This window comes from Lampetra fluviatilis, chromosome 55 (assembly GCF_964198595.1).
Source record: "Lampetra fluviatilis chromosome 55, kcLamFluv1.1, whole genome shotgun sequence".
Classification (NCBI taxonomy): Eukaryota; Metazoa; Chordata; class Hyperoartia; order Petromyzontiformes; family Petromyzontidae; genus Lampetra; species Lampetra fluviatilis.
Genome location: NC_136329.1, coordinates 4,190,708 through 4,262,796, shown reverse-complemented (window position 1 = coordinate 4,262,796; position 72,089 = coordinate 4,190,708). Strand labels below are relative to the sequence as shown.

Below are 72,089 nucleotides of genomic sequence, written 5' to 3'. Positions count from 1 at the left end.
CGTCGGTCCCCTCCTGCCTCCGTCGCGACCGATGGACCTGCCACTCTGACTCGCTCAAAACTCAAACGATTTTCATGACCCCCGCCCACGAACTCTCGTCCCAACGCGACGCCACTCACCTTGCCATCATGTATAGTGGGCGATTGGGGCGTGCGTTCATCCTGCATATATGTGTTTATACAGTGTTGTTCTGCATCGGTGACCACAGGAGGGTGAGAGGCGCTTTCTTCTCATTTTTTTTTCTTGATTTGTCACACACTCATTCTGATGGTTAACAAATAATTTCTTGTACAATTGTATTTTTTTTTGACAGCCGGGTCGGCTGGAGGCTACGTAGAGGGGGGTAATGTAGTGACATAAGAAGGGAGGGGCTGCTGAGGGCTCTGGGTTCCCAGGTGGGTCCAGACGCTTAAGCCTCTGGGCGCCAGGCGTTGAGTTCCCAGGGGGTCCAGACGCTTAATCCCCTTGGCGCCGCCAAAGGGGGGGGCTGTGTGTGCTCTGTGGGATATCTGGGGGCGCACACGGCCCCACCCCTCGTTGGACCAGGCATAAAAGGAGAGCTCCCTGGACGATCGGGGCCCAGTTGTAACTCAAGACCCAAGACCCACGACCAGCCATCTGAAGACCCTGGGATGCTGTGAGAGCCAGCGCTGGGACTCTGGAACTCCCGACTCTACGACCTTGTGAGGAGCCAGCGCTGGGACTCTGGAACTCCCGACTCTACGACCTTGTGAGGGCGAGTTCCGGAGCGTAGCCAGAGTAGAGTATCTAGGCTGTGTAGCTAGGCTGTGTAGCTAGGCTGTAACAGAGTATCAGGACTGTTGGACTGTTGGAGTGTTGTATTGTAATAAAGAAGTTACCTCTACAAGTGTCTCCGGAACCTGTTACACATCAGCCAGTCATCTCAGTTAGTCGACCCATGGCACCTACTGGGTCTGCCCCGACGAGCGGGAGTTCGAAACTTCACGTGGCCTCAAGGTGCACATGGCCTGGCGCAAGCGTCGTGGTGACGTCACCGCCACTTAGTGTTGTTGTTGTGTGGGGGAGCGGTAGTGTAGCAGTTAGTGCTACGCTGTGCTGCAAACCCGGTGACCCGAGTTCGAATCACGGCCAACATCGGTGATTTCGATTATCTAAACTGGCCCTGAGCCTCCGCTAGGTCGACTCAGTCTCAAATGAGTATCTGGTGCGGGGCGTAAAATCATCGCCGGTGGGGAGACAAAAGGGACCAGGCGTGGTGCTGACCACCCACCCCCTCGTGTGCCATGCCGGCCTTCATAGGTGCTCGCTAACAGCGCTTGCCCCAACAGTCTGTTACAGGCTATACGGGGGAAGTCACGTGCGGTAAGGCGAGGCAGGGGAGGCAGAGCCTCACCTGTGAAACTACAATGAAAATAGCTTTACTTCAAGTAAAAAAAAGAATAATAAATTAGAATAAATAGGAAGATTTCCACACTAATCTGTGTTATAAATATAATTTCTGTATGAATCCAATAATTTTTATAGCCAAAATCGCCAAATTTGCCAAGCTCTGCTGCAAATACAGGGAGAGACGAGAGGTGAGGCAGCAACGAGCTCAGCCTCCCCTCTGATTGCGCAACCCCTCAGAAACTGGATGGAGCACGGGTAATAAGAGCGTGCCTGTTACTATTTCTCTGTATGTCACCAATGTAATGTTTGTAGACCCCTTCATTACATTTCCTCGCCTTCCATGGTCCAGGTAACTTATTTCACGTATGTGAATAAAGATATTTAGTCTCGCAGGTCTCGTGATAAAACTGTAATTAAAAAGCACCAGGGGAGGCAGCTATCACATCTGCCTCACTGAGGGGGTCGTGTGAGACACGCTCCCCTCAGTGAGGACACGCCCCCTCAGTGAGGACACACCCCCTCAGTGAGGACACGCCCCCTCAGTGAGGACACACCCCCTCAGTGACGACACACCCCCTCAGTGAGGACATGCCCCCTCAGTGACGACACGCCCCGTCAGTGACGACACGCCCCCTTAGTGAGGACACATCCCCTTAGTGAGGACACGCCCCCTTAGTGAGGACACGCCCCCTCAGTGAGGACACGCCCCCTCAGTGACGACACACCCCCTCAGTGACGACACACGCCCCTCAGTGTGTCAATCAGGCTTTGATACGAGCCAGTGCCTCCCCAGCCATTGACCTGCTGCTGGCCACCCACCCCCTCGTGTGCCACAGTGCCGGCCTTCATAGGCGCTACTACTTCTCGCTACTAACAGCCACTTGCCCCCGGCAGTCTGTTACAGGCTACACGGGGGATCTTTGTCTTTCTTGTTTGTGCGCGCGCTTGTTGACTGTGACGTCAAACGTGGGAGGTCTGGACCAAGTTGGAAATGGAGGAGCACGTGACCCGAGTGACGTTTAAAAGGGGAGACGGGGGAGAGGATTCCAGTGACTCGGTGACCAACGCTGAGCACCGACAACCTGCGGTTAGCAGGACGCTCAGCTGCTACGTACGATGGAGCGAAAGAAAATTCTACTTACCGTACGTATAAAGACTCACACGGAGATCCATAGACTCATCACACCAGACCCTAAGACTCATCACAAACATACCCATAGACTCACACAGAGACCCATAGACTCATCACACCAGACCCACAGACTCATCATACGGAGACCCATAGACTCACATAAAGACCCATAGCCTCACACAGAGATCCATAGCCTCACACAGAAACCCATAGATTCCTCACACATAGACCCATATATTGCTCACAGAGACCGATAGACTCACTCAGAGGCCATGGACTCCTCAAAAGAGACACATAGACTCACAAACAGACCCATAGACTTACATAGAGATGAGTACACTCACACAGATCCATCGACTCACACAGAGATTCATAGCCTCACACAGAGACCCACAGACTCACACATAGACCCACAGACTCACTCAGGGACCCGTAGACTCACACAGACCCATGGACGCACACAGAGATCCATACCCTCAAAACCCATAGACTCAAACGGAGACCCATAAACTCATCACACATAGACTCACAGACTCACAGATAGACCCACAGACTCACACAGAGACCTGTATACTCACTCAGCCCATAGACTCCTCACACAGAGACCCATCGACTCAAACAGAGACCCACAGACTCACAATAAGACCCATAGACTCACAAAGAGACCCGTAAACTCACATAGAGACGAGTAGACTCACACAAGGACCCACAGCCTCGCACAGAGACGAGGCGACTTACACATAGACCCACATTTGTGATGGGCAGGGCGCTTGTGAAAAAAGAGCTACTATATAGCAGCTCATTCATACCTTACTTGGTAAAATCAAATAATAGTTCGTAGTTTAAATCCATCCTGTACACCCGGCGAGCTAGTTAACGTCTCGCCACTGCTGTCCCCAGATGTCCATCTCGGCCCTGCCGCTGCTGCTGCTGCTGGGGGTGGTGGTGGTGGGAGCCCAGCAGGAGAGGACCATCTGCGCGGGCATCAACGGGATCCCGGGTCAGCCCGGAGCCCCGGGGCAGCACGGGACCCCTGGGGCCCCCGGGAGGGACGGCAGAGACGGTGAGGGGTCAGGTCCCAGAGTCCCCCCCACGGTGCGATCGTGGTGCGACGCGATCACTCGCTCGCTCACTCGTTCACTCAATTGTTCACTCGCTCACTCATTTGTTCACTCGTTCACTCACTCGTTCACCAACTCAATCGTTCACTCACTCATTCACTAACTCATTCACTCAATCGTTCACTCGCCATGTCATGCACTCGATCGTTTACTCGCTCATTCTCGGAGGAGCGTGTCTCGTGTGGAGTAGAGTCAGATGAAAGGGGAGAGGCAGGAGAGTGCGTGGAGGGGAATAGAGTGAGATGAGTGGGGAGAGGCAGCAGAGTGCGTGGAGGGGAGTAGAGTGAGATGAGATTGGAGAGGTAGGAGAGTGCGTGGAGGGGAGTGGAGTTAGATGAGAGGGGAGAGGCAGCAGAGTGCGTGGAGGGGAGTGGAGTGAGATGAGTGGGGAGAGGCAGGAGAGTGCGTGGAGGGGAGTAGAGTGAGATGAGAGGGGAGAGAAAGGAAAGTGATTGGAGGGGAATGGAGTGAGATGAGAGTGGAAAGGCAGGAGAGTGAGTGGAGGGGAGCAGAATGAGATGAGAGGGGAGAGGCAGGAGAGTGCGTGGAGGGGAGTGAAGTGAGATGAGAGGGGAGAGACAGGAGAGTGAGTGGAGGGGAGTAGAGTAAGATGAGAGGGGAGAGGCAGGAGAGTGCGTGGAGGGGAGTGGAGTGAGATGAGATGAGAGAGGCAGGAGAGTGCGTGGAGGGGAGTAGAGTAAGATGAGAGGGAGAGGCAGGAGAGTGAGTGGAGGGGGGTAGAGTGAGATGAGAGAGGCAGGAGAGTGCGTGGAGGCGAGTGGAGTGAGATGAGAGGGGAGAGACAGGAGAGTGCGTGGAGGCGAGTGGTGTGAATTGAGAGTGGCTTGAGGAGCGGACGAGCCATGCTTTGTTCTTTTCGCAGGCGTTACCGGAGCACCCGGAGCCAAGGGAGACCTCGGTGCTCGAGGCTTGACTGGGGACCCAGGTGGGACTGTGACACTGACTCGTGTGCTCCTAGCAGCTGATTCTATATTTTTATTTTATTACCAAGTAATCCTCACTGAGCTATGCGTAGTGGCGTAACGTGCGCAGTGTTTGCAAACAGCAGTTGCATTCATGTACGGGGTTACAAATAGTGAGGTCAGCTCAGGACGAGCAGGTGCAGGCGGGTGGCCTGGGAGGCAGCAGACAGAGAGACGCCATCAATTAGGGAACGAGACAGTGATTGGCTGGCTGCAAATGCAAACGCGGGGTAGGTGCCAAGGAGGCGAGAGATAGTGGAGATGAGGGTGAGAACACGTGCAAGAGGCGTCGGGAAGACGCTGGCTTAATGAGGGCCACCTGAGGGCACATAATTAGGAGGGGGATATAAGGGGAACGTGTGAAGCAAGTTGGTTGGAGATGAAGCAGTGAACAGTATTCAAGAGAAGTACGGTACCTTGCCCTCCACACCTCGTCCTCCCCAGAGGTGATGGCTGATCCCCCGCTGGGGGAAAGGGCGAGACACGCTATCAGTGGCAAGACTAGCGGAAAATCTTTAGTTTGAGTGTGATAGGCATTAGCGGTGAGAAGCTAGCAGTGTACAGAGAGAGTCCGTGACAGGCTAGGAGAGCGGGGAGTAACAGGCTAGCGGAGCAAGAGAGAGTAAGCTCGAAGTAGCAGGCTAGCGGAGGAAGAAAGAAAGAGTTCGCTACAGGAGTACCTGGTGTTGAACGTGATGAGCATCCGTGTGGGATGCTGCGAATAAAGTAACTCAGGAGAAAAAGACGAAGTTTTCCGCGTGAATAAACACCACGCGACATATTTAACTCTTGTTCAGAAGCGACCTGGCCACACTTAATGATAGCTCGACGAAGTGGACTTATCATCACGTGGTCATTTATTCAGCCAAATACATGTATACATGTGGAGGGAAGAAAATCGGAGGACCCGGTGAAAAATCCAGGCATGCAAACTCGAAATAAACAGCTGGCCTCAGGATTGCGATCGAGCACACGACCTCCTGTAAACCAGGCGAGGTAGTTAACATCTAGCCACCGACAGGCTGCATGTGCCACGAAGCGATTTATCACTTCTATACTTTTTTACGTGAAGTTAAAATACACCAATTGTGCAGGTTTGGCTCACCGTCATCAACATAGATGCAGAATTGCCCCATACACAAAAATCCCCCGTATAGCCTTATCAAACTGTTGTGGCAAGTGCTGCTCAAGGCCGGCACGCCTTTGTCTCCCAAGTTGCGTTGTTAACACGTCTCACCAGGTAATCATTTGAGGCTGAGTCGACCTAGGGAAGGAGTCCCAGGACTGGTTCAGATAATCGTCTCTGCTGGGTTCATAGCGCGAACCGCTACACTACCGTGGGGTGACACGCACATGCACACGCCGTGCGTTTGGACCGTGTTGTCCGCCTAGGTCTGCCGGGAAAGCTGGGCCCTCTTGGCCAACCGGGGCGCGCTGGGACTCCGGGAGTCCCAGGTGAGCAGGGCGAAAGTGGCGAGAAAGGCGAGCGGGGAGAGAGCGGCGTGGGGCCCAGGTCGGCCTTCTCTGCGAAGGTCGGCACCTACACGCCGGCGGCCGGCTCTCCAATGACGTTCAACATCATCATCACCAATCCGCAGGGCCACTACAACCCCGGCACGGGGAAATTCACCTGCGCCCATCCAGGCGTCTACTATTTCACGCTGTACATGCATGCCCATGAAAAGCACCTCGTGATTATGATCATGAAAAACGGGAAGGTCGTCTCTAAGGTGTGCGGTGAGAAATTCAACGCAATAAGTGGCAGCGTCGTGCTGAGTCTCAAAGCCGAGGACGAGGTTTGGCTGGAGATGGAGGCTCCGTACATAAATTTGTTCTTCAACGTGCACAGAGATGCGGTGTTCAGTGGCTATATCCTGTACCCCGAGTGAATCGTTTTTGTTTCTATCGGCGCATCTGGGAAGACAGATTGGGAACACATTAACACACACGCATATGTACCCCCTCCCCCCGTGATAAACAAAGCTTTTGGGCAACATCTCAGAAAAATACCCAGCAAAAATCTGCAAATATACTCAGCTTGCCCAATGCTGTGGTAATGACTGCAAATTTTCGGATGTGAGATGTTCTCACCAGAGGCAAAATAGGCCTGGCTCTTATTCTCAGCCACCTCTCTCCTTGTCGGCCAGGGTGTCTGGGCGAATATGAATCGGTTAGACAATGCAGAGAGACATAGCCGCTTGCACCAACTGAAAAAGTCCTGAAACCTCACCAATTTTCACATCCGGCATCGGCAGTGAAGGAGGAAATATTCCAATTCCAGCTGATAGCTGAGAGTTGCTCATTTCTAACATGGGAGAGAGAGGAGAGAGGATACATTTTCTCTCCCGTGCAATTCTCTCAATATTTTTAATCGGACACCAACACAGATTTTTAAACGCGCTTTGATGGCAACAGAAAGGACAATAACTCGATCTGGAATACTGAGAATCTTAACAAGATTGGGAATGCAGTAACTATGCCTTGGTTCGTTATGCACAAAGACGTCAACCAACTGTGGCGGATAATAATTTCTTGACAACCAAGTACAACCAACTATTCAAACTCTCGGCGACAGTAATAACACGCGTCTACAGAACCCTGCAGTTCACCGACTTCACACAGCGACCCGGCGTGTCGACAATGACGGAGCACCACGTCGACTTACACAGATAGAGACCACCGCGAGGACCGTTGACAACAATCCTGACCTACGTCTCAACTCCTGGGAGACGAGGCAACGCACCAGAAGCCCAGGGTATGCAAATTCACCGTCGAGGTCGACTACAGCGTCAGGGACCCCCCCCAGGACTGAACGGTAGAGCCGTACTCCCAAAATTCAACGCAGAATCAATCTCGGTCTTGCATTGCACTCACAGTGCTCTTAAGGGATCTATGCAGCAGCAGCAATCTAGGGACTTGGCTGGAAATTCCAACAGTGGTCTGAACAACTCAACGCAGCAGTAGTCTCGGTGACTGAGCCGCCTGCCCTGAAGTAACAGCTGGTCTTCTCCAGGAGTCCCTTTGTCGTGGTGAGTAGTCATTAGGCGGTCATGGATACGAGTTTTGGTCGTTCCTGTGGGGGGTATTACGATAAGAAAGGTCATAAAAGCGGGGGGTCGCAAGTCGAGCCGTTGCAAGTCAGGGGTCACCTATACAAATTTGGTTCACTCACGCAGAGACCCATAGACTCACACAGAGATCCTTAGACTCACACAGAGACCCATAGACTCACACAGAGATCCTTAGACTCACACAGAGGCCCGTAGACTCACACAGAGACCTGTAGACTCACAGAGACCCATAGACTAACAAAGAGACCCGTAGACTCACACAGAAACCCATTGACTCACACAGAGACCCATAGACTCCCACAGAGACCCATAGTTTGTGGTCCTTCCCCTCTCTCTTCTGATTCACACGGTTGGCTATGTATGGTGCGATAGACGTTCAACGTACATACATATGTAATGTTCTTGAAGGAGACGGAGACTTCTTAGAGGCCACACGCTTTTATTCACTAACAATTACCACACCTTAACACAAAGGGGAAATGGCCCCTTTACCCACAACCTAGGGAGGTACAGCCTCCGGGCTATTCTAACCACACTCCCTACTTAAGCCCTCCGGCTATTTAGCCTAGAGGAGGCTAACCCACCGCTGGCACCCCACTGAGCCCCGGCCTGTCGAAGGACATCAGCGGCTTGGGGTCCAGGGTCTTCGGGCGGCTTCTGGCTTCGGCTTGAGACGGACTAACTCCCGCTCTCCGGGAGCCGTCTTATATACTCTCTCTCTGAGGGGCGGGGTTCTGGGGGCCCCAGCTCCCACCAGCCCCCTCCCCTCAGAGCGGTTCCAACTGCCTTTTGCCCGACCGGTTCGGACCGGTTCAGACCAGTACCTAACCCTCCCCTAGGTTGTGACGCATGTGTCAAACCTGACCACCACACATACACACGCAGGGCATGCTTGTTGGGAATTATTTGTGACTTAACCACGAAGTTAGAAATGGGATTGTAGTCAATAGTTTCCACTGCACCATTTATAAAGTAGGTTCACGTGGCCCCTACTGCAATAGAACACCTTGAAAGTGATTACATTTTGTAGAACTTGGAAATGTTCTGATTAAGTCTGCCTACATATTATTTGCTCAAAGTTACACGTGTGGTGAGTCCTCGCTTCCACTGTATAACGCGCTTCCATTTCAAAAGATTTTTTACTCAATGCGGAATGCACACCATTATGTTATAACACAGAACGATCGCCGTTACAATGCGTAACGCGCTGCCTGTTATGACGTGGAATGCACGTACCGTTACAACGTGGAATACGTGCACCATTATAACTGGAATGCACAAGGTTAGGAAGCGGAACGTGCTTACCATTATAATGCAGAACGCGCACCGTTATAACTCGGAACTTGTGTGCCGTTTTAACGCGGAACGTGTGCCACCGTTGCTGTAACGCGGTTTCTGAGAGGTCGACGGGCCAAGTACTTTCTCAAGACTGCATGATGGCTCAGCAGTTATGGTGAAGCGGTAACGCGGAGTGATACGGTGACACGGCGACGCTACGCCCGTCGGTTGACGCGGAGCTACTTTTTAAGAGCGCTCCTCCCACGTTAATTTCCTAGGGCCCCAGCGTGTGGCGTTGATTCAGACTTCTCGTCGCGTGCTTCTGTACGTTGCTGAAAGGAAGGAGGCTTTTTGTATTTATTTCCAAGGGGTTTTTCGTCTGCCATAAATAAAGGATCTGTACTCGTGTGAATATTTCTTTGTGTCAATTTGTATGTTTGTGTATGCCAACTTCAAATAGTAAACACATGTAAAACACAAACAAAAACATAGACACAACACCTAAAAACAAGGTTATGCAAGAATGTTTAAAAAAATTACTATTTAAACATTATGATTTAGTGATTATGTGTCATTTTTGAAAATCCGGCGCCATCTTTTCCTCCAAAGCCGCCAGATAATCGATGATCCAATGTATAATCGATTATATATGTGTAATACGAGAGTTCACCGATGAGCGCCGATCAGTGTGATAGGCTCCGCCGCTTGGGCCATGAACCAATCAGAGGGATGGGCCGAGGTTAGGGGCGGAGCCTAAAGGCTGGGGGGAAGTAACCATCTCGAAGGTTCGTGAGAGGGCGTGGCTGTAGGCGGGGATTGGTGACGTGGGCCAGGGGATATAAGGGGAAGCAGAAGAGAGCTCGAGGTCAGTGTGTGGAGTCAGAGAGTGGGACCACGTCGCTCGCCTCCGGGACGCCAGCGGCCACGTGGCGGCTGGAGGCTTCCTCCCAGCCAGAGGTCGCAATCGGGTACCCGATACCCGTACCCTACCCGATACCCGGCTACCCGGCCGCGTACGGGTACCCGTTTGCAACCCTGGTGCGGCCGGATTCGGGTAGGCCGTGAGTCACTGGTGAGTAACTGTCACTCATTTCCCAACGTCTTGTCTCTTTTCACAATTCAAGTTCCTAGAATCAACCCACCCGCGCCTGCAACATGGCTTCATCCGAGAGGTCGCAATCTGGTACCCTACCCGATACCCGGCCGGGTACGGGTAGCCGGGTATCGGGTAGGGTACGGGTACCTGTTTGCGACCCTGGTGCGGCCGGGTACGGGTAAGGAATCAACCTCTGCTCCCAGTGCACCGCCTGTCAGCGGTGCGCGAGAGCGGGAGAGGTTGAGAGAGAGAAGACGCGAGTAACCACCAGCCGTGCGGAACGGAGTGCAGCCGTGCAAGAGAGAGAGAGAGGGGCGCTTTCCAGCTGTGGAAAGAAATAAAAAAGACGAAGACACAAGCCCAGATCGTCGTCGCAGTGGTTTATTTCATATGTACGGTTTTCTGTTTTTGGGCAGTGGAAAAACAGCTACTCTCTGGCAGACTCAGTGATGTTTTACTTATAACGTGTAATTCCTACATTCGGTTCATAGTTATTTCGGTTAACCAGTAGTTTTTGTTGGATTGGAATAAAATACGTTAACTGAGGGACTAAATGCAATTCTATGCATAATGGATGACTTCTTAAAATATATTTAAACTTATACGGTAGACTCTCAATCATCCCTATGCGGGTTTATCCAATTTTGCGGATTAAGTGCGGCACCTGAAATTTTGAGAAAAATTAATAACTCATGGATTTCCTCTTAAGCCGAAATTAATCATCAAAGAATAGTTATAATATACTCTTTGGTTCTTTTGGTAAAGTCACGTGGGTAGAAATGTTTTTATCAAAAGCTTGATGGTGTTCATTCAGACGCTGTCTTTCCGACAGACCTGTTCTTCACCTGAGGACGGCTGCTTGCATTGTGGCCGAAACATCGTGAGAATTGTATTTTATTATGTTTAATTTGTATTATTTTATTATTTCCCTTCTACGTGACTTTACCGAAAGAACCAAGAAGATCAATCCCTGCAGTCATGAAAGCTTTACATCGAAAAATTTAATGGGCTGTGTCGGGTTAACGACATTTATACTGACGCCATTTTACTCCAATATTATTTTTTTTTATCTATCATGAATAATATTGGTGGCTAAATCCTACTGCTACTTTGGGTTAAATTGACACTCATAAAGCACAGGACACCGTCCAGTTAAAGGACCGGAGTTGAGCGTTCAAGCTTCAGAATCCAAGTCCACACTGCAGCCCGGTGAACCACCAGAGCCGGATGTTGTGTTCAGCCCACGGGGTCTTAAATACAGGAGCACTGGAGATAGAGAGACGCTCTCTCTCTCTCGCATCGTGAGTTCAAGACAGCTGCACTAAGTCCCAGCGCATGCAACACGCTCCCAGGTGGCGCAACAACCGATTCGCCATTTCAACATTGATGGGGTGGCTATGCAAATTACGACTCACTTTTACTCAAACAGCTACGCATGTTTTTTTAACCCCATATATACAATATGTAGGCTATGACTTTATATGAGGTGTGGGAGGACAACAAACTATGTCTGTGTGAGTTTCCGTGTCCCTGTCTGAGTCTATGGGTTTCTATGTAAGTTTATGGGCTTCTATGTGAGTCTTTGAGTCTCTGTGTGAGTTTATACGTCTCTATGCGAGTCTGTGCGTCTCTGTGTGAGTCTATGGATCTCTATGTGAGTCTATAGGTCATTGTGTGAGTTTATGGGTCTCTGTGAGTCTATAGGTAATTGTGTGAGTTTATGGGTCTCTGTGTGAGTCTATAGGTCATTGTGTGAGTTTATGGGTCTCTGTGTGAGTCTATGGGTCTCTATGTGAGTTTATGGGCTTCAATGTGAGTCTTTGAGTCTATGTGTGAGGCTATGGGTCTTTGTGTGAGTCTATAGGTCATTGTGTGAGTTTATGGGTCTCTGTGTGAGTCTATGGGTCATTGTGTGAGTTTATGGGTCTCTGTGTGAGTCTATAGGTAATTGTGTGAGTTTATGGGTCTCTGTGTGAGTCTATAGGTAATTGTGTGAGTTTATAGGTCTCTGTGTGACTCTATAGGTCATTGTGTGAGTTGATGGGTCTTTGTGTGAGTCTATAGGTCATTGTGTGAGTTGATGGGTCTCTGTGTGAGTTTATGTATATACTGTATGTTGAACTTTTTTCGCACCGTATGTGGCCAACCGTGCTAATCGGAGGTGTGGGGGATGGAAAACAAACTATGCGTCTTACTTTCTAAAAACATCCAATCCTGTTTTGGGGATTCACTCAATCACCAGCGGCAACAACAGCAGACGTGGAATGAATTTCCTCTTCTGACGTCAGAGCCACCGATGGGGGTGAACTCCTGAGACTGGTTTGTCATTGTGTGTGTCTGTTCATGTGTGCGTATATGTGTGTGTGTTCGTGTGTATATATGTGAATGTTCATATATGTGTGTGTATGTTGATGTATGTGTATGTTGATGTGTGTGTATGTGTGTGCATGTTCCTGCGTTCATATATGTGTGTGTATGTTGATGTATATGTATGTTGATGTGTGTGTGTATGAGTGTGCTGTTTTCCTGTTGTGTGTGGATATATATGATATGTTCATGTGTATGTTTCTGTATGTGTTTCTTTGTTCACATGTGTCCATGTTCATGTGTGTGTATGTGTGTGGGTGGGGAGCGGTAGTGTAGCGGTTAGCGCGCAGCGCTATGAACCCAGTGACCCGAGTTCGATTCCCGCTCACGGTCAACACCGGTGACGATTATCTGAACCGGTCCTGGGCCTCCCCTAGGTCGATTCAGCCTGAAATGAGTACCTGGTGCGGTGTGTAAACATCGCCACTTGGGAGACAAAGGCGGTCGGGCGTGGTGCTGGCCACCCACCCCCTCGTGTACCGTTCTGGCATTCATAGGTGCTCGCTAACAGCACTTGCCCCTACAGCCTGTTAAGCCTATACGGGGGATCTTTATCTTTGTGTGCGTGTTCATTTAATTCTATGTGTGTGCGTGTTCATGTGTCCAGCAAAAACAACCCCCTATCTCTTCGCTGGTGCCGGACGGCAACGCTGTGGTGGATGTGAGCAATGCCATCCAGGAAAGGTCAATTCCAAAATCGGCGATACCCGTTCATGGTGGTTATAGCCACCATAGCGACAAAACCGGGGCTCTGAATGGGTTTGAGGGGTTGGTAACCACTCCACCTTCAATACAAATACCACTAAAATACATGTAAATAATCTAACTAAACTTGTGCCGGAGGCCCCGGGGGGACAGGCTTCTATGACGTTTCCTGGCCAAACCCCCTTTGGCGGAGCCAGGAGACTGAATCCTTACCATTGGGGTTCCTCCAAAAACAGCAAGAAGCCATTGTGAGTGGCCACGTGAAATGTTCGAACGCTCATGGGTCACGATGCTGGAACCTGGTCTGGAGTGATTGGAAGGCATCGGACAGATCAGCTCAAAAACAACTTTTGTGCAGCCCATGGGCTTGTAATTACCAACACGCTGTTCCAGCATCGGTGCATCCACACAACATCATAGATGCATGCCGGGTCCAAGCAAGAACATCTGCTGGACTACATAGTGATGGAAAAGCGGATGCGCCTGCCATTATTCCACTCCGGTAGTGGGTGTACATCCAGGACCCTATTCAAACACACAGCGGCCTAGTCTCAGCTAGCTAATGAAAGTTGCAAGCGAGAATTTCATGATCACTTGCAGCTGTGGTTTGCATCTTCCACCATTCCTGATGTCGAGGGGAAATTGGCGAGTTATAGGACTGTGGCTCATGCAGCTGCAATGGCTGCTTTGGGTGCACTGTCCAATTCTCCCCAGATACCCTGGCGGACAGAGGAGGTGTTCAGGCTGGCTGAGAAAAAGCGACATGTCCACTTTCACGGTCTACAGCATCCCATGTCAGAGAATGAGGAGGCTTACTACAGCCTTCACTCGGAGGTTTGGACAGCCATACGGCGCTGCAAAAATCGGTGTTGGTTGCTGAGGGTTGCTGAGGAGATGGAGTCTGCCTCAGTAATACCCGATCACAAATCACTGTTTAACTACATCAAAAAGGTAACCTCTAGTGCCACACCTATCACCATCATTAGGGGCAGGGGCGGTTTCTTCATTAGGGCGATTGGGCGACGCACCACCAATGTCATTCAACCACAGAGTCACGCTAGCCGTCACTGTCAGCCTCTGGATATAGTCCAATCAGCGTCATGTCACGTTCTGTGGAGTACCACCTCTTTTTGGGCGATTTCACTACGGCTGAGAATCGCCCCGAGTGGCCCCATAGACTTACATTCAAAGATGTTTTTTTTCGAACGGGGGCGCTGCAATGCATTCTCTATGGCTTCCGGGAGGGCATGCACTAACGTGCTTACGTCATCATACGTGCTAACGTCATCATACGTAAGCACGTTTCATCCAACAATATAATTTATCGCCACCTAGTGGAATCTTTAATAAAATAAACTTGAGTGGTTTGTTTTAATAGTGAGTATATAAACAAACAAGATGTATTGTAAGAGTCACTTTATTTTTCATTAATATTAAAGAAGTGAAGTTGCCTTTACATGCTTAAGCTGTTAATTTATTCATTGTGTAGGGCTGTTACAGAGAGCCCGTTATGCATGGCAGCCTATGGTAAACAAGCACAGTGGGCGGGGCTACGTCAGTGCACGGGCAGGTGCCCTCTACGACGTCCGCGCTTCGGACGTTACGATCCCCCGGGGCCCCACCCCTCAGGGAGGGGGGTGTATAAAAGGGGAATGTATCGGGAGGCTCGGGAGTGATGTTTAGCTAAAGAAGAGGAGGAGGAAGACGTCTGAGATAGAGCCCTGGACTCCCCCTGGTACGCCGTCCTTATCAGGACCGCGCAGGCTCGAGCCAGTGGCGTGGTACCAGAGCCAGAGCCAGTGCTGGTCTGGACTCTGGGTACCGGGCCCGACTGACCAGTGTCGGGCCAAGATAGCCTCCCCTAGCCCATTAGTGGAGGACTCAGAGGCAGGCTAAGGTTAGCCTAGAGGTGTGTCCTCAGATAGACGGGTGAGGGGGCCGATACCCCCTCAATTGTGTATGTCACAAAGTTGGTATTCAAATAAACAAGTGTGCCTCCAACTCCGGTGTCAACGAGTCGTAAGCGTTACTACATCTGGCGTCAGAAGTGAAACAAAGTACGAACATGGATACACGCCGGACGACTCGAGTCGGAGTACCAGGGGCGGAGGACACCGCTGCAGTTGGAGGGCCCGAGATGGCTGAAGATGCCATCGAGCAGCCGGGGCTGGGTGCATCCACGCCACAGCAGCTGGAGGAAGGGGAGCCGTCGACGGAGGGGCTGAGGCAGGCGCACGCGAAGCTGGCCGAGCTGCTGTACGCCGCAGCCGCCATGCTCGATAACATCACACGGCTGGGGGCTGCGGGACCGCCACGAGGCGACAGCAGCCAACGACCACAGCGCCTTCCCGCCATTTCAACGGAGCAACATTTTGAAACTCCCGCCATCGCCGCAGCTGCTGTTGAGGGCGTGGCCGCTCTAAGCATCGCGTCCAACGGCGGGAGTACAGTGCCTGCCGCGTCACCACGGGTGCGACCGGCGATGCCATCGCTGCTTCGGGCCGACGCTGAGTCGAGTGAGGGAGACGAGGGAGCGCGATCGTCCTCTGCAGCCGCTGCCTTACATCAGCGACTGCCGCCGCTCAAAGAATTTGTGGGCGAGGAGGGCGACTGGGGCGGCTTCCAGCGGCGCTTCCTCGCTCACCAGGAGATGGCACAGTGGACAGACGCCGAGGCTCTCCGAGCACTGCCAGCACTCCTCGACAGCGACGCCCTCGCCACACTAACATCGGCAACGAAGGAGAGGCGTTCCACGCTGCGGAAGGCGATGCAAGTGCTGTCCGCTGTGTATGGGCCACCATCGGACTGTCGTCAACTCTTTTACGATCGCCAGCGGGGGACGAAGGAGTCGCCCCTGGCGTACCGTACAAGCCTCCTGGCGCTGGCAAAGGAAGCCTTTCCACGAATGGACGACGAGGGGATCGACGCCATGGTGACAGAAAAGATACTTTTGCTGGCGGACGACTTAGACATCGTCATTGTCGCACAGGACGATGCAGAAATGTGCTCCCTCCAAGCGGCCCGTCTCCTCCACGCAAACCTGTCCTCTCAACGACGGAAGGCCAGCAAGGCGGCGAGCGGGCGCGCCGTCGCTGCGGCCACCCTCCCGGCGGAAGAGGTTTGCGCCATCAACCATCGACGGCAGCACGGAGCGGGAGCGCGGGAGGACCGGGCCGGTTCAAGCCGTCTACAACGTCCATCGTCGCCACCAGCGCTTCCACGCTGTTATAACTGCGGCATCCGGGGCCACGTCGCCTCGGGGTGCCGCTCTCCTCGGCAGCGCGGGACGACACCTCAACGGGACGCCGGCCCTCGTCACAAGCTCCACCATCATAATCCGGCGAGTCGCGGCACCCCTCATGTTTGGCCCACGCACACGCCCGTCACACACTCGAACACCGCAGCGAAGGGGGGGCAAATATCGCGTACCATGGCACCAACACGCACCGCTCTGGGTACTCACATTGAACCCAGCCAGTGGTCCGTGTTGGCCCATCGGGTTGTAGCCGCGTCATCGGGGTCGTCGGCCGTTGTGGGTCACATCGATGGGGTCGAGGTGCGCATCCTGGTCGATACAGGGGCATCGGCGACCATTATTTCGGAGTTGATTTATAACATTCTCCCTGCCCAGAGCCGTCCTTTGATGCCTGTTAATGTACCATTCTTTGCTGCTAACGGGGGTTCACTTGGCATCATCGGACAAATTCGAGCCCAGATTTGTGTCGGGGATATTAAATTATCTGGGCCGATTTTTGTTTCCTCCTCGCTGGCGGTTCCGTGCCTGCTGGGGACGGATTTCCTGGCCAAAATGCCGATTAGGATATTAATCGACCAGGGATGCATTGAGCTCCCATCGGGCCGACGCATGGCGTTTCTGCCATCCCCCGCTACGAGCCGGACGGCGTTCGCGACGGTGCCGGCGTTCGTAGATAGAACGGTGCGCGTTCCTCCGGGGGCGCAAATGTTAATTCCTTTGAAACTTCGGCGGCCCTTCGCTAAGGGCATTGGGGCTCAAGGGGTTCTGCTGGGACCGTCTAGGGCCGGGGTCAGTGGACCTAATTTACTCCCGGCCCAGACCATAGTGAGAGGGGAAGGAGAACCCTTCATCGCGGTCCTCAATGTGGGCTCGCAGACGGTGGTGGTCCCACAGGGGACCGTGCTTGCTCACGCAACGCCGGTGCCCTGTGAGGAACCCGTCGCGAGTCATGTCGGCGCTGTCCCTGCACCGCGACCACATTCGGACAGCGATGAAGGGTGGCTCGAGGCGCTTTGCGCGGGATCGACGGACCTGTCAAATTTAGAGCGCCAACGTCTTAAGACACTACTGAGGGAATTTTCCGACGTTTTCAGTCGGGATAAATACGATTTGGGCTGCACTCATCTGCTGCGTCACCATATTGATACGGGTGACAGCGCGCCAATACGCCAGAATCCTTTTCGGTTGAGTCCCGCCGAAAAGGACCATGTCAAATCGGCTGTTGATGACATGCTAGCCGCCGACATCATTTCTCCCTCCAACAGCCCTTGGGGAGCGCCGATCGTCCTGGTTAAGAAGCAGGACGGTTCGTTGCGGTTTTGCGTTGACTTTCGGCGCCTTAATAAAATTACGGTTGCCGACGCATACCCGCTCCCACGGATGGACGAATCGCTTGACGCCTTGGCGGGAGCGCGATTCTTCTCCACATTGGACTTACTTTCGGGATTCTGGCAGCTTCCTCTGGACGATGATTCAAAGCCTAAAACTGCTTTCCGTACTCCGCACGGCCTGTTTCAATTCAACCGGTTGCCGATGGGCTTACACTCAGCGCCGGCAACTTTCCAGCGGTTGATGGAATTGGTTTTGGCTGGATTGCAATGGGAATCGTGCCTGATTTATTTGGATGACGTCATTGTCTTTGGCAAAACTTTTGAGGAACATCTCCAGAGGTTGCGGGCAGTTTTCCTAAAGATGCGGGCTGCTAATTTGAAATTTAAGCCCCAAAAATGCCATTTGTTACGCGAGTCGGTGCGTTATTTGGGGCACATCGTGGGGCGCTCAGGTATTTCTACCGATCCCGCCAAAACGCAGTGTGTTAGCTCCTGGCCGACTCCCACCTCAGTGGGAGAGGTTAGGAGTTTTATTGGGTTTGCGTCGTATTATAGACGCTTCGTCGCTAATTTTGCGACTATCGCCAAACCCCTACATGCTTTGACATCTAAAGGGGTTCGGTTCTGCTGGGGTCAGGAGGAGGAAGCTGCTTTTTGCTCCCTTCGGGACGCTTTGGTAAACGCTCCTCCCCTGATTTACCCTGATTTTTCAAAACCGTTCTTGCTCGACACCGATGCGAGCAACACGGGTATTGGGGGCGTGCTCTCCCAGGTGGTTGACGGCGTGGAACGTGTGGTTGCGTACGGCAGTCGGGTGTTGTCTCCAGCGGAGCAACGGTATTGTGTCACCCGTAGGGAACTGTTGGCAATTGTCCATTTCGTCCAACAGTATCGCCCATATCTGTACGGTCGGCATTTCACCGTCCGCACAGATCATGCGGCACTGCAGTACGCCCTGAGGGTTCAACAGCCATCGGGACAATTGTCCCGATGGTTGGAGGTCCTCCAGGATTACGATTTCCAAACCACATACCGTAAGGGCGTTCGCCACACCAACGCGGACGCTCTGTCACGCTTGCCAACCACCTCCGAGTGTGCATGCCTCCTGGGGTCTGGACGTTGCAGGCCTCCAGGGGACACATCGGTACCTGTCTTGGCGGCCGCCAACGACGACGATGCAATGGTTCCTAATTCGATCGAACAACAGGGCAAAGATTCCCTGTTGGGGTTGCCCGTCATTGAATGGGGGCGCCTCCAGATGGAGGATGTCTCCCTCCTCGGGTGGCGACGTCGCGTTGGCGGTGCGGCGGGGGGAAAAAGAGGTGCTTCCGACGCATGGGAAATGTGCCAAGGTCTGCTAATGCATTGGGACGGGAAGTCACGTCGACATCGGCTGGTTGTCCCTACTGGGTTGCGGGGTAGGGTGGTATGGGCCGCTCATGAGCGCCTCCTACACCTGGGGACCCAAAAGACTCTCGCCTTGCTGCAACTTGATTTTTACTGGCCTGGCATGACGAGGGATGTTGGGGATTTGTTGGGATCGTGCCCTCAATGTGCACAACGCAAACCGCCGGCACGGGAGTCTAACCCGCCCTTGCAATCGATCAAAGTGTCCAGGATAAACGAGCTGGTCGCTCTGGACATTTTGGGACCATTCCCCGCCACCCCCAGAGGGAATAGATATTTGTTGACGGGTGTCGAGTATTTTACACGCTGGCCTATGGCCTGGCCTCTGGCCAACCAGTCGGCAGCAGCCATCGTGGAGGCCTTTGTTCAGGGTTATGTCCTGGACAAAGGTGCTCCGGAGAGGCTGCTGACCGACCAGGGCAGAAATTTTTCCGGTAAACTACTCAGACAAGTCTGCGATCTCCTGGGCACAAAGAAAATTCGGACCTCCCCATATCACCCACAAACTGACGGGATGGTCGAACGTTTGCATCGCACCATCTCGTCCATGTTATCACAACAAGTTTCGGACTCGCAAACGGATTGGGACCTACAAATTCAGGGGGTCTTGGCGGCGTACCGGATGGCACCCCATGCGGCTACGGGGTTTTCTCCCTTTTACCTCATGTACGGCCGAGAACCAGACCCGCCTGTTCGTGCCCAGTTGCGGATCCCTGTGCCGCAGGGAAAAACTAATCTGGCTGACCACGTTAAATTTAATCTGGACAAATTGACCGAGGCACGGGATGCTGCAATGCAAAACTCTGACCTCCGTCAGAAGGCAAATGAGCGCCTCAGATTGAGTCGAGCGCACATGCTGCAGTGGAAGCCGGGGGACAAGGCATGGTTGCACTGCCCCCAGGTGCCACTGGCAACCTCCTCTAAACTGGTGCGGCCGTGGTGGGGCCCTGTGGAAGTGGTGGAGGTGTTACGTCCGCAGTGCGTGCGCATCAAGTGGGGGAAGCGGCGATGGTTCATGCACCCCTCCAGATTAAAACCCTTCGCTGCGGTACACAACCCCACTTCACACGCGCGTGGCCAAACATGTGGGGGGTCGGCCGACTTGCTGGGTCCGTCTCCGTCGCTCTCACCTAATGCCTTGCCGGCTGTGCCACCTTCAGGAGCATCAGGAGTGACGGGCTCACGCCCGATCACCCCTCCTGCGGATGCCGAGGGTCACGTGGAGTCAGAGGAATGCTCACCTCAAGACGGACAGTCGCCACCTGATGGTCCGCCACGCGGGGTTACCCCGTGTGAGGGGCCCGCTGCAAGGACGCGCGCTAAAATGCGCAAACTGTTGTGAGGCCGGAAAATGTGTACATAGCTGTTGTGTTTATTGGGTGTTGTGTGGATGGTGTGTTTCCCGCTCCTCGGATGTACATATGTTGGGTTCACCGTTTGTTGTGTGTGCGGGGTGGGTTCCCTGCTGGTTGTATATAAGCTGTTTTTTTACGGAATTCGTATTTATTCGGGGGGGTGCGACGGGTTGTTTCTCATCTTGTTGTTGTGTCTTGTTCTGGTTCCTGTTATGGTTCAAAAAAATAGTGAGGCACACGTGAGGGGGTGAAGGCACCTTTATTGTCAAATTTTTGTATGTTGGCAGCCGGGACGGCTGCATGCTATGTGGGGGGGAGTGATGTAGGGCTGTTAAAGAGAGCCCGTTATGCATGGCAGCCTATGGTAAACAAGCACAGTGGGCGGGGCTACGTCAGTGCACGGGCAGGTGCCCTCTACGACGTCCGCGCTTCGGACGTTACGATCCCCCGGGGCCCCACCCCTCAGGGAGGGGGGTGTATAAAAGGGGAATGTATCGGGAGGCTCGGGAGTGATGTTTAGCTAAAGAAGAGGAGGAGGAAGACGTCTGAGATAGAGCCCTGGACTCCCCCTGGTACGCCGTCCTTATCAGGACCGCGCAGGCTCGAGCCAGTGGCGTGGTACCAGAGCCAGAGCCAGTGCTGGTCTGGACTCTGGGTACCGGGCCCGACTGACCAGTGTCGGGCCAAGATAGCCTCCCCTAGCCCATTAGTGGAGGACTCAGAGGCAGGCTAAGGTTAGCCTAGAGGTGTGTCCTCAGATAGACGGGTGAGGGGGCCGATACCCCCTCAATTGTGTATGTCACAAAGTTGGTATTCAAATAAACAAGTGTGCCTCCAACTCCGGTGTCAACGAGTCGTAAGCGTTACTACAATTGCATGGGTGGACCTTATCAATCATCCAGACATTTGCCCCCCCTGAGAGATTTTGCTGGAGCCGCCACTGATTAGGGGTGTTGTATAAATGCCATTTTCAAAAAAATTATATTAAGAGCGATATCGCCTATATTTTATGTAGTAGTTTTCTTTTTACATATCTGGATTTAGCGCGTTCTAAAAAAACACGCAGTAACGGAGGCCTGTGAACTACTCTCTTGAAACAAGCACCCCCTGCTGCTTCGGCAGCGTCCCGAACACAAAGGAGACTGGGCATCGTGAAAGTTAATTAATCACAAGCCTTGGCTTGAAAAGTTGTAATGTTTGGATTAACCACCACCGTGTCGGAATATTTTCCAACATTATGGTATTAAACGTTAGATTGATGATAGAATGTGCTGTTATATGACGATGCAGCTCAGGTGCAAAATGTTTTTATAATGACGATTTGGCATATTTGTGTCGTGACATCGCGGATGTCACTGTGTAATGCCGCCCTAGAGAGGCACGGCGTGCGATCTATTGACATCGCGGTCACCACTTACATGTGAGTGCAGTACCGGCCCTAGTGGGGCTCGGTGAGCGCTGACTGACAGCGCTGGATGGCGCCACGCTCTGCGTGCAGTGCCGACCCCTACAACTACAAGATAGGGGGTGAGAGAGCCGGCCACGGGAATGGGGTTACTAAAGGCCGTGGCACTCTGATTGACCCCGGAGGACACGTGACCGGTTGAGTCTACACGGGGGCCCCAAGCGGGGGCTAGGGGTGGTCACGTGTCAGGGTCGACATCCTGCTCGAGGATTCTAGAATGTGGTCGTGACTCAGGGCGGAGCCAGCCACGCCGCAGAGGATATAAGCCGGGTCCCGAGAGGGACCAGCTGCTGTTGTTCATCCTGAAGAATCTATGTTCTACGTTCTACGTTCTACAGAGTCACCAAGACGTGGACTGGGACCCAAGCTGTGGTCCGTTCCGTTGTAGCTAATTACGTTGTAACTAGTGTAGTTAACCTAGTGATCCACAACCATTGGTTGTTATCTTGTTAAGGGGCAGTTACCCCTTGTGTTGGTATGAATAAATGTGTTGCCTCCAAAGAGTACGTCTGTGACCCAGTTGAACTCACTACATTTGTACTAACAATGACTGTCACGCGCCTTTGTCTCCCCAGTAGCAATCTTAACATGCCAGCCAGGTATTCATATTTAGGCTGAGTCGACCTAGGCAGGGAATCAAAACCAGAGCAGATAACCGCGACTGTTTTTATTAAGGGAGAATCTAACTCGGTAAACCAGTCACTGCAGAGAGGACACAAAGATAAAACCCAGAGAGAGAGAGGGGGTAAAGGAGGCCATTCGCATGCCACATGGAAAATCAAGAGGCCGTTTCACAAAAAACACATGGCCACAGATACGCACCACATCCGGGGGTCAGCATCGACGAGTCAAAAATACATTCCAATGGGCAATTAAGAACATCTGCGTCCACACAAGCCTTGGGATGACCTCCGGAGGACGGGGAGAAGTATGGTCGAGGTGACAACCACTGGCATCAGGATGTCCAGGCAACCAGAACAAAGGGGCAACTAGGCTGACCAGATGAATGCGAGGGGCGTGATAATGAGAAGAGCTTTGGGCTTCTTAGGTGTCTTAGGGATGACATTTTTATTGAACAATATACTAAAATCACACAAATCAGTCTTGCAATGGCAAACTCCGGTGTATGGTTCTCGTAATCAATACCAGTTGCTGGGTTTTGCAGAGGAAAACTCCGGGACCGGCATCCGTAAAACAGACAACAGTGTTGAGTCTTGCAGAGTGTTGAATTCTGCGCTGACAGACTCAAAGTTTTATTCTACGTTTCTCCTTATATATTGAGTCACTTGCAAAGTCAATGACATCGAGACATTGTTCTTGCACTAAGCTAAGAGTTGTGAGAAGCTAAGAGGTGTGGGAATATATTTTCAAATAATACTGCAATCAGCTAAGACGTGTGAGAAGTTAAGTGGATATCTGAGTAACACACCAATATCGAGTGTGCATGAAATTTTGTCCAAATATAGTAATAGGTTTTTACCCTTTCAACTGGTACAAAAACTGACACCTTTATACAAGGCATCATGTTTGCAATAATCACAACACAAGCAGTCAAAATGCAAACAAAAAGAAACAACTCTGATGATGATAATGATATGCACTGTCCTTGAAGTTGATTGGTCCACACCCGAGACAGCTTTCCTTAGAGCCTAGTCTCCATTGGTGTTGGACCAGATGACGCCAAAAAGGCGTACAACTCAAAGACAGCGCACTATCAGAGTATTGAGAGCTCGGGGTAAGCATTTCCACTATGAGACCTCCTTTACCAGTGGCAAAATATAGTAATAGGTTTTTACCCTTTCAACTGGTACAAAAACTGACACCTTTATACAAGCCATCATGTTTTGCAATAACCACAACACAAGCAGTTGGTTATTGCAAACATGATGCCTTGTATAAAGGTGTAAGTTTTGTACCAGTTGAAAGGGTAAAAACCTATTACTATATTTTGCCACTGGTAAATGTTGTCCAAACTATAGGCTGGCAAATTTCTGTTGATCAAGCGACTGATGTTCGATGATTTTTGGAGAGTGTACGTTTGCCCACTGGCAAAGAAATGATCAGTCTATAATTTTAATGGTAGGTTTATTTGAAGAGCGAGAGACAGAATAACAACACTAAAATCCAGAAAAACGCATGTCAAAAATGTTATGAATTGATTTGCATGGGAAATAAGTATTTGACCCCTCTGCAAAACATGCCTTAGTACTTGGTGGCAAAACCCTTGTTGGCAATCACAGAGGTCAGACGTTTCTTGTAGTTGGCCACCAGGTTTGCACACATCTCAGGAGGGATTTTGTCCCACTCCTCTTTGCAGATCTTCTCCAAGTCATTAAGGTTTCGAGGCTTACGTTTGGCAACTCGAACCTTCAGCTCCCTCCATAGATTTTCTATGGGATTAAGGTCTGAAGACTGGCTAGGCCACTCCAGGACCTTAATGTGCTTCTTCTTGAGCCACTCCTTTGTTGCCTTGGCCGTTTGTTTTGGGTCATTGTCATGCTGGAATGCCCATCCACGACCCATTTTCAATTCCCTGGCTGAGGGAAGAAGGTTCTCACCCAAGATTTGACGGTACATCGCCCCGTCCATCGTCCCTTTGATGCGGTGAAGTTGTCCTGTCCCCTTAGCAGAAAAACACCCCCAAAGCATAATATGTCCACCTCCATGTTTGACGGTGGGGATGGTGTTCTTGGGGTCATAGGCAGCATTCCTCCTCCTCCAACCATGGCGAGTTGAATTGATGCCAAAGAGCTCCATTTTGGTCTCATCTGACCACAACACTTTCACCCAGTTGTCCTCTGAATCATTCAGATGTTCATTGGCAAACTTCACCTTGGGGTGTGACAGGGATGTCCTCTGGCTCCAACATAGCTTAACATCTTTTTTGACCACATAGTTCGTGAAGCCTTTGATGGCTCTACCAGAGGAATTTCCATTTGGTACAGATACAATGAGAGGCTGATTGCATCCCGGGTGCAGTTAAGGGATGGCTCCCTATTGGTCAACCATGTTACGCATGCTGATGCTCTGGTGATTGCTGCTCACTAAGAGGAGTTAGAGGCGCTGCTGCTGAACCTGGAAAAATGCCAATTAGAGGTAGGGCCTTACTATCGGCACCACTAAAACTAAGCACCTTCCTGAGTATTTTGTGCTAACAAACACTCCACCCCCTCCACTCCCATGTGGTGATGGGGCAAGTAGTGGAGAGTCTGGAGAGTTTCCCATACCTGGGCAGTGTGCTCATGACCAACTCCGGTTTCACAGCAGAGGTCTCACTCCGAATCAGTCGAGCGGTATTATCTTTTCATCGGTAGCGTAACGCTGTGTGGAAGCTACCTGGTCTGTCGCTCCACACGAAGCTTCAGGCCACGGTCATGCCCTCCCTTCTTTACGCTTGCGAAACGTGGACCCCCCTAATGGAACATCTCCGCCGGTTATAAACATTTATGCTGGCCTGCCTACGATCCATCATGGGTTTAACCAGGCTGTATTGTGTGAGGAGCTCACAAATCCATGAAAGATCTGGACAAAGTCCCATTGGTGACTTTTTCCGGTAGGCAAGGCTGTGGGTGATGTAGCCCACATGCCCTGATCCCCCCCTTCCAATACGTTATCATGTGCAACAACAGTGACTTGCGCACAAACACTTACACGTCGACGCCTACGAGCACCTCGTGCCCTCTTTTAGCCCCCCCCCCCCCCCCGATACGTTCCATTCATTGGCTACCACATTCTGATAAGCCCCCCCCCTCTCCTCCCCCTTAACTTGTATTTAAAAACTTGCATCTTGAATCCCTGCCTCACTTGATGCAGCAGATCTGGCTGTGACGGTCCCACCTGATGACGGAGACTTGTGTTGCCTCCGAAACGTCGTGATTTTTATTTTATTTTTATTAATTTTAATTTCATTTTTTACCTACGTGACTTTACAGAAAGAACTAAGAGTATGAATCCTTGCAGTCACGAAAGCTTCAAATCTAGAATAATTTTTTCGTTTGGCCGAAGAGAGAGCTAAACGGGTGCTGGACGGACTAGAGAAGAGATGGAGTGATGTGGTACAATAGGATGTGGAGCTGAGTGGACTTGCCGATGATTGGTACCAGCGGCGTCAAGATCGACTTCTGTGGAGGAGGCTCGTGAAGGATGCTACTGGTCAGTTGGAGGCAGTCGCGCTCTAACAACAACGGAGGGCAGAGGAGCGACGCTCACAACAACAAGCGGAGCGCCGGTTGGCTAAAAACAGCAAGTTGGTACAGTAGGGGGCACAGATGGTGCAGAGGCAAGTCATTTCAGTCACCCCATGGCACCTACTGGGTCTGTCCCATGACCTCCCGCCAGCGGCGTTCGATACTTCACGTGGACTTAACGTGCACATGGCCTGGCACAAGCGCCGTGATAACATCACCGCCACTCAGTGGCGAATGGCGGTTGTTATTTCTGCATGTGTCTTCATTTGTTTTTGTGTTGTGCCATAATAAGGCGCTGTAGGCAGCTGACCTGCCACCACGCTCACGGGCCATCAGGGGGCATCCGAGAGAGATCAAGGTGGGTAGGGGTTGACCGAATGTCAAACCCCCGCCCCTCCGTGACCAGAGTTTGACACCCCAGACCCCCCAGGGGCTGGGGGCTGAGGGGGGTGGGGGCCCCCCCACCACTTCCTAAGACCCCTTAAGAATTAAGACCCTCTAAGACCTTCCAAAAGGTTCTGGAGGAGGGGGGGGGGTCATGAGGGGAGAGGTGACCCCGACCTGGAGATAAAAGCCCGGACCTCTGAACGAGCCGGGGAGTGTTCACGAACTCAAGCTTGAAGACATCTGAAGACCTGAAGACTGGACCAGCACCCGGGTACCTTCAACCGAGGCTCTTGCTAAAGCCGGTTGTAAGCGCACCCGAGGTAGCTTGGACCCCCTGGATCCTCCCTGAGCCTCTTGCTCGAGCCGGGGTTGGAGTGGATCAGAGCGAGTCCCGGACCCGGGGTGGGTCGGTCGGTCCAGTCTTCCCCAAGCCGCTGTCGCAAGGGACCAGCGTGTAGTGTAGCCAGGAGTGCGTAGGACACGGTGGAAGGGAGGCTGCCTCTCTCTTAGGCTATCGGGTAGAAGGGGCCGTATCCCTTCGTGTTACAGTAGTGTTGAACAGAGTTGTTCAGAGTTGTTAAGAGTTGTTATAATAAACGCGTTGCCTCCAGCAGATGTCTCCGCGTAGTTATTTATATGAGACAACATATGCATGCGTGATAATTGTTTTTTTACCCTTTTATCCGGCAACAAAACTGACACTTGTCTTACGAGGAGTCATGTTTGCATATGTAGTGACATAAGAGGGGAGGGGCTGCTGGGGGCTCTGGGACCCTAGGCAACCCAGACGCTTAAGCCCCTTGGCGCCAGGCGCTAGGTTCCCAGGCAACCCAGACGCTTAAGCCCCTTGGTGCCACCAACGGGGGGGGGGGGGCCGCGTGTGCTCTGTGGGATATCTGGGGGCGCACACAACCCCACCCCTCGTTGGGGACGAGGCATAAAAGGGCAGCTCCCTGGACGATCGGGGCCAGTTGTAGCTCAAGACCCAAGACCCAAGACCAGCCATCTCAGGACCCTGGGATGCTGTGAGAGCCAGTGATGGGACTCTGGAACTCCCGGCTCTACGTCATTGTGAGGGCGAGTTCCAGAGCGTAGCCAGAGTAGTGGATCTAGGCTGTGTACCTAGGCTGTGTACCTAGGCTGTAACAGAGTATCAGGACTGTTGGAGTGTTGGATTGTAATAAAGAAGTTACCTCTACAAGTGTCTCCGGAACCCGTTACACATAGACCACAATACCTGCGGTCATAATGCAAACAAAAAACATAACTCTGATAATGTATGCACTGTCCTTGATTGGTCCACACCCGAGAGAGCTTTCCTTAAAGCCTAGTCTCCATTGGTGTTGGACTAGATGACGCCATTATGACTGCAGGTATTGTGGTCTATACAAACATGACTCCTCGTAAAAAAAAGTGTCAGTTTTGTTGTCAGATAAAAGGGTAAAAAAACAATTATCATATTTTTCTACTGGCAAAGGATGTTCCAATGGTGTAAATGCTTACCCCGAGCTCTCATACTCTGATGGTGCATTGTCTTTGAGTTGTACGCCTTTTGGCGTCATCTGGTCCAACACCATGTGAGACTAGGCTCCTAAGGAAAGCTGTCTCGGGTGTGGACCAATCAACTTCAAGGACAGTGCATACATTATCAGAGTTATGTTTTTTGTTTGCATTACGACTGCAGGTATTATGGTCTATGCAAACATGACTCCTCGTAAAAAAGGTGTCAGTTTTGTTGCCAAATAAAAGGGTAAAAAACCAATTATCATATTTTTCTACTGGCAAATAAGGTTCCAATGGTGAATATGCGTGCGTGTTCATGTCTATATGTTCGTTTTCATGTGTGTATCTGTGTAGGGACATCTCCGGATGTCACCAGGCTGTGGGTGTAGTACCGGCCCTGGAGGGGCATGGTGTGTGCTGGATAATAGCGCTGGATGGCACAAGGCTGTAAGTGCAGTACCGGCCCTACAGGACAGGAGGGGCCTAGGGGGGGGTCACGTGATTGGGACCCAAATCCTTCCCAAGGATTCTGGAAGGTGGACGTGGCCAAGGCAGAGGTCGCAAACGGGTTTTGATTCCTTACCCGTACCCGTACCCGGCCGCACCAGGGTCGCAAACGGGTACCCATACCCGTACCCGGCCGTACCCGTACCCTACCCGTACCCGGCCGGGTACGGGTAGGGTACGGGTATCGGGTACCTGATTGCAACCTCTGGGATGAAGCCATGTTGCAGGCGCGGGTGGGTTGATTCTAGGAACTTGAATTGTGAGAAGAGACAAGACGTTGAGAAATGAGTGACAAACAGTTACTCGCCAGTGACTCACGGTCTACCCGTACCCGTACCCGGCCGCACCAGGGTCGCAAACGGGTCCGGGTACGGGTAGCCGGGTATCGCGTAGGGTATGGGTATCGGGTACCCGGTTGCGACCTCTGGGCCAAGGGTGGAGCCGGTCACGCCACAGAGAATATAAGCCGGGTCCCGAGAGGGACAAGGGTTGTTGTTCATCCTGAAGAATCTACGTTCTACTTTCTACGTCCAACAGAGTCACCAAGACGTGGACTGGGACCCAAGCTGTGGTCCATTCCATTGTAGCTAATTATTGTGTAATTCGTAGCTAGCCTGGTGATCACCACCCAATAAACTACACCAGTTACGTTGTAACTAGTGTAGTTAGCCTGGTGGTCCACCACCATAGGTTGTTATCTTGTTAAGGAGCAGTTACCCCTTGTGTTGGTGTTAATAAATGTGTTGCCTCCAAAGAGTACGTCTGCGACCCAGTTGAACCCACTACATTTGTATTAACAATTACTGTCACGCGCCTTTGTCTCCCCAGTGGCAATCTTAACATGCCAGCCAGGTATTCATATTTAGGCTGAGTCGACCTAGGCAGGGAATCAAAACCAGAGCAGATAACCGCGACTGTATTTATTAATGGAGAATCTAACTCGGTAAACCAGTCACTGCAGAGAGGACACAAATATACAACCCAGAGAGAGAGAGAGGAAAGGAGGCCATTCGCATGCCACATGTAAAATCAAGAGGCCGTTCGTCTACGATCTCCGTTCAACAAGTCTTCCAGCACGTGGACCGGGCAGATGTTTTAGTCCCGGGTCCGTAGTAACAGTTACGTGGTAACTATAAATATGCTAAATTCCTCTTGATATGCAAATTCTTTTGTCAAGGCGCCCTTCCCCCCTTCCAACCCAGCTTAAATATACGCTCCAAGCGTGGTGGTGTTTCATTCAGACGCTGTCTCCCCGACAGACCTGGTCTTCACCTGAGGACGGCTGCTTGCGTTGTGGCCGAAACGTCGTGAGAATTATTTTATCATGTTTTATTTTTATTATTTTATAATTTCCCTTCAATGTGACTTTACTGAAAGAACCAAGAAGATGAATCTCTGCAGTCACGAAAGCTTTAAATCGAAATTTTGTGTGGTTAGCCAAATGGTCACCACCTTAGGTTGTTATAGGGGAAAGCTACCCCGTGTGTTGGAACTAAACAAATGCGTTGCCTCCAAAGGCTACGTCTGCGAATCAGTTGAACCCATTACATCTAATGGTAGGTTTTTACCCTTTTAACTGGTACAAAACTGACACCTTTATTCAAGGCATCATGTTTGCAATGACCACAACACAAGTAGTCAATAAAGCAAACAAAAAGAAGCAACTCTGATAAGGATAATAAAAGGATAAAAACCTACCATTATATTTTGCCACTGGTAAAAGAGATCTCATAGTGTAAATGTTTACCCATTACATCTGTATGCTTGTGCGTGTTCACGTGTGTATCTGTACGTGTGTGTGCACGTTCATGCGTGTGTATCCGCATGTGTGTGCACATGGGAAGCGGTAGTGTAGAGGTTAGCGCATTGCGCAACTAACCTGGCGACCCGAGTTTGATTCCCGGTCACGGCCACGAACACCACTGCCGATAATCTGACACAATCATGGGCCTTCCCTAAGTCGACTCAGCCTTAAATGTGTTGTTTAAAACATGATGACTAGGGAGACAAAGGCGGCCTGGCAGACGTGGTGTTGGCCACCCACCCCCTCGTGTGCAGTGCTAACATTCATAGGTGCTCGCTCATAGCACTTGTCCCAAGTCTATTAAGGCTACACAGGTGATCTTTGTCTTTGGACCTGTGTGTGTATGGTGAACTAAATTGTAACCAAATTATTTTAAATTTACCAGGTAAGGCCCACTGAGATGGTTTGTAGCTCTCTATTAGAAGCGACCTGACCACAAATGATAGCTCAAAGACGTGACGTATCATCATCATCACCATGTGGAAATTGATAGCAGCAGGGAAAGACCCAGAGAACCCGGGGGAAAATCCATGCGACCCTGGGAAGAGATAGAGAGAGAAAAACACGCAAACTCCAAATGTACAACAGCAGGCGTCAGGGTGGGGATCGAACCCACGACCTCCTGTATACCAGGCGAGGTAGTTAACATCTCCTAGCCAACGTGGTGACTAGGAGATGTTTGTCATCTCTCATGAAGTTGAGGTGTTTGGAAAGCTGAATAAAATCTTGGGGTTTTTTTCCATGTTGTATTATAATTATTGCGAGACATGTTTTACCCAGCAGAGCCTCACCCGCATCTCAAGATAACACTGGTCAACAAAAAAACACATTTATTTCTGGCCTGGACTATTGCAGCTGTTCTAGACTAATTTCAGGGTGCTGATTCCAAATCTGATCTTAGATTTGCTCTATTACATCGCAAATTTATGCTATCGGCATACCCAATTTTCATTGACACAGAAACCTATAGACTCATCAGACAGCGACCCATAGACATATAACACAGAGACCCATATACTAATCACACGGCGACCCATAGACTCACACACAAACCTACAGACATCCATAGACTCACTCGGAGTCGCGTAGATTCACACAGAGACCTGTAAAGTCACACAGAGACCCACAGACGTACAGAGATCCATAGACTCACACGTAGACCCATATAGGTACATAGATGTGCAGAGAGACTTGTAGAGACCCACAGAGACGCATAAACTAAACTATGTTTATTTTCACCATTGGAACCTCATTTGCCAGTAAAAAAACTTGATAATTGTTTTTTTTTTACCCTTCTATCTGGCAACAAAACTGACACCTTTATTTTACATGTTCCGCTGCGACCTGGCCAACAAATTGACGGCTTATCATCATCATCACCCCGTGGAAATTGACAGCAGCAACCAACTAACTACAAACGCTAGTGATGTTGATCCTGAATGTGAGACAGAGAAGGGACGCGCAGACAATCTCGATTTGAAGTTTTCGTGTCTGCAAGGATCCACAAACTCTTTGGTTCTTTCGGTAAAGTCACGTGGGTATAAAATGAAGTAGATTAAAGCACGACGTTAAGGGCGCAACACAAGCAATCATCGTCAGGTGGGAAAAACCACAGCAAGACATTTTTTTCGCTCAAATTTTCTTGCAATACATTTTTTTCGCTCAAATTTTCTTGCAAGAAAATGTTTTTTGCTCAAATTTTCTTGCAAGATTTTTTTTTGCTCAAATTTTCTTGCAATAAATATTTTTTTTGCTCAAATTTTTTGTAATAATTTTTTTTTGCTCAAATTTTCTTGCAATAAATATTTTTTTTGCTCAAATTTTCTTGCAAGATTTTTTTTTGCTCAAATTTTCTTGCAATAATTTTTTTTTGCTCAAATTTTCTTGCAATAATTTTTTTTTGCTCAAATTTTCTTGCAATAATTTTATTTTTGCTCAAATTTTCTTGCACGATTTTTTTTGCTCAAATTTTCTTGCAATAAATATTTTTTTTGCTCAAATTTTCTTGCAATACATTTTTTTCGCTCAAATTTTCTTGCAAGAAAATGTTTTTTGCTCAAATTTTCTTGCACGATTTTTTTTGCTCAAATTTTCTTGCAATAAACATTTTTTTCGCTCAAATTTTCTTGCAATACATTTTTTTCGCTCAAATTTTCTTGCAAGAAAATGTTTTTTGCTCAAATTTTCTTGCAAGATTTTTTTTTGCTCAAATTTTCTTGCAATAAATATGTTTTTTTGCTCAAATTTTCTTGTAATAATTTTTTTTTGCTCAAATTTTCTTGCAATAAATATTTTTTTTGCTCAAATTTTCTTGCAAGATTTTTTTTTGCTCAAATTTTCTTGCAATAATTTTTTTTTGCTCAAATTTTCTTGCAATAAATATTTTTTTTGCTCAAATTTTCTTGCAAGATTTTTTTTTGCTCAAATTTTCTTGCAATAATTTTTTTTTGCTCAAATTTTCTTGCAATAATTTTTTTTTGCTCAAATTTTCTTGCAATAATTTTATTTTTGCTCAAATTTTCTTGCACGATTTTTTTTGCTCAAATTTTCTTGCAATAAATATTTTTTTTGCTCAAATTTTCTTGCAATACATTTTTTTCGCTCAAATTTTCTTGCAAGAAAATGTTTTTTGCTCAAATTTTCTTGCACGATTTTTTTTGCTCAAATTTTCTTGCAATAAACATTTTTTTCGCTCAAATTTTCTTGCAATACATTTTTTTTGCTCAAATTTTCTTGCAAGATTTTTTTTTGCTCAAATTTTCTTGCAATAAATATGTTTTTTTGCTCAAATTTTCTTGTAATAATTTTTTTTTGCTCAAATTTTCTTGCAATAAATATTTTTTTTGCTCAAATTTTCTTGCAAGATTTTTTTTTGCTCAAATTTTCTTGCAATAATTTTTTTTTGCTCAAATTTTCTTGCAATAATTTTTTTTTGCTCAAATTTTCTTGCAATAATTTTATTTTTGCTCAAATTTTCTTGCACGATTTTTTTTGCTCAAATTTTCTTGCAATAAATATTTTTTTTGCTCAAATTTTCTTGCAATAAATTTTTTTTTGCTCAAATTCTCTTGCCGTGGTTTTCCCACCTGACGATGATGATAATTGCTCGTGTCGCGATCGAAACGTCGTGATTTAATTTACTTTATTTTATACCCTACGTGCTTTACCGAATTAACTAAAGACGCGCAGACTCCAAATACAGTATAAAGCAGCAGGTATCGTCAGGGTCGGGGTCGAACCCACGATTGGATGAGAACCGACCGAAGCCACGCCCATAGGGCTGTCATAATCCTTGCAGCTGATTGGATAAGAGGCCCACAGAAGACACGCCTTCTATCGTCCGTCTCATGAATATTCATGAGGTGGAAGAGGAGCTGATTGGATAACAATACGCCGAAGCCACGCCCATAGTCACGGTGGGCTGTCATAATCCTTGCAGCTGATTGGATAAGAGACTCCACGTCCATCGCAGGAGCTGATTGGTTAAGAACCGGCTGAAGCCACGCCCATTGACACGGTGGGCTGTCGTAATCCTCGCAGCTGATTGGATAAGAGGCTCCACTTAAAACACGCCTCCCTATCGTCCGACTTTAATTAATTTAATTACCGAGGGAGCACGAGCAGCTGATTGGCTAAGACCCTGCCGAAGACACGCCTCCATATCGTCCATCTCATGAATATTCATTTATTTAGCGAGGTAAGAGCTGATTGGATAACTGGCTGAAGCCACGCCCTTTCCCATTGTGGGCTGTCATAATCCTCGCAACTGATTGGATAAGAGCTCCAGCAGAAGACACGCCCTATATCGCCCGCCTCATGAATATTCATTTGATAAACAACACGCAGAAGAGAGCTGATTGGATCACCGATTCGAAGCCACGCCCATTCACTGTGGGCCGTCGTAATCCTCGCAGCTGATTGGATAAACGCCCGGCTGAAGTCACGCCCCTACATCGCCCGTCTCATGAATATTCATGAGCTCGCGGGAGGGAGTTGACCAATCAGACGCGTGGCTCGCGGCACGTCCGGGTGCAAAGCAGCAGCAGATCGCCCATTGCTCTTAGCGCAGTGGGACTCAACTGAATTGGTAAGACGACGTTATAATCTTTAATATTTGTACATTCTATAAGCGCACGCGTCCACCCTTCACCTATGCTTCGCACCCCTTTAAATCACGTCGTTGTTGCTATATCTTTTAATTTTATTTCGCTGTTTTTTCCGTTGCGTGCGGTTACTTTAGGACGTTTTCTTGTTTCCGATTTAAAGCTTTCGTGACTGATTCATCTTCTTGGTTCTTTCGGTAAAGTCACCACGTAAAATGGAAATAATAAAGTAATAAAACAATTCTAGATTTGAAGCTTTCGTGACTGCAAGGATTCATACTCTTAGGTGTTTTCGGTAAAGTCACGTAGGGAAATAAATAAATAATAACAATTTATATTAATTATAATAGAAATACAATAATAAATCACGACGTTTCGTGTTGCCTCCGAAAAAAAAACTTAAGAGCATAATAAAATAAAACAATACAATTCTTTCGACGTTTCGGCCACAACGCAGGATGCTTGCGTTGTGGCCGAAACGTCGTACGAATTTTATTGTTTAATTTTTCTAATTTTATGATTTCCCTTCTACGTGAATTTACCGAAGATGATGTTTCTTGTTCATGTTCTGGTTGCACCCTGAGTCAAGAGCCGCATCAATCACGGGGCTATACCGAATACATGAACACTGACACTTTAACGTTGTAACAGAAGCGCTTCATAGCTCATATGGTTTAATCCCTCCTCCCCCTCCTCCTCCTCCCCACCCAGCAGTGAGCCGGACGCAACGTGGAGCCATGAAGGACGATGTCGTCATCGTCTCCGCCGTTCGCACCCCCATCGGTTCGCTCCAATGTTCACTGAGTGGGGGGGGGGGGGACTGTGAGATGTTGACTACCTCGCCTGGTACACAGGAGGTCGTGGGTTCGATCTCGACCCTGACACCACAGTGGCTAGGAGATGTTGACTACCTCGCCTGGTACGCAGGAGGTCGTGGGTTCGATCCCGACCCCCTGACGATGCCCGCTGCTGTATATTTGGAGTCTGCGTGTCTCTCATCTCTCTCACCATGGAGATGTTGACTACCTCGCCTGGTACACAGGAGGTCGTGGGTTCGATCCCGACCCCCCCAATCGCCACGCTGGCGAGATGTTGACTACCTCAGACTCACACAGAGACCCGCAGATTCACGCAGAGACCCATAGACTCACACAGAGACCCACAGATTCACACAGAGACCCACAGATTCACACAGAGACCCATAGACTCACACAGAGACCCACAGATTCACACAGAGACCCACAGATTCACACAGAGACCCATAGACTCACACAGAGACCCACAGATTCACACAGAGACCCGGAGACTCACACAGAGACCCACAGACTAACACAGAGACCCACAGACTCGCACATAGACCCACAGACTCACACAGAGACCTACAGACTCACACAGAGACACACAGACTCGCATAGAGACCCACAGAATAACACAGAGACCCACAGACTCGCACAGAGACCCACAGACTCGCACAGAGACCCACAGACTCGCACGGAGACCCACAGACTCGCACGGAGACCCACAGACTCACACGGAGACCCACAGACTCACGCGGAGACCCACAGACTCACGCAGAGACCCACAGACTCACGCAGAGACCCACAGACTCACGCAGAGACCCACAGACTCACACAGAGACCCACAGACTCACACAGAGACCCACAGACTCACACAGAGACCCACAGACTCACACAGAGACCCACAGACTCACACAGAGACCCACAGACTCACGCAGAGACCCACAGACTCACGCAGAGACCCAGACTCACGCAGAGACCCACAGACTCACGCAGAGACCCACAGACTCACGCAGAGACCCACAGACTCACGCAGAGACCCACAGACTCACGCAGAGACCCACAGACTCACGCATAGACCCACAGACTCACGTACGGTGCGAAAGAAGTTCAACGTACTGTACTGCACAGTACACTCATGCAGTGGCACCCAACAGCGGGCGTTGTGAAATCAAATTAAAAATCGCGATGCACAACTCGGCGGGGCGTGCAAGGCCACCGTAGAGGGGGTATGTGAGGGGGGCCCGAGGCAGCTGAGCCAATCGGAACCCGCGACTCGATGGGGGGAGGGGCGGTGGAGGGGGAGGAGCTACGTGGGGGTGGGAGGGGCTCAGAAGCCTTACTCTGATTGGCTGGCGGCTTCGTCTCGCGTTGATGGCGCCTCGTGAGGCTCAAGTTTCTCGCGCGATTCGTAATTGACTGTGGGTTGGGAGCGGTGGTGCAGCGGTTAGCGCTACGTACCAGAGTTCAATTCCCGGTCACGACCACCACCAGCAGTGATAGCGATTATCTGCACCGGTCCTGGGCTCCCCCTAGGTCGACTCGGCCTCAAATGTGTGCTTGGTGCGGCGTGTAGTGAACATCGCTAGCACTGGGGGAGACAAAGGCGGTCCTGCTGGGGCGTGGTGGTGCTGGTGGTGGTGGTGCTGGTGGTGGTGGTGCTGGTGGTGGTGGTGGTGGTGCTGGTGGTGGTGCTGGTGGTGGTGGTGGTGGTGCTGGTGGTGGTGGTGCTGGTGGTGGTGGTGCTGCTGGTGGTGGTGGTGCTGGTGGTGGTGGTGCTGGTGGTGGTGCTGGTGGTGGTGGTGCTGCTGGTGGTGCTGCTGGCCACCCACCCACCCCTCTGTTGTGTGTCACGGTGCCGGTAGCCTTCATAGGCGCTGCTGCTACTTGCTAAGAGCCACTTGCCCTGACAGTCCGTCACAGGCTACACGGGGGGTCTTTGTCTTGTAACAATGGTGGTGGTTATTTGTGTGTGTGTAGTGGTGGTGGTTGTGTGTAGTGGTGGTGGTTGTGTGTAGTGGTGGTGGTTGTGTGTGTAGTGGTGGTTGTGTGTGTAGTGGTGGTGGTGGTTGTGTGTGTAGTGGTGGTGGTGGTTGTGTGTAGTGGTGGTGGTTGTGTGTAGTGGTGGTGGTTGTGTGTAGTGGTGGTGGTTGTGTGTGTGTGTAGTGGTGGTGGTGGTTGTGTGTGTGTGTAGTGGTGGTGGTGGTTGTGTGTAGTGGTGGTGGTTGTGTGTAGTGGTGGTGGTTGTGTGTAGTGGTGGTGGTTGTGTGTAGTGGTGGTGGTTGTGTGTAGTGGTGGTGGTTGTGTGTGTAGTGGTGGTGGTGGTTGTGTGTAGTGGTGGTGGTGGTTGTGTGTGTGTGTAGTGGTGGTGGTTGTGTGTGTGTGTAGTGGTGGTGGTTGTGTGTGTGTGTAGTGGTGGTGGTGGTTGTGTGTGTGTGTAGTGGTGGTGGTGGTTGTGTGTGTGTAGTGGTTGTGGTGGTTGTGTGTGTGTAGTGGTGGTGGGGTGTGTGTGGTGGTGGTGTGTGTGTAGTGGTGGTGGGGTGTGTGTGGTGGTGGTGTGTGTGTGGTGGTGGTGTGTGTGTGTAGTGGTGGTGGTTGTGTGTGTGTAGTGGTGGTGGTTGTGTGTGTGTAGTGGTGGTGGTTGTGTGTGTGTATGTGTATGGTGGGTGTGTGTGTGTATGGTGGTGGTTGTGTGTGTGTGTATGTGTATGGTGGGTGTGTGTGTGTATGGTGGTGGTTGTGTGTGTGTGTATGTGTATGGTGGGTGTGTGTGTGTATGGTGGTGGTTGTGTGTGTGTGTATGTGTATGGTGGGTGTGTGTGTGTATGGTGGTTGTGTGTGTGTGTGTGTATGGTGGTTGTGTGTGTATGGTGGGTGTGTGTGTGTAGTGGTGGTGGTTGTGTGTGTGTAGTGGTGGTGGTGTGTGGGTGGTGGTGTGTGGGTGGTGGTGGTGTGTGGGTGGTGGTGTGTGGGTGGTGGTGGTGTGGGTGGTGGTGGTGTGTGTGTGGTGGTGGTTGTGTGTGTAGTGGTGGTGGTTGTGTGTGTGTGTAGTGGTGGTGGTTGTGTGTGTATGTGTATGGTGGGTGTGTGTGTGTATGGTGGTGGTTGTGTGTGTGTATGTGTATGGTGGGTGTGTGTGTGTATGGTGGTGGTTGTGTGTGTGTGTGTATGGTGGGTGTGTGTATGGTGGGTGTGTGTGTGTGTATGGTGGGTGTGTGTGTGTATGGTGGGTGTGTGTGTGTATGGTGGGTGTGTGTGTGTATGGTGGTGGTTGTGTGTATGGTGGTGGTTGTGTGTGTGTGTATGTGTATGGTGGGTGTGTGTGTGTGTATGGTGGGTGTGTGTGTGTATGGTGGTGGTTGTGTGTGTGTATGGTGGTGGTTGTGTGTGTATGTGTATGGTGGTTGTGTGTGTGTGTGTGTATGGTGGTGGTTTGTGTGTGATGGAGAAGTCAGTTGTGGAGAGAGTTGAGAGTTTCCCATACCTGGGCAGTGTGTTCATGACCGGCTCTGGTTTGACAGCAGAGGTCTCATTCCGAATCAGTCGAGCGGCATTATCTTTTCATCGCTGTGTGGAAGCTACCTGGTCTGTCGCTCCACACGAAGCTTCAGGTCTTCTCAGCCACGGTCATTCCCTCCCTTCTCTACGCTTGTGAAACGTGGACCCCCCCCTAATGGAGCATCTTCGCCAGTCAGAAACATTTAGGCTGGCCTGCCTACGATCCATCCTGGGTTTAAACAGGCTGGATTGTGTGAGGAGCTCACAAATCCTTGAAAGATCTGGGCAAAGTCCCATCGGTGAGCTCCTCCGGCAGGCAAGGCTGTGTTGGCTGGGTCATGTAGCCCGCATGCCTAGCCACCGCATGCCTAAACAGCTTTTGTTCGGCCGGATCGAGGGGGCTAAACGGGCGCGGCACGGGCTAGAGAAGAGATGGAGTGATGTGGTACAGCAGGATGTGGAGCTGAGTGGACTTGCTGATGGCTGGTACCAGTGATGTCAAGATCGGCCTCTGTGGAGGAGGCTCGTGAAGGACGCTACTGGGCAGTTTGAGGCAGTCGCCCTCCAACAACAACGGAGGGCGGAGGAGCGACGCTCACAACAACGAGTGGAGCGCCGGGTGGCTAAAGCACAGCAAGTTGGCACAGTAGGGGGCACAGGTGGTGCATCAGCCAGTCACCTCATTCAGTCGACCCATGGCACCTGGGTCTGCCCCGTGACCTCCTGCCAGCGGGCGTTCAACACTTCACGTGGCCTTAACGTGCACATAGCCTGGCACAAGCGTCGTGGTGACGTCACCGCCACTTAGTCGCGAATGGCGGTTTTGTTGTAACGGTGGTAGTTGTGGTTGTTTGTATGTAACTGTGGTTGTGGTTGTGTGTGTGTATTGATGATAGTTGTGGTGGTGGTTGTATGTGTGTGTAACCGTGGTGGTTGTTGTTGTGGTGGTTGTGTGTCTGTAATAGTTGTGGTTGTGTGTGTAACGATGGTTGTGGTTGTGTGTGTGTATTGATGATCGTTGTGGTAGTTGCGTGTGGGTGTGTGTAACCATGGTGGTTGTTGTGGTGGTTGTGTGTGTCTGTAATAGTTGTGGTGGTTGTGTGTGGTTGCAGGTTCTCTCAATGGGAGTCTGTCCACCATCCCTGCCTACTCTCTGGGCTCCGTGGTGCTGAAGGAGGCTTTGGCTCGTGCCTCCATGTCCCCGAACGACGTGGGGGAGGTGATCCTGGGACAGGTACTCACAGCCGGTAAGACGCAGAGACAGACGCACACACACACACAACTCACTGCCACACACTCGCTCACTCTCTCATACACTCAAACACTCGCTCACTCGCTCAACCACTCGCTCACTCGCTCACCCACTCGCTCACTTTCTCACTCGCTCACCCACTCGCTCACTCGCTCACCCACTCGCTCACCCACTCGCTCACCCACTCGCTCACCCACTCGCTCACTCGCTCACCCACTCGCTCACTGTCTCATATACTCAAACACGCTCACTCACACACTCGGTCAAACACTCACACTCACTCACTCACTCGCTCACACACTCGAACACTCGCTCATACACTCGCTCAACCACTCGCTCACTCGCTCACCCACTCGCTCACTCTCTCATACACTCTCCCCACTCGCTCACTGTCTCATACACTCAAACATGCTCACTCACACACTCGCTCAAACACTCACACTCACTCACTCACACTCACTCACTCACACACCCACTCGCTCACACAACAACAACAACCGCCATTCGCCACTAAGTGGCGGTGACATCACCACGACGCTTGTGCCAGGCCAAGTGCACCTTGAGGCTACCACGTGAAGTGTCGAACGCCCGCTGGCAGGAGGTCACGGGGCAGACCCAGCAGGTGCCACGGGTCGACTGACTGAGATGACCGAGATGACTGGCTGATGCACCACCTGTGCCCCCTACTGTGCCAGACACTCGCACACACACACCCAACTCATTGCCACACACTCGCTCACTCTCTCATACACTAGAACACTCGCACACACTCGCTCACTCTCTCATACTCGAACACTCGCTCACACACTCGCTCACTCTCTCATACACTCACACACTCACTCACACACTCGCTCACTCACACACTCACCCACTCACCCACTCACTCACCTACTTACTTGCTCACTCGCTCGCTCACCTACTTACTCCCTCTCACCCTTTCTCCCCATGTGTGTCTCCCTGTCTCTCTCTCCGTGCCTGTCTCCCCGTGTGTCTCGCTGTCTCACTCTCTCTCCCTCCGTGTGTCTCCCTGTCTCACCGTGTGTCTCGCTGTCTCACTCTCTCTCTCCGTGTGTTTCCCTGTCTCACCGTGTGTCTCCCTGTCTCCCTGTCTCTCTCCCCGTGTGCGTCTCCCCGTGTCTCCAGGACAGGGACAGAACCCGACGAGGCGTGCATCTCTGTCCGCGTGTCTCCCTGTCTCCGTCCCCGCGTGGGGACTCAACATGCTGTGTGTCTCCCTGTCTCCCCGTGTGTGTCTCCCTGTCTCACCGTGTGTGTCGCCCTGTCTCCCCGTGTGTCTCCCTGTCTCCCCGTGTGTCTCCCTGTCTCACCGTGTGTCTCCCTGTCTCCCCGTGTGTGTCTCCCTGTCTCCCCGTGTGTGTCTCCCTGTCTCCCCGTGTGTGTCTCCCTGTCTCACCGTGTGTGTCTCCCTGTCTCCCCGTGTGTCTCCCTGTCTCTCTCCCCGCGTGTGTCTCCCTGTCTCACCATGTGTCTCCCTGTCTTTCTCCCCGTGTGTGTCTCCCTGTCTCCCCGTGTCTCCAGGCCAGGGACAGAACCCGGCGAGGCGTGCGAGCCTGTCCGCGGGTCTCCCTGTCTCCGTCCCCGCGTGGGGACTCAACATGCTGTGTGGCTCCGGTCTCCGCGCCGTCTGCCTGGGGGCCCAGGCCGTGAGGCAGCGGGATGTGGACATCGTCCTGGCCGGGGGGCAGGAGAGCATGAGCCAGGTGACTGTCTCTGTGTGTGTCTCCGTGTATGTCTCTGTGTGTGTCTCCGTGTGTCTCTGCGTGTGTCTCCGTGCGTGTCTCCGTGTGTGTCTCTGTGTGTGTCTCTGTGTGACTCCACGTGTGTCTCCACGTGTGTGTCTCTGCATTTGTGTCTCTTGCGTGTGTCTCCACACGTGTGCCTGTGTGTCTCCACGTGTGTCTCCACGTGTGTCTCCACGTGTGTCTCCACGTGTGTCTCCGCGTGTGTCTCTGCGTGTGTCTCCACGCATGGCTTTGTGTGTGTCTCTGTGTGTCTCCGTGTGAGTCTCTGTGTGTGTCTCTGTGTGTCTCCACACGTGTGCCTGTGTGTCTCCACGTGTGTCTCCACGTGTGTCTCCACGTGTGTCTCCACGTGTGTCTCCGCGTGTGTCTCTGCGTGTGTCTCCACGCATGGCTTTGTGTGTGTCTCTGTGTGTCTCCGTGTGAGTCTCCGTGTGAGTCTCTGTGTGAGTCTCTGTGTGTCTCCACGTGTGCCTGTGTGTCTCCACGCGTGTCTCCACGTGTGTCTCTGTGTCTCCATGTGTCTCTGCGCGTGTCTCCGCGCCTGTGCGTGTGTCACCCTGGGGTAACGTGTGCGTGTGTGTGTGTGCGTGTGTGTGCGTGTGTGTGCGTGTGTGTGCGTGTGTGTGCGTGTGTGTGCGTGTGTGTGCGTGTGTGAGTGTGCGTGTGTGCGTGTGTGTGCGTGTGTGTGTGTGTCTCCCCGTAGGCCCCCCACGCTGTGTACGTGAGGGCGGGGGTGAAGATGGGAGACGCCACGATGGTTGACACCATGACACACGACGGCCTCATAGACTCCACCCTCCACTACCACATGGGAGTGACCGGTAACACCACCACCACTACCACCACCACCACTACCAGACCACCAACACCACCAACACCACCACCACCACCACCACTACCACTACCAAACCACCACCACCACTACCAGACCACCACCACCAACACCACTACCACCACCAAACCACCACCACCACTACCAGACCACCACCACCAACACCACCAACACCACCACCACTACCACTACCAAACCACCACCACCACTACCAGACCACCACCACCAACACCACCAACACCACCACCACTACCACCACCAAACCACCACCACCACTACCAGACCACCACCACCAACACCACCAACACCACCACCACTACCACTACCAAACCACCACCACCACCACTACCAGACCACCAACACCACCAACACCACCAACACCACCACCACTACCACCACTACCAGACACCCACCATCACTACCAGAACACCACCACTACCACCAGACCACCACCAGACCACTACCAGATAACCACCACAACCACCACTCAAAACAACAACAACCGGCATTCGCCACTAAGTGACGGTAACGTCACCACGACGCTTGTGCCAGGCCAGGTGCACCTTGAGGCCACGTGACGTGTCAAACGTCCGCTGGCAGGAGGTCACGGGACAGACCCAGCAGATGCCATGGGTTGACTGACTGAGACGACTGGCTGATGCACCACCTGTGCCCCCTACTGTACCAACTTGCTGTGCTTTAGCCACCCGGCGCTCCGCTCGTTGTTGTGAGCGTCGCTCCTCCGCCCTCCGTTGTTGTTGGAGGGCGACTGCCTCCAACTGCCCAGTAGCGTCCTTCACGAGCCTCCTCCACTGAGGCCGATCTTGACACCGCTGGTACCAGTCATCGGCAAGTCCACTCAGCTCCACGTCCTCCTGTACCACATCACTCTATCTCTTCTCTAGCATCACTCCACACGCAGAAGCACTCTGTCTCTCTCTCTCCCCGTGTCTCTCTCTCCCCGTGTCTCTCTCTCCCCGTGTCTCTCTCTCCCCGTGTGTCTCTCTCCCCGTGTCTCTCTCCCCGTGTCTCTCTCCCCGTGTCTCTCTCCCCGTGTCTCTCTCCCCGTGTCTCTCTCCCCGTGTCTCTCTCCCCGTGTCTCTCTCCCCGTGTCTCTCTCCCCGTGTCTCTCTCCCCGTGTCTCTCTCCCCGTGTCTCTCTCTCCCCGTGTCTCTCTCTCCCCGTGTCTCTCTCTCCCCGTGTCTCTCTCTCCCCCCGTGTGTCTCTCTCTCTCCCCCCGTGTGTCTCTCTCTCTCCCCCCGTGTGTCTCTCTCTCTCCCCCCGTGTGTCTCTCTCTCTCCCCCCGTGTGTCTCTCTCTCACCGTGTGTCTCTGTGTCTCTCTCCCCCCGTGTCTCTCCCCCCGTGTCTCTCTCTCACCGTGTGTCTCTGTGTCTCTCTCTCACCGTGTGTCTCTGTGTCTCTCTCCCCCCGTGTGTCTCTGTGTGTCTCTGTGTGTCTGTGTGTCTGCGTGTAGCGGAGAACGTGGCTAGGCAGTTCTCGGTGTCTCGCTCCCCGTGTGTCTCTCTCCCCGTGTCTCTCTCTCCCAGTGTGTCTCTTTCCCCGTGTATCTCTCTCCCCGTGTCTCTCTCTCCCCGTGTCTCTCTCTCCCCGTGTCTCTCTCCCCGTGTCTCTCTCTCCCCGTGTCTCTCTCTCCCCGTGTCTCTCTCTCCCCGTGTGTCTCTCTCTTCGTGTCTCTCTCCCCGTGTCTCTCTCCCCGTGTCTCTCTCCCCGTGTCTCTCTCCCCGTGTCTCTCTCCCCGTGTCTCTCTCTCCCCGTGTCTCTCTCTCCCCCCGTGTGTCTCTCTCTCTCCCCCCGTGTGTCTCTCTCTCTCCCCCCGTGTGTCTCTCTCTCTCCCCCTGTGTCTCTCTCTCACCGTGTGTCTCTGTGTCTCTCTCCCCCCGTGTCTCTCCCCCCGTGTCTCTCTCTCACCGTGTGTCTCTGTGTCTCTCTCTCACCGTGTGTCTCTGTGTCTTTCTCCCCCCGTGTGTCTCTGTGTGTCTCTGTGTCTGTGTGTCTGCGGGTAGCGGAGAACGTGGCTAGGCAGTTCTCGGTGTCTCGCTCCCCGTGTGTCTCTCTCCCCGTGTCTCTCTCTCCCAGTGTGTCTCTTTCCCCGTGTCTCTCTCTCCCCGTGTCTCTCTCTCCCCGTGTCTCTCTCACCGTGTGTCTCTGTGTGTCTCCTTGTGTCTGCGTGTAGCGGAGAACGTGGCGAAGCAGTTCTCGGTGTCTCGCCGTGACCAGGACGACTTTGCGGCGCTGTCCCAGGCGCGCACCGCGGCCGCCGTGCAATCCGGAGCCTTTACGCGGGAGATCGCCCCCGTGTCTGTCGTCACGCGCAAGGGTGAGACACGGAGACAGGGGGACAGGGGGACATGGGGACACGGGGACACGGGGACAAGGGGACACGGGGACACACGGATACGCAGACACACAGACACGGGGACACGGAGACACGGAGACACGGAGACACACAGACACGGAGACATGGAGATACGGGGACACGGGGACACTGGGACAATGGGACACTGAGACACGGGGACACTGGGACACTGGGACACGGGGACACTGGGACACTGGGACACGGGGACACTGGGACAATGGGACACTGGGACACTGGGACACTGAGACACGGGGACACTGGGACACGGGGACACGGGGACACTGGGACACTGGGACACTGAGACACGGGGACACTGGGACACTGAGACACTGAGACACTGAGACACGGGGACACTGGGACACTGGGACACTGAGACACGGGGACACGGGGACACGGGGACACTGGGACACTGGGACACGGGGACACGGGGACACGGGGACACTGAGACACTGGGACACTGAGACACTGAGACACTGGGACACTGGGACACGGGGACACGGGGACACTGAGACACGGGGACACGGGGACACTGAGACACGGGGACACGGGGACACTGAGACACGGGGACACTGGGACACTGGGACACTGGGACACTGGGACACGGGGACACTGGGACACTGAGACACTGAGACACGGGGACACTGGGACACTGAGACACGGGGACACTGAGACACGGGGACACGGGGACACTGAGACACGGGGACACGGGGACACTGAGACACGGGGACACTGGGACACTGGGACACTGGGACACTGAGACACGGGGACACGGGGACACTGGGACACTGGGACACTGAGACACGGGGACACGGGGACACTGGGACACTGGGACACTGAGACACGGGGACACGGGGACACGGGGACACTGGGACACTGGGACACGGGGACACGGGGACACGGGGACACTGAGACACTGGGACACTGAGACACTGAGACACTGGGACACTGGGACACGGGGACACGGGGACACTGAGACACGGGGACACGGGGACACTGAGACACGGGGACACGGGGACACTGAGACACGGGGACACTGGGACACTGGGACACTGGGACACTGGGACACGGGGACACTGGGACACTGAGACACTGAGACACGGGGACACTGGGACACTGAGACACGGGGACACTGAGACACGGGGACACGGGGACACTGAGACACGGGGACACGGGGACACTGAGACACGGGGACACTGGGACACTGGGACACTGGGACACTGAGACACGGGGACACGGGGACACTGGGACACTGGGACACTGAGACACGGGGACACGGGGACACTGAGACACGGGGACACGGGGACACTGAGACACGGGGACACTGGGACACTGGGACACTGGGACACTGAGACACGGGGACACGGGGACACTGAGACACTGGGACACGGGGACACGGGGACACGGGGACACTGAGACACTGGGACACGGGGACACGGGGACACTGAGACACTGGGACACGGGGACACGGGGACACGGGGACACGGGGACACTGGGACACTGGGACACTGGGACACTGAGACACGGGGACACGGGGACACTGGGACACTGGGACACTGAGACACGGGGACACGGGGACACTGAGACACTGGGACACGGGGACACTGAGACACTGGGACACGGGGACACGGGGACACTGGGACTCTGGGACACGGGGACACGGGGACACGGGGACACTGAGACACTGGGACACTGGGACACGGGGACACTGAGACACGGGGACACTGAGACACTGGGACACGGGGACACTGAGACACTGGGACACTGGGACACTAGGACACGGGGACACTGGGACACTGAGACACTGGGACACTGGGACACGGGGACACGGGGACACGGGGACACGGGGACACTGAGACACTGGGACACGGGGACACGGGGACACGGGGACACTGAGACACTGGGACACGGGGACACGGGGACACTGGGACACGGGGACACTGAGACACTGGGACACTGGGACACTGAGACACGGGGACACTGGGACACTGGGACACTGGGACACTGGGACACTGGGACACTGAGACACGGGGACACTGGGACACTGAGACACTGAGACACTGAGACACGGGGACACTGGGACACTGAGACACGGGGACACTGGGACACGGGGACACTGAGACACTGGGACACTGAGACACTGAGACACTGGGACACTGGGACACTGAGACACGGGGACACGGGGACACTGGGACACTGGGACACTGGGACACGGGGACACTGGGACACTGGGACACGGGGACACTGGGACACTGGGACACTGGGACACTGAGACACGGGGACACGGGGACACTGAGACACGGGGACACGGGGACACTGAGACACGGGGACACGGGGACACTGAGACACGGGGACACTGGGACACTGGGACACTGAGACACGGGGACACGGGGACACTGAGACACGGGGACACGGGGACACTGAGACACGGGGACACTGGGACACTGGGACACTGGGACACTGAGACACGGGGACACTGGGACACTGAGACACTGAGACACGGGGACATTGGGACACTGAGACACGGGGACACTGAGACACGGGGACACGGGGACACGGGGACACTGAGACACTGGGACACGGGGACACGGGGACACGGGGACACTGAGACACGGGGACACGGGGACACGGGGACACGGGGACACTGGGACACTGGGACACTGGGACACTGAGACATGGGGACACGGGGACACTGGGACACTGGGACACTGAGACACGGGGACACGGGGACACTGAGACACTGGGACACGGGGACACGGGGACACTGGGACACGGGGACACGGGGACACTGGGACTCTGGGACACGGGGACACGGGGACACGGGGACACTGAGACACTGGGACACTGGGACACGGGGACACTGAGACACGGGGACACTGAGACACTGGGACACTGGGACACTAGGACACGGGGACACTGGGACACTGAGACACTGGGACACTGGGACACGGGGACACGGGGACACGGGGACACGGGGACACTGAGACACTGGGACACGGGGACACGGGGACACGGGGACACTGAGACACTGGGACACGGGGACACGGGGACACTGGGACTCTGGGACACGGGGACACGGGGACACTGAGACACTGGGACACTGGGACACTGAGACACCGGGACACCGGGACACCGGGACACTGGGACACTGAGACACGGGGACACTGGGACACTGAGACACTGAGACACTGAGACACGGGGACACTGGGACACTGAGACACGGGGACACTGGGACACTGGGACACGGGGACACGGGGACACAGGGACACTGAGACACTGGGACACTGAGACACTGAGACACTGAGACACTGGGACACTGGGACACTGAGACACGGGGACACGGGGACACTGGGACACTGGGACACTGGGACACGGGGACACTGGGACACTGGGACACTGGGACACTGGGACACTGGGACACTGAGACACGGGGACACGGGGACACTGAGACACGGGGACACGGGGACACTGAGACACTGGGACACTGGGACACTGGGACACTGGGACACTGGGACACTGAGACACGGGGACACTGGGACACTGAGACACGGGGACACGGGGACACGGGGACACTGAGACACGGGGACACGGGGACACGGGGACACGGGGACACTGGGACACTGGGACACTGGGACACTGAGACACGGGGACACGGGGACACTGGGACACTGGGACACTGAGACACGGGGACACGGGGACACTGAGACACTGGGACACGGGGACACGGGGACACTGGGACAACGGGGACACGGGGACACGGGGACACTGGGACTCTGGGACACGGGGACACGGGGACACGGGGACACTGAGACACTGGGACACTGGGACATGGGGACACTGAGACACGGGGACACTGAGACACTGGGACACTGGGACACTGAGACACGGGGACACTGAGACACTGGGACACTGGGACACTAGGACACGGGGACACTGGGACACTGAGACACTGGGACACTGGGACACGGGGACACGGGGACACGGGGACACGGGGACACTGAGACACTGGGACACGGGGACACGGGGACACGGGGACACTGAGACACTGGGACACGGGGACACGGGGACACTGGGACTCTGGGACACGGGGACACGGGGACACTGAGACACTGGGACACTGGGACACTGAGACACCGGGACACTGGGACACTGGGACACTGGGACACTGAGACACGGGGACACTGGGACACTGAGACACTGAGACACTGAGACACGGGGACACTGGGACACTGAGACACGGGGACACTGGGACACTGGGACACGGGGACACGGGGACACGGGGACACTGAGACACTGGGACACTGAGACACTGAGACACTGAGACACTTGGACACTGGGACACTGAGACACGGGGACACTGAGACACGGGGACACTGGGACACTGGGACACTGGGACACTGAGACACGGGGACACGGGGACACTGAGACACGGGGACACGGGGACACTGAGACACGGGGACACTGGGACACTGGGACACTGGGACACTGAGACACGGGGACACTGGGACACTGAGACACTGAGACACGGGGACATTGGGACACTGAGACACGGGGACACTGAGACACGGGGACACGGGGACACTGAGACACGGGGACACGGGGACACTGGGACACTGGGACACTGAGACACGGGGACACGGGGACACTGAGACACGGGGACACGGGGACACTGAGACACGGGGACACTGGGACACTGGGACACTGGGACACTGAGACACGGGGACACGGGGACACTGAGACACTGGGACACGGGGACACGGGGACACTGAGACACTGGGACACGGGGACACGGGGACACGGGGACACTGAGACACTGGGACACGGGGACACGGGGACACGGGGACACGGGGACACTGGGACACTGGGACACTGAGACACGGGGACACGGGGACACTGGGACACTGAGACACGGGGACACGGGGACACTGAGACACTGGGACACGGGGACACGGGGACACTGAGACACTGGGACACGGGGACACGGGGACACTGGGACTCGGGGACACGGGGACACGGGGACACTGAGACACTGGGACACTGGGACACGGGGACACTGAGACACGGGGACACTGAGACACTGGGACACTGGGACACGGGGACACTGAGACACGGGGACACTGAGACACTGGGACACTGGGACACTAGGACACGGGGACACTGGGACACTGAGACACTGGGACACTGGGACACGGGGACACGGGGACACTGGGACACGGGGACACGGGGACACCGGGACACGGGGACACTGAGACACTGGGACACGGGGACACGGGGACACTGGGACTCTGGGACACGGGGACACGGGGACACGGGGACACTGAGACACTGGGACACTGAGACACGGGGACACTGAGACACTGGGACACTGGGACACTGGGACACTGAGACACTGAGACACTGGGACACTGGGACACGGGGACACGGGGACACTGAGACACTGGGACACTGGGACACGGGGACACTGAGACACGGGGACTGGGACACTGGGACACTGGGACACGGGGACACTGAGACACGGGGACACTGAGACACTGGGACACTGGGACACGGGGACACTGAGACACGGGGACTGGGACACTGGGACACTGGGACACGGGGACACTGAGACACGGGGACACGGGGACACTGGGACACTGGGACACTGGGACACTGGGACACGGGGACACGGGGACACGGGGACACGGGGACACGGGGACACTGGGACACGGGGACACGGGGACACGGGGACACGGGGACACTGGGACACGGGGACACTGAGACACGGGGACACGGGGACACGGGGACACGGGGACACGGGGACACGGGGACACTGGGACACTGGGACACGGGGACACTGAGACACTGGGACACTGGGACACGGGGACACTGAGACACGGGGACTGGGACACTGGGACACTGAGACACTGGGACACTGAGACACTGGGACACTGGGACACGGGGACACTGAGACACGGGGACTGGGACACTGGGACACTGGGACACGGGGACACTGAGACACGGGGACACGGGGACATTGGGACACTGGGACACTGGGACACTGGGACACGGGGACACGGGGACACGGGGACACGGGGACACGGGGACACGGGGACACGGGGACACTGGGACACGGGGACACGGGGACACGGGGACACGGGGACACGGGGACACGGGGACACGGGGACACTGGGACACGGGGACACTGAGACACGGGGACTGGGACACTGGGACACTGGGACACGGGGACACTGAGACACGGGGACACTGAGACACTGGGACACTGGGACACGGGGACACTGAGACACGGGGACTGGGACACTGGGACACTGGGACACGGGGACACTGAGACACGGGGACACGGGGACATTGGGACACTGGGACACTGGGACACGGGGACACGGGGACACGGGGACACGGGGACACGGGGACACGGGGACACGGGGACACGGGGACACGGGGACACGGGGACACGGGGACACGGGGACACGGGGACATGGAGACACACTGAGACACACAGACACGGAGACATGGGGACACGGAGACACAACCGTGGCTAATCGGAGGTGTGGAGGTAAGGACAACAACAACAAACTAAACAACAACAACAACAAGGAGCAGCTCTACAGAGATGAGTTTGTCAATGGAGATGATGAAGAGCGTTCCAGACGGCCGCAGAAGAAGCAGCGCAATTTAAAGCACCGCGCGAAGTGTAGAGTAGTGTGTAGTGTAGTGTATAGTGTAGTGTATAGTGTAGTGTGTAGTGTTGTAGTGTATAGTGTAGTGTGTAATGTGTATCCCTGTCTCCCCGTCTCTCTGTCTCTCTGTGCGTGTTTTTCTGTCTCCCCGTCTCTCTGTGAGTGTCTCTCTCTTTGCCCCCCCCCCGTGCGTGTCTCTGTGTGCGTGTCTCTGTGTGCGTGTCTCTGCGTGTGTGTCTCTGTGTGCGTGTCTCTGTGTGTGTGTGTGTGTCTCTGTGTGTGTGTCTCTGTGTGTGTGTCTCTGTGTGTTTCTCTGTGTGTGTGTCTCTGTGTGCGTGTCCCTGTGTGTGTGTGTGTGTGTCTCTGTGTGCGTGTCCCTGTGTGTGTGTGTGTGTCTCTGTGTGTGTGTCTGTGTGTTTCTCTGTGCATGTCTAGGGGAGGTTGTCGTGACTCAGGATGAGTTTCCACGGCCTGGGACGACGGTTGAGAGTCTGGGACGACTCAAGCCGTGCTTCGTCACGGACGGAAGCGGCACCGTGACCGCCGGGAACTCATCCGGTACACGACAGACACGGGGAGAGAGAGAGACACGGGGAGAGAGACACGGGGAGAGAGACACGGGGAGAGACACGGGGAGAGACACGGGGAGAGACACGGGGTGAGAGAGACACGGGGAGAGAGAGAGAGAGAGAGAGAGAGAGACACGGGGAGAGAGACACGGGGAGAGAGACACGGGGAGAGAGACACGGGGAGAGAGACATGGGGAGAGACACGGGGAGAGACACGGGGAGAGACACCGGGTGAGAGAGACACGGGGAGAGAGAGAGACGGGGGGAGAGAGAGACGGGGGAGAGAGACACGGGGGGAGAGAGACACGGGGGGAGAGCCACGGGGAGAGAGAGACACGGGGAGAGACACGGGGAGAGAGACACGGGGAGAGAGACACGGGGTGAGAGACACGGGGTGAGAGACACGGGGAGAGAGACGGGGAGAGAGACGGGGAGAGAGAGAGACACGGGGAGAGAGACACGGGGAGAGAGACACGGGGAGAGAGACACGGGGAGAGAGACACGGGGAGAGAGACACGGGGAGAGACACGGGGGGGGAGAGACACGGGGGGAGAGACACGGGGGGAGAGAGACACGGGGCGAGACACGGGGGGGAGACACGGGGGGAGAGACACGGGGGGGAGACACGGGGGGAGAGACACGGGGGGAGAGAGACACGGGGGGAGAGAGACACGGGAGAGAGAGACACGGGGGAGAGAGACACGGGGAGAGAGACACGGGGGAGAGAGACACGGGGAGAGAGACACGGGGGAGAGAGACACGGGGGAGAGAGACACGGGGAGAGAGACACGGGGAGAGAGACACGGGGAGAGAGAGACACGGGGGAGAGAGACACGGGGAGAGAGAGACACGGGGAGAGAGAGACACGGGGAGAGAGAGACACGGGGTGAGTTACACGGGGAGAGAGAGACACGGGGGAGAGAGACACGGGGGAGAGAGACACGGGGAGAGAGACACACGGGGAGAGAGACACGGGGAGAGAGAGACACGGGGAGAGAGAGACACGGGGAGAGAGAGACACGGGGAGAGAGAGACACGGGGAGAGAGAGACACGGGGAGAGAGAGACACGGGGAGAGAGAGACACGGGGAGACACAGTGGATGTGGTTGTATAGTAGTAGTGGTTGTAGTATAGTTATAGTGGTGGCTGTATAGTTATTTTTATAGTTGTGGTGGTTGTGGTGGTTGCTGTGGTTGTTGTGGTTGTTGTGGTGGCTGTGGTAGTGGTGGTTGTTGTACCGTAGTGGTTGTGGTGGTGGTGGTTGTGGTAGTGGTGGTGGTTGTTGTACCGTGGTGGTTGTGGTGGTTGTTTTGGTGGTTGTAGTGGTTGTTGTACCGTGGTGGTTGTGGTGGTTGTTGTACCGTGGTGGTTGTGGTGGTTGTGGTGGTGGTTGTAGTGATTGTGGTGGTGGTTGTGTTGGTTGTTGTACCGTGGTGGTTGTCGTGGTGGTGGTGGTTGTGTTGGTTGTTGTACCGTGGTGGTGGTGGTTGTGGTGGTGGTGGTGGTGGTGGTTGTGTTGGTTGTTGTACCGTGGTGGTGGTGGTGGTTGTTGTACCGTGGTGGTTGTGGTGGTTGTAGTGATTGTGGTGGTTGTTGTACCGTGGTGGTGGTTGTGGTGGTTGTGGTGGTGGTTGTAGGAGTGAACGACGGTGCTGCTGCCGTCTTGTTGATGACGGAGAGTGAGGCCCAGTCGCGGGGCCTGAAGCCTCTGGCTCGCCTGGTCTCCTGGGCGCAGGCCGGAGTAGAGCCGAGCATCATGGGAACAGGGCCCATTCCAGCCACAACCAAAGCGGTGAGGCAGCCACAACCACAACACAACAACCACAACCACCATCACAACCATCGTCACCACCACCGCCACAACCACCGTCACAACCACCGTCACCACCACCGTCACAACCACCAACACAACCACCAACACAGCTTTGTTGATGTGGTTATTGTTGTTAGTTTAGCTATGGATGTGGTTGGGGTTGTTTAGCTGTTGATATTGATGATGTTGTGGCTGATGTGGTGGTGGTTGTTGTTGATGATGTTGTGGTTATTGATATTGTTATGGTTGTTGATGTTATAGTTGTTGATGTGGTTGTGGTCGATGATGTTATAGTTGTTGATGTTGTGGTGGTTGTTGTTGTGGTTATTGTTGTTGATGTTGTGGTTATTGTTGTTGTTGTTGTGTAGCTAGCAAAGGCTGGCTGGTCTGTGCAGGACGTGGATCTGTTTGAGCTGAACGAGGCGTTCGCCGCTCAGTCGCTGGCCGTGATCCGCAAGCTGGGACTCAACACGGAGAAAGTGAGACACACGGAGACACACGGAGACACACGGAGACACACGGAGACACACGGAGACACACGGAGACACACGGAGACACACACACAGATACAGAGACAGACAGAGACACACACACAGAGACACACAGACACACACAGAGACACAGAGACACACACACAGAGACAGACAGAGACACACACACAGAGACAGAGACACACACACAGAGACACACACACAGAGACACACACACAGAGACACACAGAGACACACACACAGAGACAGAGACAGACAGAGACACACACATTGAGACACACAGACACACACAGAGACACAGACAGAGAGACACACACACGGAGACACACACAGAGACACAGACAGAGAGACACACACACGGAGACACAGAGAGACACACACACACGGAGACAGACAGAGACACACAGAGACACACACACAGAGACACACACACAGAGACAGAGACAGACAGACACACACACGGAGACACACAGAGACACACACACAGAGACAGAGACAGACAGAGACACACACACGGAGACACGGAGACACGGAGAGAGACACAGAGAGAGAGACGGAGACACGGGCAGAGACACACACGGAGACACACAGAGACACACACACAGATACAGAGACAGACAGAGACACACACACAGAGACACACACACAGAGACAGAGACACACAGAGACACACACAGAGACACACAGACAGAGACACACACACAGAGACAGAGACACACACAGAGACACACAGAGACACACACACAGAGACAGAGACACAGAGACACACAGAGACACACACACAGAGACACACAGAGACACACACACAGAGACACACACACAGAGACAGAGACAGACAGAGACACACACACAGAGACAGAGACACACAGAAACACACACACAGAGACACACACACAGATACACACACACAGAGACACACACACAGAGACACACAGAGACACACACACAGAGACAGAGACAGACAGAGACACACACACAGAGACACACAGAGACACACACACAGAGACAGAGACAGAGAGACACACACACGGAGACACACACACAGAGACAGAGACAGACAGAGACACACACACGGAGACACACAGAGACACACACACACAGACAGAGACAGACAGAGACACACACAGAGACACAGACAGAGAGACGCACACACGGAGACACACAGAGACACACACACGGAGACACAGAGAGACACACACACGGAGACATGGAGAGAGACACACACAGAGACACACAGAGACACACACAGAGACACACACAGAGACACACAGAGACACACACACAGAGACAGACAGAGACACACAGAGACACACACACAGAGACAGAGACAGACAGAGACACACACACGGAGACACACAGAGACACACACACGGAGACACAGAGAGATACACACACACGGAGACAGACAGAGACACACAGAGACACACACACAGAGACAGACAGACACACACACGGAGACACACAGAGACACACACACAGAGACAGACAGACAGAGACACACACACGGAGACACGGAGAGAGACACAGAGAGAGAGACGGAGACACGGGCAGAGACACACACGGAGACACACAGAGACACACACACAGAGACACACACACAGAGACACACACACAGAGACACACACACAGAGACAGAGACAGACAGAGACACACACACAGAGACAGAGACACACACAGAGACACACACACAGAGACACACAGAGACAGAGACACACACACAGAGACACACACACAGAGACAGAGACAGACAGAGACACACACACAGAGACACACACACAGAGACACACACACAGAGACACACACACAGAGACACACACACAGAGACACACAGAGACACACACACAGAGACAGAGACAGACAGAGACACACACACGGAGACACACAGAGACACACACACACAGACAGAGACAGACAGAGACACACACAGAGACACAGACAGAGAGACACACACACGGAGACACACAGAGACACACACACGGAGACATGGAGAGAGACACACACAGAGACACACACACAGAGACACACACACAGAGACACACAGAGACACACAGAGACACACACACAGAGACAGAGACAGACAGAGACACACACATGGAGACACACACACAGAGACACACACACAGAGACACACACACAGAGACACACACACAGAGACACACACACAGAGACACACACACAGAGACACACACACAGAGACACACACACAGAGACACACACACAGAGACACACACACAGAGACAGAGACAGACAGAGACACACACACGGAGACACACAGAGACACACACACACAGACAGAGACAGACAGAGACACACACAGAGACACAGACAGAGAGACACACACACGGAGACACACAGAGACACACACACGGAGACATGGAGAGAGACACACACAGAGACACACACACAGAGACACACACACAGAGACACACAGAGACACACAGAGACACACACACAGAGACAGAGACAGACAGAGACACACACATGGAGAAACACAGAGACACACACACAGAGACACACAGAGACACACACACAGAGACACACAGAGACACACACACGGAGACACGGAGAGAGACACAGAGAGAGAGACGGAGACACGGGCAGAGACACAGAGAGAGACACGGAGACACACACTGAGACACACAGACACAGAGAGACACACAGACAGAGACGCACATGGACACAGAGAGAGAGAGACGTGGGGACGTGGAGACACAGAGACACACACAGACACACACAGAGACACAGACACGTGGGATGCATCGGGACGCTGAGACAGGGGGACGTGGAGGCAGAGGGACGCAGAAAGACAATGGAAAGAGACAGGGACTGTCACCCTGTGTGTCTCCGTGTCTCCGTGTGTGTCTCCCCGTGTGTCTCCCCATGTCTCGCATTGGTTCTATTGATTATTGGTGAGACGTTGACTACCTCACCTGGTACACAGGAGGTCGTGGGTTTGATCCCGACCCGGACGCCTGCTGCTGCTGCTGTATAGTTAGAGTTTGAGCCTCTCTCTCACCCCGTGTTTCTCCCCGTGTCTCTTTCTCTCCCCGTGTCTCTCTCTCCGTCTCTCTCCCCCCGTGTCTCTCTCCCCGTGTCTCTGTCCCCGTGTCTCTCTCTCAGTGTCTCTCCCCCCGTGTCTCTCTCTCCCCGTGTCTCTCCCCGTGTCTCTCCCCGTGTCTCTCCCCGTGTCTCTCTCCCCGTGTCTCTCTCCCCGTGTCTCTCTCCCCGTGTCTCTCTCCCCGTGTCTCTTTCCCCGTGTCTCTCTCTGTAGGTGAACGTGAGAGGCGGTGCGCTGGCTCTGGGTCACCCAATCGGTGCGTCTGGGTGCCGCGTCTTGGTGTCGCTTCTCCACTCGCTGAGGGACACCGGCGGTGCCCGAGGGGTGGCGGCGCTGTGCGTGGGCGGTGGCATGGGGATAGCGGCGTGCGTGGAGACGGTGGAAACAGCCTGAGACACACACCACCACACACCACCACACACACCACCACAAGCACCACCACACACGCACACACACGCACACACACGCACCACCACAACAACAACAACCGCCATTCGCCACTAAGTGGCGGTGACGTCACCACGACGCTTGTACCAGGCCAAGTGCACCTTGAGGTCACGTGAAGTGTCGAACGCCCGCTGGCAGGAGGTCACGGGGCAGACCCAGCAGGTGCCACGGGTCGACTGACCGAGATGACTGAGATGACTGGCTGATGCACCACCTGTGCCCCCTACTGTACCAACTTACTGTGCTTTAGCCACCCGGTGCTCCGCTCGTTGTTGTGAGCGTCGCTCCTCCGCCCTCCGTTGTTGGAGGGCGACTGCCTCCAACTGCCTAATAGCGTCCTTCACGAGCCTCCTCCACAGAGGCCGATCTTGACACCGCTGGTACCAGTCATCGGCAAGTCCACTCAGCTCCACGTACCTGTACCACATCTCTCCATCTCTTCTCTAGCCCGTGCCGCACCCGTTTAGCCCCCTCGATCCGGCCGAACAAAAGCTGTTTAGGCATGCGGTGGCTGGGCATGCGGGCTACATGACCCAGCCAACGCAGCCTTGCCTGCCGGAGGAGCTCACCAATGGGACTTTCTCCAGATCAGTGAGCACCTATCTAATTATCTAATTAATAAGCACTACCACACACACGCACCACCACAGACACATGCACCACCACACACACGCACCACCACACAAACGCATGCACTCGCACACACACAACATGCCCACACGCGCACGCACGCACGCCTTACCCCACCTTTTCGTACATTTATCGAGCGCCCTAACCAAGGCGCTGTACAGTGAACTTACGATGGCACAAGGCGAGATGAGACGAGCCGATGGGATATCTGTTAAATGTGGTGGTGGCGGCGATGGGTGGAATAAACGGAGGTGGGAATGAGACGGAGCGGATTGATGCCTGGCGGCCGTGGGGAGTTTGGTGTCGGTGAAGGTTTCGTGAGTGCGAGTTGGAGAAGGGGGGGGGGCAAGAAAGAATAAGTTGGGGGGGAGGGGGGCGATTGAAGTGCCACGGGCAGTGGGTCAGAGTGAAGAGGCGCTAGGAGAGAGGAACGAGCGTGGATGGAGGAACGGAAAGGGATCGGAAACGATTTCGAACGCAGAGGGGCGGTGAAGGCAATGTCAAGTCGGGCTGAACGATTAATCGAAATTTGAAGCAATGCGATTAGCAAATAGCAAAGGCTGCAATTTGTTGAGATTTTATAAGTCCTTTTTTTGGAATTGTTTTATTTTGTATTATTATAACTTGATTTATTTAACTTAACAATTCTTCTATGTTTGATTATCCTATTTCAAATACATTTTTTTAATAAATAAATGTTGGAAGCAATTCATATATTTCAAGTTCTCAGCCTTGCTTTAGAATATTTTGAGCGGTTCATATATTGATGGTATCACGTGGTAATGCTCCATCACATGTTTTAAATATATTACACAGTGAATATTGAACTGAAGCTTGACTTTTATAAATGTAGTCGCAAATCAAATCACAATATCTGTCAGACAAATCGCAATGAGACTTTTTTTCCCCAAATCGTTCAGCCCCCAATGTAAAGTGAGACGAGAGGTGAGAGTTGGGCCGTGGAGAGATTCATAAACTAAGCTAGAAGGATTCATCTTCTTGGTTCTTTCGGTAAAGTCACGTAGAATGGAAATAAAAAAATTATAATACAAAAAACGTGATAAAATAATTCTCACGATGTTTCGGCCACAACGCAAGCAGCCGTCCTCAGACCTGTTCTCCACCTGAGGACGGCTGCTTGCGTTGTGGCCGAAACGTCGTGAGAATTATTTTATTATGTTTTATTTTTATTATTTTATTATTTCCATTCTACGTGACTTTACCGAAAGAACCAAGAAGATGAATCCCTGCAGTCACGAAAGTGTTAAATCGAAATTTAAGCTACAAGGAATTTAAAAGATGATAGACGTTGAGCCAGTGGGTGTAGCTGAACGAGGAGGGGGTTTTAAAGATGATCCGGGCAGTGACGTTTGGCATCTTGTTGGGAGTGCTTTGAACGCGTAGGACGGTAGACCGACCGTGAGAGAATTGCAATAGTCGATTCGAGTAAAGGCGAAGGGGCGAATCAGGTTTTTTGGTGGCAGTGATTGTGGTGAAACGGCGGATTTTACAAATGCGAAGGTGAAAACGGCAGGAATGAGTAGTGGCGGTTGTGTGGTCAAATAGGGAGGAGTGATGCGTCGAAGACTTCACCGAGGTTGCGGACAGACTACCGGAGTAATAGAGGATGGGGGAAAGGAGATGGTGGGACATGGTGGATGAGAACGTGAAGCTGGGAAGAAAGAGGATTTGTGTGTGTGCTTTTGTTTAAAGGGTTGATGGAGAGAAAGTGTAGGGTCATCCACGACTGGACGGTGATGAGATGAGAGGAAATGCGCAGAGCAAAATCTGGAGTGGGGGAGGAGGGGAACTAGAAAAAGAAAGAAGAAAAAATGAACAAGTAATAGAAAAGAATATAGAAAAAAAAAGAGAAAGAATAGAGAAAAAAGAAACGTGTGGGTGGCGTCAGAAAAGAAATTACGTGGGGAGATTGAACGATGAGAGGTGGGATTCAAGTCGAGATCGATAAAGAGACTCGCTTCGCCCGGGACTTGGATTCACCACGCCCGGCCGCCTTTGTCTCCCCAGTGGCGATGTTCACACACCACACCAGTTACTCGTTTGAGGCTGAGTCGACCTAGGGGAGGCCCAGGACCGGTTCAAATAATCGTCACCGGTGGTGGCCGTGAGCCGGAATCGAACTCGGGTCGCCGGGTTCGTAGCGCAGCTTGCTAACCACTACACTACCGCCACACACACACAGTGCGCTAACCACTGCACCACCACTCCCCACACAGCGCGCTAACCATTACACTACAATGCGTGACGCTTTCACATGCGCGTGTCACGTGACAGATGTGACGTCACAGCTCACTTGCCGTGCAAAAAATATATGCATTATTGAGCTCCCCCCCCCAAAAAAACACCAAAGTGTATTTTTATAATGTTTACATGGTGTACAGTCTGGAAAGTACCCACATGGCAAATTTCAAGTTTGTTGCATGTCAAGAAGTACGCTAAACATTTTGAACAGACACATAATCACAACTTTGCCTTTTATATATATGGATATTAAAGCAAAGGGGGCTGATGACAGAACCTTGGGGCATATTGACGGGTGAAGGGGGAGGAGTAACGTCGAATAAGAGAGCCAAAGTGCGCTAGGACAGATAGGACTGGACCCGAGAAAGAGCAATCAGAAGGTGACATTTTTTTGTGTTAACATGTAGCAAGAGCTGAAATAGCTACTATTCTTAAGAATGCTAAGAAACCCACTAGTAACATCAGCAAAAACGAACGCTCTGAACTCGCGGACCTAAAAAAGAGAGATGATATAGTCATCCTCTCGGCAGACAAGGGCAATGCCACGGTCATCATGGATAAAGATTCATACAACAACAAAATCCTGGACCTTCTTAATGATGGGAGTTACTCCAAAATTAAAAACGATCCCACTAAAAGCCTAACGACAAAAACCAACAGTATTATCACGAGTTCGACTTCCCTAATCGAACCAAGCAAACGTCCCTCTCTAAAACCATCGGCGGCAAGACCTCCCAGACTCTATGGTCTTCCCAAAATTCATAAAGAAGGCACCCCGCTACGACCCATCGTGTCGACGATAAACTCTCCTACGTACAAACTAGCCCGTTTTCTATCAGATACTCTGCTTCCCTTCACAGGCAAGACCTCTTCGGCAGTACTCAACTCAACCCAATTAGTCTCTATGGTTAAGGACATGGTACTATCTCCTGATGACATCCTCGTTAGCTTTGATGTAGTATCTTTGTTTACCAAAGTCCCAGTACCGGACACCCTAACAATTATTGAGGACTTAGTCCAACATGGATTGAATTCTGATGTACCTGCGCTGGTTAGGCATTGCCTCACCAACACCTATTTTACCTGGAATGGCACCTTCTACAAATAGAATGAGGTTACCCCTATGGGCTCCCCCTTGTCACCAGTTATAGCCAACATGTTCATGGAAAAGTTTGAATCAGACGCCATCCAGACATCCACCCTGCGTCCTTCCCTGTGGAAGAGGTATGTGGATGACACTTTCGTCATCTGGCCACATGGCCTCCCAGCATTGAACCACTTCTTGGACCACATCAATTCTAGACACCCATCCATCAGATTCACCATGGAAGTGGAGAAAGACGGTAAACTACCATTCTTGGATATTCTGTTTAAGAGGAGGCCAGACGGAGCCTTGGGACATTCTGTCAACAGAAAAGCCACCCACACAGATTCCTACTTGAAACCGGATTCCCACCACCACCCATCTCAAAAGAATTATCTCATCAAAACGCTATACCACAGAGCCCATGGCATTTCTGACCAACACCACCTGACCGGTGAATTAAGACATGTACATCGGGCCCTCAGGATGAACGGATACTCTGACCGCACTATCCGCCAAGCTGTTTCTCCCACCACACAGAAACAGCCACTTGAAACTCCGACCAAAACTATCACGTTACCATACAGAGCAGGCGTGACCAAAAAGATCTCCAAAATTCTAAACAAACAAAAGATCCAAGTCCGATTCAGTACAGTGCATAAAATCCGTGATCTGATTCCATCTGTGAAGGATGTCGTTCCTGACTTACAGTATCCTGGAGTCTACAAATTGAGTTGCATTTGTGGTGATTGCTACATTGGAGAAACGAAACGTCATGTTTCTGATCGTGTCCGCGAGCACAAGTCAGATCTGAAACACGGCAGAACTGATTCTTCGGCCGTTGCCGATCATTGCTACAACTCGGTGGGCTCTCATGAAATTGTCTTTTCCGAGACCAAGGTTTTCTGCAAACCTCCTGGCTACCATCAAAGGTTTGTACACGAAGCCATACAAATATACAAACACAGACATAATTTCAACCGTGATGATGGGTACAAACTTAGTAATCATTGGAAAGATGTTATCAACCACGCAAAAAAGACGTAATTACACATTTTTGGACCATCTTATCTGACAGGCACTATTTTACTTTACTTTACCGAGTGTTAACATCCCCAGTGTTTAACAGTACTCTCTTCATTGTTCAGCCAGCACTGGTATAAACATGGGCATTTTCGTTCTTTTCTATCATGTGTATCAACAGGTGCTTGTACACACACATGTCCACGTACACTTGCACCCCACACTCTCTTTTGGCCTCCCCTCCCCCTCTCTGTCCAATGCGTTGGCGTGTGCAGCAGTAGTTGCTTGCGCACAACCACGTCCAGGCCGCCGACTCTCGTGTACCACGTCGTGCATTCTTTTGGCCCCGCCCCCCTCCCCCTCCCGATGCGTTCTACGTAGCACTTCGTGCCGTCTTTGAGCCCCGCCCCCCTCCCTCCTGATACGTTCCATTCATTGGCTACCACATTCTAATGAGCTCCCCCCCCCTCTCCTCCCCCAACTTGCTTTTAAGGGATTACATCTTGAATCATTGCCTCACTTGATGCAGCAAATCTGGCTGTGACGGTCCCACCTGATGACGGAGACTTGTGTTGCCTCCGAAACGTCGTGATTTTTATTTTATTTTCATTAATTTTTATGTTTTACCTACGTGACTTTACCGAAAAAACCTAAGAATATCATCATATGCACCGTAGTGGTGCATCGTAGTGTACAGCTCGTCGAGATGAGTCGATTGCCGCATCGCCGGTCATCGACAGACTAAAAATAAGTAATATTTAAAAAAATCACGCTTTTAAGAAATGTACTGGTAATGGAAGAACTCCACGACTCCAGGCAGTGGCCCCAAAGCTTGCCATAACGTAAGGGACCTTGGACAATTACAGCCAACGTCAGTTGACCGTGGACAATTAGACCAAAGCCGAAACATAACGTATAAAAAAGATTATTTTTTTTTTATGATAGAATATAGTATTGTCATCAGTATGACATAAGTATACCAAGTTTGCACTCGGTACCACATTGGGAAGTGGGTTAAAATTGAGTTACAAGATTTGAGGATACAACAACAACCAACGACAACAACAGAGTGAGTTAAATGAATGCGTGTAAAAAACAGCAACACCGCCACACCAAACACAAGCATCCACCCGGACACCAAGCACGGACCAGTGATGCAAGCGGGCCAGGATGAGCACAAGCTGATGATGATACACACGAACCAGCGTCAGATCCGAAGTTATATAGACGGGACCGTAGCGGTCACAGCCCAGGCGTCGCCTTGCACGCCGATCAAACCCCGGCAGGTTCTGCGTCTCTCTCTCTCTCTGTCCCACTCATCGTAGTCGAGTGGATTTTTCTCCGGGTCCTCCAGTTTTTTCCCCCTAACATTTAGAATTAACGTCACAACGCGTTTTAGAGTTTTTCTGGCTGCCGCTATGAATGTCATACTCTTTGGTTCTTTTGGTAAAGTCACGAGGTATAAAATAAAATAAATCACGTTTCGGGGCGCAACACAAGCGTCCGTCATCATCAGGTGGGACAACCACAGCAAGAAAGAATTGCTGAAATGGGCAAAAGGGCTGCTGTGACAAGAGGCTATGTAGGTAAGAGAGGGGGGAGGAGCCAGGGAGAAGAGATAGAGAGGGGGGTGTGGGGTAGGGGGAGTGGGGCACTGCTAGAGGGATGAGGAAACAAACGAGACAGAACTGAGAGGGGGGAGGAGCCATCTTTTGTGAGAGCCGGGCCACTTCTGAGAAAGTAGTCCAGTGGTACCTCAGTATACAACCGCTTTGGAATACGTCGAATTTGGTAGACGTCGTGTTTTGACGAGAAAAATAATGTCTTGGGATACGACGTCTTGCTTGCCGTAACAGTATTGTGTGGAATGATCAGACAATGTCACACTTCAGGAACATTCTTAGAAGGCAAAAACAAACTTCAATGGACAGATTTTTAGTCAAACCAGTGCCATGACCTCACGCGACCATCGTTCGGTCGGCACCCACACACCCTGTCCTGTAGGGCCAGCACTGCACTTACAGCCTGGAGCCATCCAGCGCTATGATCCAGCGCACGCCGTGCCCCTATAGGGCCGGTACTACACCGACACCAGCGCACACCGTGCCCCTATAGGGCCGGTACTACACCGACACCATTGTGGTATCCGCCAACTTCGCGACACCTCACGCCGTGCCCCTATAGGGTCAGTACTGCACCCACAGCCTGTTGACATCATCCAGCGATGTCACTACACAAGAGTAATATGAGGATGCACCTGGGGGGTAACTGGGCGATGGTGATTGGCTCTGCTGGCCTCAGTCCGCAGCCAATGGGACGTCGAGCCAGGGGCTTGGCCTGTGGCTGCATAGCAACATCTGGAAGGTTCCAGGGGGTGAGGCTGATGATTGGCTGCGTGGTATCACGTGGGCCAGGTGTTATAAGGGGTGTGGGGAGAGACAGCTCCGGGTCAGTGTGGAGAGGGGCTGAGGAGGGACCACGTCTGTGTCACCGGCACGTCAGCGGCCACGTGGCAGGCCGGAGGCCGTCTCTCAGAGATCGCAACCGGGTACCCGATATCCGTACCCTACCCGATACCCGGCCAGGTACTGGTAGCCGGGTATCAGGTAGGGTACGGGTACCTGATTGTGACCTCTGAGATGAAGCCATGTTGCAGGCGTGGGTGGGTTGATTCTAGGAACTTGAATTGTGAGAAGAGACAAGACGTTGGGAAATGAGTGACAAACGGTGACACACCAGTGACTCACGGTCTACCCGTACCCGGCCGCACCAGGGTCGCAAACGGGTACCCGTACCCGGCCGGGTATGGGTAGCCGGGTATCGGATAGGGTACGGGTATCGAGTACCTGATTGCGACCTCTGGGATGAAGCAATGTTGCAGGCGTGGGTGGGTTGATTCTAGGAACTTGAATTGTGAGAAGAAACGAGACGTTGAGAAATGAGTAGGCCGTGAGTCACTGGTGAGTCACCGTTTGTCAGTCATTTCGGGTAGGATACGGGTACCCATTTGCGACCCTGGTGCGGCCGGGTACGGGTAAGTGTGGGGGCCGTTGGCCCCCGGGGTCTCTCCCGCCATCATCCCCTATTCCGTTTATGTTACCCCACCTCCCTAATACCCGCTAGGGTTTCGCCGGCCTTCGAACGCGACGCCCCTACCCATACGGCTTCACGCAGCGCTCCCACGCTGCAAGCATACGTGCGCACGGCATCATCAATCAAACGCCATACTCCCCCTCTTTACGCCACTACGTAAAGCTCTCGCACGCTGCGAGCGTGCGCCCGTCTACAGCCCTGTGCGGCACTCGCCTCCACGTCGAATAACCAAGTTACCAATGCGCACCCGTATCCGACACGTAGCGAACGTACGCGCACTCACGCACACAGCTCCCCGCGGCACTCACTCACCACGGAGCACTCACGTTGTGATCGCGCACCTGTATCATACACGTAGTGAACACACGCGCACCCACACGCGCAGCTCCGCGCCGCGCTCACTCACGTGGCGAACCACTGTGTACGCAGCACCACACACGTGCACACCTCTCCACGAGATCACACGAGGCCACGATTCGCTATTAATGATTTATTGTCCGCTACCTGGAACTAGGTGTTAAATCAGTGAGTCGACGAGGCTGGCCCACGCTGATACCTTTATGCCTATTCCCGATTTATCTGCTATTATTATAATTCACCTCGTTACTCACTGTTAGGTGCTCACGGCGGTCCGTTGATCCCCTGCTCGCAGCGTTCCTCGGTGCGTCTCACGGACGTCCGGGTCGCTGGGCTGGAGCTGCGTCTTGTCGCCTGGCGCTGGAGTGAGAGCGCGATTTCCCCTTTGCGCCCCCTATTTATCCTCCCTACCTCAAAGGGATGCGGCTCTGAACAATGGGCTCGCGCCCCTCTGGCACGCGCACGGCGGTTCCGGGCGCTTTTGATATGCTAATCAGTGTGCGGCGTGCGCGGCGTAAATCCTAATTAATCCCTTACCCTCCCTAACAATGGGGCCTGCGCGCTCAAGCGTAATTATCCCAACCCTCCATGACTATGCGCAAGAGCCCCTGCGGTCCCGCTATTCATGCTGTCCCGTCCCTCCGCTGCTTACCCCGTCGACCCGTGGGGGTGTGTGTGGGGGGAAATGCGCCTCAACCGCGGTGGCCGAATGCCCCACGCCACAACCATACCATCTTAAGGTCGGTCGCAGCGCCGCGGTGCAACGTAGCGTCGGGGGAGGTCATCCAATTCCCTGATCGCCGGAAACCGTGAGAGTTAATCCCGATAAGGGTTTCTCGGATAAAAACCAGTCGATCAGGTGTCCTCCCCTTCCAGCTCTATGGGGGGGGGGGGGGGGGGAATGCGCGCGGGTGTGTTCATGTGAGGTGAGGTGAGGGGGACGAGGGGTTGGCTCCGTTGCTTGGTGGTGGCGAGGTCGGGGATGGGGCGCCTGCCGAACGGCTTCGTGGCGGCGGCATCACATAAGGAATCAAAACCCGTTTGCGACCTCTGCCGTCCCCTACACACCGTCAATCAGCGGCATGAGGGAGCGAGGCAGCGAGCGGACGCTGTCACGCTCGGGGAACGGAGTAACGGGGGGAAGAGGAACCCGGCATGTGACGGAGCTGTGGAATGAAGAACGAAAAGACAAAAGACACGATCTCGTCTGGAGCGGATTTATTACACATGTGTAGGACTCTTACTGACGCGACAACTTCTTTGTCTTTCTCGTTCCTTTTATTTTGCATATAGTTCACATCTCCGACAGCATCGCTCAATGTTCCTCCCTAATCTTCAATGTACAATTCTCCATCAGCCCCACTCGATGTCCCTTAGTTCGCTCTGCTGCTTTCGCTCGCTCTCTCTCTCTCCACCAAGGTCCATTACTCTGCTGCTTCGCTCTTGTCCACTGCTACCTTATACTATACGCTCTTATCCACTGCTACCTTATACTATACACTCTTGTCCACTGCTACCTTATACTATACACTCTTGTCCAGGCACCAACTCCAACTCCAACTGCGACTCCAACCCTAACAATGACTCCCGTATCTCCATACGCTCACTGCCTTTATCCACGAACCAAACAACCCCAATTAATTATGTCATCCCCCGCTTCGTTACTCGCCCCCAGGCCCCCAGCCTCACGTGATTCTGTTATCGTAGACAGCCCGGCGCCCGTCCCAGACACTTACTCTCTCGAACAATCACCGGCCTGCGTCCTCAGTTACCCCTAACACCTGTGGCGTCTCTTAATGACCTCACCCCTTAATTGGCGCAACAACTGTATGTCCTCAGTTGCCCCCACTGTCCGCTGCACGCTCGCATCGCAACCAAACGCGTGGCGCGTGTCATCTCAAGTCCTACACAAGTATCAGAGCAACGTATAGCTTTGGTCGAGCAGTTGTATCAATGGGATACATTATTGTCAACATGAAAAATGATGAAAGATAAGAATATCTTTTCATGCCGTTTCTCTGGCAATGAAACGGTTGTTGTGTTAAGATGTTCGAATACCGAATAGATTGCTTTTTGCAAGGGAATCAAGTCTGCATGATCCACACACGTTGCTTCGTGGCAAAACATGCGAACGTGCTCTGATAATGAGTCTATGCATTGTCTTAGAAACTGATTGGCCTACACCAGAGACGGCCTTCTGTGTGGCCTAGTCTCACCAGCAGTGTTCGTCGACGAGAAATCAATGGCAAAAAGGCGAACGGTACAGTGGCAATGCCAAATATCACAGCACTTACAGCTCGAGTCGAGCGATGGAGTGCCGCTTGCGTGACGAGGCACCGTGTGTGTGTCACGGTGTGTGCTTATAACCGGCTCCAGTTTAACAGCAGAGGTCTCACTCCGAATCAGTCGAGCGGCATTATCTTTTCATCGGTTGCGTAACGCTGTGTGGAAGCTACCTGGTCTGTCGCTCCGCACGAAGCTTCAGGTCTTCTCGGCCAGTCATTCCCTCCCTTCTCTACGCTTGCGAAACGTGGACCCCCCCTAATGGAGCATCTTCGCCGGTTTGAAACATTTAGGCTGGCCTGCCTACGATCCATCCTGGGTTTAACCAGGCTAGATTGTGAGGAGTTCACAAATCCTCCAAAGATCTGGGCAATGTCCCATCGGTGAGCTCTTCCAGCAGGCAAGGCTGTGTTCACTGGGTCATGTAGCCCATATGCCCAGCCACCGCATGCCCAAAGAGCTTTCGTTCGGCCAGTTCGAGGGGGCTAAACGGGCACGGCACGGGCCAGAGAAGGGATGGAGTTATGTGGTATAAGAGGCTCATGAAGGACGCTACTGGGCAGTTGGAGGCAGTCGCTCTCCAACAACAATCGAGGGGAGAGGAGCGACGCTCACAACAATGAGCAGAGCCCCGGGTGGCTAAAGCACAGCAAGTTGGCACAGTGGAGAGCACAGGTGGTGCATCAGCCAGTCATCTCGGTCATCTCAGTCAGTCGACCCGTGGCACCTGCTGGGTCTGTCCCGTGACCTCCTGCCAGCGGGCGTTCGACACTTCAAGTGGCCTCAACGTGCACCTGGCCTGGCACAAGCGTCGTGGTGACGTCACCGTCACTTAGTGGCAAATGGCGGTTGTTGTGATGGTGGTTGTCATGGTGGTGTGTGTGTGTGTGTAAGGCGTGTGTGTGTGTGAGGGAGAAACGCACACAAACACACAGAAGGCCCGAGCAGACGCGGTTGTAGTGAAAATTACTTCTCATTTATTCTTCACAAGAACTCGCGCAGAATTTACAGCCACCCACCCGCCCGCCCAACCCTAACCCCACCTCTACCCCTAACAACCTATACCCCTACCCACCGCTACACCTACCAAACTATACCCCTAGCCATCCCCAAATCCCCATGCCCCCTCCCCTCCCCATCGCGACCATGAACCCCCTCGGCCTGGGTGAGGAGGAAGAAGCCTCCCCCCCCTCCCACTAAAAAGTGACGCACACAGACGGCCTCACGAATCGCCACAACAGCAGCAGCAGCAGCGGCAAACGAACCCACAGAGACTTCAGGCTCTAGAACCTGAGAACCCAGAACCTCTAGAACCTGAGAACCCAGTCTCCCAGTGTCTCTAGAACCTGAGAACCCAGTCTCCCAGTGTCTATAGAACCTGAGTCCCGGTCTCCCTGACTCTCTGGACTCATTCACTGTCTGATTCTTCACATTCGTAGCCACCGGAGCTCCTAAACTCTAGCAACATCTCATCAGCATCATCGTCATCGCCGCCATCGCCACCATCGACACCACCAGCACCATCACCACCATCGCCACCATCACCCCCATCGACACCACCGGCACCATCACCATCACCACCATCGACACCATCGCCCCCATCTCCACCACTGGCACCATCACCACCATCGCCACCATCACCAGCACCATCACCATCACCACCACCATCACCACCAGCACCACCATCTCCACCACCGGCACCAGCACCACCACCAGCACCATCACCACCACCACCATCGGCACCTCCGGCACCATCTCCACCACCGGCACCACCATCACCGCCTCGAGCCCGGCCCCTCCCTCGCCCCCTGCCCCGTCGTGGGGGCCTGCCCACCAAGCCCCTGCCCCTCCCTCTGCCCCTCCCTCCCCTCCCTCTGGCCCTGGCCCCCCTAGAGGAGAGGTCCTGGGTGGGGTGGGTGGTGGGGTGAGAGGTGGGGTGGGTGGTGGGGTGGGTGGTGGGGTGGGTGGTGGGGTGAGAGGTGGGGTGGGTGGTGGGGTGGGTGGTAGGGTGGGTGGTGTGGTGGGTGGTGGGGTGGGTGGTGGGGTGGGTGGGCAGGTGGGTGGTGGGGTGAGCGGTGGGGTGGGTGGTGTTTTGGCTGGTGGGGTGGGTGGTGAGGTGGCTGATAGGGTGGGTGGTGTTTTGGCTGGTGGGGTGGGTGGTGGCGTGGGTGATTGGGTGGGTGGTGTTTTGGCTGGTGGGGTGGGTGGAGAGGTGGGTGGTGTTTTGGCTGGTGGGGTGGCTGGTGGTTTGGGTGGTGGTGTGGCTGGTGTTTTGGTTGGTGGGGTGGGTGGTTGGATGGGTGATTGGGTGGGTGGTGATGTGGGTGGTGGTGTTGTGGCTGGTGGTGTGGCTGGTTTTGTGGGCGAGGAGGGAGGAGGGGCGGGCACAAAGCGCGCGGGAGAGGAGCGAGCGCAGGGAGGGGGCCGCCAGCGGAGTGGAGGAGAACCACGGAGAGGAGGAGGAGGGAGCCTCCCCCGGCGGGGAGTCCAGGGGGGTCAGGTAGAGGGGGCCAGGGGGCCCCCCCTCGCTGGCACAGCAGGACGAGGGGGGGCTGATCACACGGGGGGGAAGGGGGGGGGCACAAGGAGGAGGGAGAGACGGTGACGTTAGTGAGGCGATGCAAGCGAGTGCCGGGAGGCGCTCTACACGCAGTAAACACTCGTGTGGTCAGGGTGGTGGCGGTTGTTGTGGTGGTGCAGTGTGGTTGTTGTGGTTGTGTAGTGTAGTGTGGTTTTTGTGGTTGTTCTGGTAGTGTAGTGTGGTTGTTGTGGTAGTGCAGTGTGGTTGTTGTGGTTGTTGTGGTTGTGATAGTTGTGGTGGTGTAGTGTGGTTGTTGTGGTAGTGTAGTGTGGTTGTGGTAGTTGTTGTTGCGGTTGTTGTGGTTGTTCTGGTAGTGCAGTGTGGTTGTTGTGGTAGTGATAGTTGTGGTGTAGTGTGGTTGTTGTGATAGTTGTGGTAGTGTGGTTGTGGTAGTTGTTATTGCGGTTGTTGCGGTTATTGTGGTTGTTGTGGTTGTTGTGGTAGTTGTGGTTGTTGCGGTAGTTACATCTTGGAGAGGTAGGTTTCGTAAATGCGGACCGGACAACGCTCACGGTCCCAGAGATTTTCCGACATAATTCCTGAAATGATCGATAACATCATGATCACCAATACCATCACCAACAATAACATGAACACCACCACCACCACCATCATCATCAGTCGCTGCAACAGGATAAATAATCCATAATAGAGGTGTTTGTTGGGGTTAGATCGCGTAAAAGTGCCGTTAAAACCCGCCATCACAAACGTGTCCGTCGCCTAATGAGGCTAACTGCGATAAAATCTTGACTTAAAGCTTTCAAGCCACGTAGGCGGA

The 72,089-nt window shown here is 53.1% G+C and overlaps 2 protein-coding genes across 3 annotated transcripts in view; one reads left to right on the top strand and one right to left on the bottom strand.

Annotated features, from left to right (window-relative positions):
* Positions 1-34,324: 34,324 nt before the first annotated feature.
* On the top strand, positions 34,325-58,889 carry ACAT2 (acetyl-CoA acetyltransferase 2). Of its 2 annotated transcripts, none has more exons than XM_078879763.1 (10): positions 34,325-34,413; positions 35,141-35,212; positions 39,837-39,971; positions 41,516-41,697; positions 42,443-42,560; positions 44,767-44,910; positions 52,056-52,178; positions 53,827-53,981; positions 54,371-54,481; positions 57,765-58,889. In XM_078879763.1, exons 2-10 carry the CDS (start codon positions 35,167-35,169, stop codon positions 57,942-57,944), a joined length of 1,194 nt encoding a protein of 397 aa, XP_078735889.1. In that variant the 5' UTR covers positions 34,325-34,413; positions 35,141-35,166; the 3' UTR covers positions 57,945-58,889. The 2 variants fall into 2 exon arrangements, with proteins under 2 accessions (XP_078735889.1, XP_078735890.1); XM_078879764.1 differs by having other exon boundaries at positions 34,329-34,413; positions 35,144-35,212.
* A 6,149-nt stretch (positions 58,890-65,038) lies between these two features.
* LOC144949898 (uncharacterized) overlaps positions 65,039-72,089 on the bottom strand; it is a 17,068-nt gene continuing 10,017 nt past the window's right edge. Inside the window, exons 7-9 of the mRNA XM_078879882.1 lie at positions 71,778-71,850; positions 70,610-71,282; positions 65,039-65,077 (exon numbers count right to left, since the gene is read on the bottom strand). Coding sequence (XP_078736008.1) covers positions 65,039-65,077; positions 70,610-71,282; positions 71,778-71,850 — 785 coding nt within the window. The remainder of the gene's footprint in view (positions 65,078-70,609; positions 71,283-71,777; positions 71,851-72,089) is intronic.

Excerpts from the sequence above, each read along its gene's own strand:
- ACAT2 (XM_078879763.1), top strand. The coding sequence starts at position 35,167 with ATGAAGGACGATGTCGTCATCGTCTCCGCCGTTCGCACCCCCATCG. Across the intron at positions 42,561-44,766 it reads CTACCACATGGGAGTGACCG|CGGAGAACGTGGCGAAGCAG; the intron begins GTAACACCACCA and ends GTCTGCGTGTAG. Across the intron at positions 44,911-52,055 it reads GTCTGTCGTCACGCGCAAGG|GGGAGGTTGTCGTGACTCAG; the intron begins GTGAGACACGGA and ends GTGCATGTCTAG.